General features: G+C 38.9%; 2 protein-coding genes across 5 annotated transcripts in view; one reads left to right on the forward strand and one right to left on the reverse strand.

The window, feature by feature from the left end:
- Positions 1-24,578: 24,578 nt before the first annotated feature.
- On the reverse strand, positions 24,579-55,348 carry iqcg (IQ motif containing G). 3 transcript variants are annotated; one of them, XM_067419680.1, is made up of 9 exons: positions 55,158-55,348; positions 42,502-42,653; positions 42,213-42,341; positions 42,042-42,123; positions 40,451-40,612; positions 33,639-33,713; positions 30,904-31,035; positions 30,677-30,778; positions 24,579-24,916 (listed from the first exon to the last, which is right to left on the reverse strand). In XM_067419680.1, exons 1-9 carry the CDS (start codon positions 55,254-55,256, stop codon positions 24,806-24,808), a joined length of 1,044 nt encoding a protein of 347 aa, XP_067275781.1. In that variant the 5' UTR covers positions 55,257-55,348; the 3' UTR covers positions 24,579-24,805. The 3 variants fall into 3 exon arrangements, with proteins under 3 accessions (XP_067275781.1, XP_067275782.1, XP_067275779.1); XM_067419681.1 differs by having other exon boundaries at positions 40,457-40,612; positions 42,502-42,656; XM_067419678.1 differs by having other exon boundaries at positions 42,502-42,656.
- An 11,336-nt stretch (positions 55,349-66,684) lies between these two features.
- Positions 66,685-72,089, forward strand: part of hipk3b (homeodomain interacting protein kinase 3b) — a 90,213-nt gene continuing 84,808 nt past the window's right edge. For both annotated transcript variants that reach the window (XM_067419683.1, XM_067419684.1), the window contains exon 1: positions 66,685-67,025. The gene's annotated coding sequence lies outside the window, so the exon portion shown is untranslated. The remainder of the gene's footprint in view (positions 67,026-72,089) is intronic.

A 72,089-nucleotide genomic window follows, 5' to 3' on the forward strand; every position in this document is an offset into this window, starting at 1 on the left:
TGCATCATTTTTACAAAACAGAAAGTGTTTTTCATTGATTTTCAGTGCCACAGCTTAAAATATATATTTTCGAAAGAATTGAACATTGAAAGTCATATCAACTTCATGAACAGCTTAATATGTCAATGGGCTGTAACCAAAAAAACGTCACAACGTTACGACTGTAACCATGGTTCCCTGAGAAGGGAAGCATGTGTACTATTCCAAACCTGATTGGCACAACATCACCCTGTGATGCGTAATGGCAGATGCTATAAAGGATGCTCGGAACAAAACAGCATCAGCCGAATTAAGCCGCTGACAGGCATGCATAAAGAGGGGCAGGGCAACAAATATTACTGTGTCGACGTCAAATGCAGCATCAATAGTTACAACTGTAACCATGGTTCCCTGACCTCTGATGCTATGGGGAACGAAATACTCATTGCGCCATACTGACAAATACCTGTCCTAGAGTGAAGTCAATAAGAGCACAACTTAGGACAAGAGCATTTCTGAACCTGGCGTGCAAGTCCAGATTCAGATCCTGGCAAGTAGTCCAGAAATTAAAGCTTAGGGAAGAAGAAGGCAGGAACCGGTGAACATTCAAACAAACTTTAATCATAAAAAAGTAAAGCGGCAGCACCTCACAAACGACCATTTATAAACATAAAACACAACATAAATAGTCCAGACCTGGTCCTCTCTCGACCTTCAATTTCGTCACTCCTCCCGGAGCTCCTTCGCAAGAAACACAAGGACGGTGCGGAACATAATAGCCTCTGAGATCCAGGAGGAAATACTTTAGTGCTATAAATGCAGCCATTATCTCCAGGCTGTTTATGTGCCAAGAGAGATGATGCCCTCTCCACAGACCTCGAGTCGAGAGGCCCTTGAGGATCACGCCCCAGCCTGTGAGCGAAACGCCTGTCGTAAGTGTCTTGCGATGACAAGAAGCCCCCAACTCTGGGACAGAAACCAAGGTTTCTTCCACATCATCAAGTAACGAAGGCATCTGCACATTACCTAATAATGCGAAATGGGTTGCTCCTCAGGGAAAACCCCTTCGTCTGGAGCCACTGAAATGGTCTCATGTACAGAAGACCAAAAGGAATCACTTTGTATGCACAATTTCACAGTGACAGCCTGGCCTAGCCTGATTCTGCACACTGCTGAAAGCTCATTAACACTTGTGTCGCCGGCCGCACTCCGTTTTGGCCATGCTCAGCTTGCCACACTGCCATTTAGTACAGTGGGATAGAAAATATGGTTTGTATAGTATAAAAACCATTATAGTACAGTGGGCCCTCACACGTAGAGGCAAAGGCAAATCATGTGCCTCATAAGTTCTGGAGACTGCCTCTGCAATCCATTTACTTATAGTCTGGTTGATAGCTGAGGAACCCCTACCTTGGTGAACCAAAGCAAACCAGCAGCTGTTCAGTCTTATCCCAGTATTATTTGCAGATTGAGTTTCAACACGTAAAGGAGGAGGATGAAAGGCCAGCAAGATAGTACAACGGGCGATATTTGTAGGTACTTTAAGTATGTACCCTGGTCTAGGGTGTAGGATGGTCTTGATCCTATCTGGGGCAAACTCTAGGTAGGAGGAGGCAACAGACAGGGCCTGATCTCCTACCCACTAGAGAGATGTAACTGCCAAGAAAAATTGCATTTTTAGTGTTTAGACACTGAGTGTAGGTGCTCGAAGGATGCCAGGGACAACACTTCCAGCACCACGGCCAAATCTCAGACCAGATATTTCACGTGAACTGCAGCCCACAATCTCAGAGTGCCACAAAGGAAATAAGTTTTTAAATGGTGTATTCCCGGAGACTCATTGCAATGGTGTGTGGAAGGCAGATATGGATGCCACATAGACCTTAAGCAAAAGAAAAACAGTTCTGCCAGAAAGACTCGGGAGAATAAATACTGTGACAATTATCCATTTATTAAAGGGGGGGGGGGGGGATGCTGTTTCATGCATACTGAGCTTTTTACACTGTTAAAGACTTGGATTCCCATCCTAAACATAATCAAAAACTAATGTTGGACGTTTGATGGAGTATTTCTGTGTCAAAAATACTCCTTCCGGTTTCTCACAAGTTTCGGAGAGTTTTTTCCGAGTATGGGAAAAAACTCTCCGAAACTTGTGAGAAACCGGAAGGACTATTTTGCTTCAGCTGCTTCGGCTTGACGTCGATAGAGCGGAAGGTCCTTGTATGGGCCGTATGGGCTCTTCTCCCGGTAGGGTGCGCGCGCGCGTGACTAGAGCGAGAGAGGAAATGCACGCCCATAAACACTGCAGATCCACTTGTCCGTGAACACTTATGACGTTATAGTCCGCGCTGCGCTCCACTTTATTCCTATGCGTGACATCAAGCGACTTCAACGCTTCAGCACAGCATTCGGCAGCGCTGCATTTGAACCGATTTGAACCCAGAAATGATGGGAAGCTCCAAAACGCTTCAGTCGGGTCGCAAAGTGGATTTCCACAGTCACTGCTGTCACAGGACTTCCGACTTCACAGGACACCAAATCATACTGTCTATGTTGCTGGCTATCGTCGCTAGAGTAAACATCAGTAAACGATACGATCGTGTATAGTTAAATTATCAATGGAGCATGCGATCTATGGTGTGCGTCTAAATACATTTGTTTAGCTGACCACTATAGGTGTCAGTAAAACCACCCAAACATAAACCTTCTTCAATCAAATGCGCTAACGGTTACTCCATTGTTGTTCTATGTATAACGTTACACTAGTCTGACGTGCAAAACCATTTTCCTTGCTACTGCTAAGGTTTAGTCTCATACAATAGTCCATAAACCGAATCATGTCCTCATAAACTGCGAGTAAAGACACACAAATGTTGACAGGCCACTAAATACAGTACATACCACAGAGACGGACATCCTGATGTTGTTGCTTCTCCCGTTCAATTTATTTCAGCCTCCGGATCTGATTCTGGATCATATATGTATTCGTTGAATCTGGCTAGTGTTTTCTTATCCACGCTTGAGGACGTCACTGCTTTGTGCGCGATCATCATTCTTTAGCTCCGCCCACACGATACGCCTCCAGGCGCTCGTTTTTTTCCGGAAAGACTCGGTACAGCCTATATTTATTTTATAAATATAATAAAACTAAAGACTTTCCGGAGATATGAAGGGTGCAATACTACTCTATAGGTCCTCAAGATTGACATGAGAGTGTTTCACCCCCCTTTAACAACCCAGCAAGCAATAAAGTCCTTTGGCATAGGCCCCGTCCGTAGCTCGCAATCAGAGGGTACGGACTCTGCACATCCTGCCTGAAGACGAAGCCGAATTAATAGTATTATTAATACTAATATACTACAACTACTATTACTTAGCCTGACAAGCCAGACCCACATCAAGATGTTTGGTCTGGAAACTCACCATTGACAGGGCTCAATCCGAGGGGCGGGATAAACGGATGTCTTTCAAACTCCCTCTGCATGCAATAGGATAGCGCTACCACCAACCAGAGCAACAAAGGTAAAACAGAGCTTGTTCATAGATTACATTCGCCGTATCCGGTAAGCAAAACTCCAAACACACATCTTCCCTTTTTAAGAATGACTTCAGTGCAGTTCTTTGTTCTTTTCTCAGAGAAAAGCTTAACTCCAAGTCTTCCAGAGTCACGGTCAAAGCTGATTCGAAAGACCGCCGTTCGCCAGTTTCTGTGTTTACTAGAAGCACGCAAACGCAACTCGGCCGTTGTCATTATGGCCCCGCCCACCGACTCTATACACAATGTGATTGGTCCGGCAAGAGTTAGGGGAATACAGCTCAGAAGCGTATTGAGAGTTGCTAGACGACACTTGCGGGGAGATTAAATTTGCTGCCGCTAGGGTGCGTCTAGATTTCTAGGCTAACTATTACTACTAATAATAATACAGACATTTCCAGATATCAAATATGCCTTGTTAGTCCTCCATGAAAGTGATTGTCTGAATCTGAATGCGAGATTTGCTCGCCTTAGAAAAGGAACAAGCGACTTTGCCGCGAAAGCCCGATGAACAAAATGATAGGCTGACATGGACTTAAAAGCCACTGTATTGTACTTTGTTACTTAATAGTGGGGCCGTCGATCGTCCACTACGAGACAATAGGATCGTCAACTAACTGTTGCGTTAGAGTCTGCAATGTGAATTGGGGCATCAGCATGCGTTGAATTGGGGCGTCAGCATCTGCGAACTCAAACATGAGTAAGTACCGATCTTTTATACCCAAGTATTAGAATGTGATTGGATAGATAGAAGTTGAAGTGACGTAACAATTATGATCAATTATGATCATCATCATCATCATCATCATCAAGTCTTCCTGGCAGAACTTATGCTAAAGCTTTCATTAAAGCAATCCCGTCTTAAAGGTCTTCAAGGAACTCCAGCACTGAAGCCTGGGTCCTCTGCACTATAAAGTGAAGACTCTCCACTTTAGGGTGTAAAGTTTCCCTTTTTGGAGGGAGTAAAGAGTGAATAATGTTCCTCTTGAAGGTAAAACAACTTTGGTTGAGAGACCATAGCTCAGGAGTTGACTCCCCTCAGGGGCCAAACCCAAAGTTTACACAACTTCAGCCAAGGGTGGTAGATTTTGCTCACGGCTTATGACAAAAGGTTCCTCCTGACAGGAACTTCCCAAAGAGAGAATCCAGGAGGGAGGGGCTGAGACCTGGGAAGGTGAAGGGAGGAATCTCAGTTGAGCAAAAGTCTGCACTGATTTTCCCTGATCTCTCTGTTCCAGGAAGTTCTACAGAGGATTTGCCCGGACAGGGTCAGTCTACTCCTAGTAGCCCCGTTCTGGCCGGCCCTAGTATGGTTTTTGTACCTAATGTCCCTTGACAGGATGTCTGCACCCTGATTCAGATTCCCAGAGATGTATTCTGCTCTCAAGGAGTCTATGTTGTCTGTCTGTACAATAACATAATAGCCTCTTAGATCTGGGAGGAAGTACTTTAGTGCTAGAAATACAGCAATCATCTCCAGGCAGTTTATGTGCCATGAGAGATGATGTCCTCTCCCCAGAACTCGAGTCAAGCGGCCCTTGAGGATCGCACCCCAGCCCCCAATCCTGGGACAGAAACCATGGTTCATTCCACATCATCAAGGAATGAAGGGTCTCTGCACACTTCTGAGAGAATCAACTCGATATAAGCAGGAGAGAGACATACCTGCATGGTAACCGAGTCCCAAACTATTTCTAGAAATGTTGTCCTCTGAACTGGAGAAAGCTCACTCTTCTTGGAGTTAATTCTTAAGCTAATGATACACAGAGCAACTTTTTGAGCAATGTTGCCAGACAATGTTGCTGAAAGATGTTGCTTGGTCACTTTCCCATTGAGAATTGGCAACACATTTGAGTTTGACTGAGTGAGTATTTTTTTATGCAATTGAGTACATGGACTTCTTTTAAGGATGTGCATTTGCAAGATCATCACAGAGTCATCAAATGCCCCAAGTCAATATAGATTATGTAATACATATGTACTCTGATGCTGATTAGATATGTTGATGATTACACTATAGTAAAGATAAAGTTAAATCACTGTTAAACTGCCTCCTTGTCATCATTACCTTTAACTTATACAGTGCATCCAGAAAGTATGCACAGCGCTTGCCTTTTTCTAATTTTTATGTTGCAGCCTTATTCCAAAATTGATTAAATTCTTTCTTTTTTCCCCTCAATTAAAAAAAATACCCCATAATTAGCCTAGAATTCTAGACACATCCTGTCTAGAATCAGCAGCAGCAGATCAAATTTTCTTCAAGTGTCATCTAGCAACGTCTCCATAGAATTGTGAGCTGGAAAAAAAACAAACTCTGGTCAGGCCAGTCACATCATGTACAGAGTGTATAGAGTTGTGGAGGTTCCATGTACTTCTTATAAACAAAGAAACCTTGGGGGCTTTTCTTTGAGAAAAGAACAAACAACGGCATTGAAATCATTCAATGAATGTTTACAATAGTCTATGAGAGGGAAGATGTGTTCAGAGTATTGCAGACCGGATATGGCGAAAGTTTAATTATCAACTAGCTCACGTTGCTCTGGTTGGTTGTAGCACTATCCAATTGTGTGCAAAGGGATTTTGAAAGACAACTGTTTATCCCGCCCCTCGGATTGAGCCCTGTCAATGGTAAATTCCCAGACCCAACATCTTGATGTAGGTCTGGCTTGTCAGGCTACCCCATAATAACTATGTGAAAGAAGTTTGTATGAAATTCTTGCAAATGTATTAAAAATAAAAAGCAAAACAAATTACACATACATAAGTATTTACAGCATTTGCCATGACACTCAAAATTGAGCTGAAGTGCATCCTGTTTCCACTGATCATCCTTGAGATGTGTCTACAACTTGATTGGATTCCACCTGTGGTAAATTCAGTTGATTGGACATGATTTGGAAAGGAACAGACCTGTCTATACAAGGCCCCACAGTTAACGGTGCATGTCGGAGCACAAACCAAGCCATATAGTCCAAGGAATTGTCTGTAGATCTCTGAGACAGGATTGTATCGAGGCACAGATCTGAGGAAAGGTACTGAGACATTTATGCAGTATTGAAGGTCCCAATGAGCACAGGAGCTTCATCTTGATCTAGGTCGGGCTTGTCAGGCTACCCCATAGTATTGGCATCATCTGTAAATGGAAGAAGTATATAACCACCAGGACACTTCCTAGACCTGGCCGCCCCACAAAACTAAACGATCAGGGGACAAGGTCCTTAGTCAGGGAGGTCACCAAGAATGGTAAATGGACTGCATAGCGCTTTCAACAGACCTATGGCCATCCAAAGTGCTGTACATATTGCCTCACATTCACCCATTCATACACTGACAGTGATGTCAGCCATGTAAGGCACCCATTCATACACTGACAGTGATGTCAGCCATGTAAGGTACCCTCCAGCTTGTCAGGAGCAGCTGGGGTTAGGAGTTTTGCTCATGGACTCCTCGACATTTGGTCAGGTGGAAACTGGGATTGAACCACCAACCTTCCAGTTTGTAGACAACCTACATTAACCACTGAGCCACGGCCTCCCCTAAGAAACCGGTGGTCACTCTGAAAGAGTTCCAGCGTTTCTCTGTGCAGAAAGCAGAACCTTCCGGAAGAAAAACAACCATCTCTGCAGCACTTCACCAACCAGGCCTGTATGGTAGAGTGGCCCGACGGAAGCCGTTCCTCAGTAAAAGGGCGTCTGGAGTTATCTAAAAAGAAACTGAACGACTCTCAGACCATGAGAAATAAAATTCTCTGGTCTGTTGAAAGTCTATGGCAATGGAAAGCATAATGTCTGGATAATACCAGGCACTGCTCATATGACCTTGCCAATATCATCCCTACAGTAAGGCATGGTGGTGAAAGCATCATGCAGTGGGGATGTTTTTCAGCGGCAGGAGCTTGAAGACTAGTCAGGATAGAGGGAAAGATGAATGCAGCAATGTACAGAGACATCTTTGATGAAAATCTGCTCCAGAGCGCTCTGGACCTCAGACTGGGGCAAAGGTTCCTCTTCCAACAGGACAATGACGCTATACACAAAGCCAAGATAACAAAGGAGTGTCTACAGGACAACTCTGTGAATGTCCTTGAGCGGCCCAGCCAGAGCCCAGACTTGACCCCAACTGAACATCTCTGGAGATATCTGAAAATGGATGTGCACCAACGCTCCCCATCCAACTTGAAAGAGCTTGATAAGTCCTGCAAAAAAGAATGACAGAAACTGCCCAAAAATAGTAGTGTCAAGCTTATAGCATTATTACTCAAAAAGACTTAAGGCTGCAATTGGTGCCAAAGGTGCTACAGCAAAATATTGAGCAAAGGCTGTCAATACTTATGTACATGTGAATTCTTTCATTTTTACTTTTTAATAAATTTGCAAAGATATCAAACAAACTTGCAGATATAAATTAACTGTTAGCTAACTCTGGTGCATTTACTATTAATTGTGCATTGGCCCTGCAAAAATAAACAATAAAATAAATAAATAAACTTCTTTCACATTGTCATTATGGGGCATATATATAGTATTGAGGGGAAACCTTTATCCATTTTGGAATAAGTCTATAACAAAATGTGGAAAATGTGAAGCACTGTGAATGCTTTCGGATACACTGTAATGTTACAGAATTGATTAATTGAAGTCATTATAGACTAAAAACCTTAATGTCAAACCCTATGTCTTTGTTCCTTTTTTTGTGTCCCCAGCATTGTCAAAATCAAAATTTAGCCAATGCCATTGGCTAAAATATACAAATGTTAAAATGGAATTAGAGGTTTACATGTTTGTTAGTGGCATTCTTTGATTTAAGGCACAGACATAGCGTGCTGAATTTGTGAGTGTTTACTCTCCTCATGGCCGTGATGCAGTAGTGTACATCAGTAAATCATCCTTGTGTATTGATCAGTCTTAGCTGCTTTATGGCCTGATGTTGTAAATGTCATGTTTTAACTGTGTGTGTTTGATATCAATCTGATTAAAGCAGTTACTTCCATAAAGAAACTGTACAGAGCAAATATTCTAAATCTGTCATCAGTGATTACCCAGTGATTAATAAGCATGTAGATTACTATATGACCATCAATTTGTCAAAGCAAATATTTCTCTGCCTTTTCTGTTTGTACTGTTTCAGTATCAAGAAAAGGAAAGAATCAATTCAGAACAACATGCTTCTGTGCGCATGGTTTCTTTGCCTTAAAACTTGATGAGCAGAGACATTTCAAAAACGTAAAAACAATTCTGATGATAAAGAAAAACTTTTGGTCAAACAAACACTATGTTTAAACTATATATATGTATATTTATATATATATATATATATATATATATATATATATATATATATATATAGAGAGAGAGAGAGAGAGAGAGAGAGAGAGAGAGAGAGAGAGAGAGAGAGAGAGAGAGAGAGAGAGCGAGAGAGAGAGAGAGAGAGAGAGAGAAATTACTATAAATATATATATATATATATATATATATATATATAGTAATTTCTACTGCAATGAAGTTAATGGAGAGAAAATAAAAAAACGTTATACCCTGTGTCTCAGATTTGTTGTCTCTTTTTCTGTTTGTTTCTGCCTGTTGGTTGGATTAAACTACTTTCTTTGCCGTACCAAATGACTACACAAAAGTTTTTTTAAATCTTGATAAGCTGTACAGCAGCTTTGTGTGTATTGTATTCCTAAGAAATAATAATAACATAAAACATTATGCCAAACTACTACAATTAATACTAAATAATTTTATATTTATTTTTTTGTTTTTATACAGTGCCTTGTGAAAATATTCGGCCCCCTTAAACTTTGCGACCTTTTGCCACATTTCAGGCTTCAAACATAAAGATATATAACTGTAATTTTTGTGAAGAATCAACAACAAGTGGGACACAATCATGGAGTGGAATGAAATTTATTGGATATTTCAAACTTTTTTTAACAAATCAAAAACTGAAAAATTGGGCGTGCTAAATTATTCGGCCCCTTTACTTTCAGTGCAGCAAACTCTCTCCAGAAGTTCAGTGAGTATCTCTGAATGATCCAATGTTGACCTACATGACTAATGATGATACATAGAATCCACCTGTGTGCAATCAAGTCTCCGTATAAATGCACCTGCACTGTGATAGTCTCAGAGGTCAGTTTAAAGCGCAGAGAGCATCATGAAGAACAAGGAACACATCAGGCAGGTCCGAGATACTGTTGTGGAGAAGTTTAAAGTCGGATTTGGATACAAAAAGATTTCCCAAGCTTTAAACATCCCAAGGAGCACTGTGCAAGCGATAATATTGAAATGGAAGGAGTATCAGACCACTGCAAATCTACCAAGACCTGGCTGTCCCTCTAAACTTTTAGCTCATACAAGGAGAAGACTGATCAGAGATCCAGCCAAGAGGCCCATGATCACTCTGGATGAACTGCAGAGATCTACAGCTGAGGTGGGAGACTCTGTCCACAGGACAACAATCAGTCGTATACTGCACAAATCTGGCCTTTATGGAAGAGTGGCAAGAAGAAAGCCATTTCTTAAAGATATCCATAAAAAGTGTTGTTTAAAGTTTGCCACAAGCCACCTGGGAGACACACCAAACATGTGGAAGAAGGTGCTCTGGTCAGATGAAACCAAAATTGAACTTTTTGGCAACAATGCAAAACGTTATGTTTGGCATAAAAGGAGCACAGCTCATCACCCTGAACACACCATCTCCACTGTCAAACATGGTGGTGGCAGCATCATGGTTTGGGTCTGCTTTTCTTCAGCAGGGACAGGGAAGATGGTTAAAATTGATGGGAAGATGGATGGAGCCAAATACAGGACCATTCTGAAAGAAAACCTGATGGAGTCTGCAAAAGACCTGAGACTGGGACGAAGATTTGTCTTCCAACAAGACAATGATCCAAAACATAAAGCAAAATCTACAATGGAATGGTTAAAAAATAAACATATCCAGGTGTTAGAATGGCCAAAGTCAAAGTCTAGATCTGAATCCAATCGAGAATCTGAGGAAAAAACGGAAAACTGATGTTCACAAACACTCTCCATCCAACCTCACTGAGCTCGAGCTGTTCTGCAAGGAGGAATGGGCAAAAATGTCAGGCTCTTGATGTGCAAAACTGATAGAGACATACCCCAAGCGACTTACAGCTGTAATCGCAGCAAAAGGTGCTACTACAAAGTATTAAATTAAGGGGGCTGAATAATTTTGCACGCCCAATTATTCAGTTTTTGATTTGTTAAAAAAGTTTGAAATATCTAATACATTTCGTTCCACTTCATGATTGTGTCCCACTTCTTGTTGATTCTTCACCAAAAAATACAGTTTTATATCTTTATGTTTGAAGCCTGACATGTGGCAAAAGGTCGCAAAGTTCAAAGGGGGCCGAATACTTTCGCAAGGCACTGTATGTCTCAAACTTTAATACTCAGGTTTAGGGATTTGTTCAAATTACAAACCCCGAATGTGAGCAAAAGTAACAGTTATGCTTACCTTAACAAGAACCAGTGGCGTGCGGTCCAAGCTGAATGCTCTGCATACCCATGGGTTTCCATGGCCAAGCAGCTGCATCCAAACCTTACATCACCAAGTGCAATGCAAAGCACCGGATGCAGCTACTTGGCCATGGAAACCCATTCTATTAAGCTCTCTATGCACTGTTCTTGAGCTAAACTCACCGAAGTTTAGAGGTCTGTAGCTATTGACTCTGAAGAAAGTTGGCGACTTCTGTGCACTGTGCGCCTCAGCATGCGCTAACCCCACTCCTTTACTTGGCCTATCACTTCGTAGCTGAGTTGCTGTTGTTCCCACTTTGTTATGATACCACTAACAGTTGACCATTGAATATTTTGTCGTGAAGAAAAACAAATGGATTTATTGCACAGGTGGCAACCTATCGCAGTACCATGCTTGTATTCACTGAGCTCCTGAGAGCAACCCATTCTTTCACAAATGTGTGTAGAAGCAGTCTGCATGCCTAGGTACTTGATTTTATACACGTGGCCATGAGAATTCAATGATTTGGGGGGAGAGGGGTCCCAAAACTTTTGGCAATATAGTTTATGACTGGGCATAGTAAACATATAAATTGATAGTAGATCCTTTTTTTATCAATTACATGATTTAGAATTTATACAACTCAGCAAAAAAATAAAAATAAAAATAGAAGTCCCCTTATACTTATACTTAAGTTATACTGTATTTATTGTACAAAGATAAATATAATGATGTAATATTCAAATAATATTTACATCTTTATTGAAAAGGTGTTGAACAATGTTTTTCATGCTTGTTCAATGAAACAAAAACATTTATTGCACATGCACCTGCAGAAAAGTCCTTAAGACACTTATAATTTATAGCCAGTAGACAATTAAAGTCACAGCTCCACTAACTTATGTCTACTGACTCTGAAAAACACCAGGAGAAAGATGCCCAAGGTCCATGCTCTCCTGCGTGATCATGCCATTGTCCTGCTGCAAGGAGGCATGAAGACTGCAGATGTGGTCAGAGTAATAAACTGCAATCTCCGACAATGCAAGACACCTAAAACAGTGCTAAAGGGAGACAGGAAGGACAGCTGATAGTCCTTGTAGCTCCTAACCATGTGTAACCATATTGTGGCAAGCAGCGAGTCGAGGGACCGTGAGAGCAGGCTGGTGGCGAGTGATAATGAGTGCCAGCTGTGCGACACACCAGTCTCGTCTCACCATGGTGGAGTGACGGGAGTATAAAAGGAGGAGCAAAGACAGTGGAAGACGAGAGAGGACCAGACCTGGACTTTACGTTGAGTTTTGTTTGTGTTTTGTTATGCGTGTGCGGACAGTCTTCCGTGTGGGGCTGCCCGCAGTTTACTTTCGTTTTGTTTATTTAATAAAAGTTGTTGAATGTTCGCCGGTTCCTGCCTCCTTCCTTCCCATTTCTACAAACATTATTACACATATGTGCCCCCCCCCCCCCCCCCCATGGGGATAAAAGACAACATTTCCAAGAATGCTTCGCTGCCCTACGAGGCCACTCCCAAAGCCATTCATTTTCATAAAATCAGTTCAGTTAGAGAACAGACACTGCAATTAAAAACTGAACGTGTCTGTTCAATATAATGCGATTTAGCCGCTGAGGGAGTGTCACAGCACAAACGCAGCAGCACATTCATCGGTAACGTGATGAGAGCTGTGGTAAACGCATCCGCGCTCGCGGCAGTCGTTCACAGCGCGTGTTCAGTCTGCCACGTTTTCATTTTATGCCTTTGGAAGCTTTACCTTCATAGGAATTAATTTAAGAAGTTGAAACATTCACTTTGCTCCATCGGCCGCTCTATTTACATGAATGCCCGCAGCTGTGAGCTGAGCTGTGAGTGCGATCCCATCCCCCATGTGCAGGTTGAAAACATGTGGAAATAGCTCCCTCTGCTGGCTGTAGTCTTTAGCCTCTGGCCAAAGATTCCACCGATGACGCAAATTGACAAAATTTGTGTCATCGGAGGAATTTTTCCAGAAATAAAATGCATAAATCTCTTGTCTCAGGGGGATATGTGGGGGGGGGGGGGGGGGGGGGGACACACGATCATTCGAATATACTCCAGGGTTTCTACTGATACAAAGCTACATGCTAATCGCTGAAGTAACCCTTTAACCAGTTAACCCGCACCCATCCGTGGGGGGGGTTTCCTCAAATTTGAATCAAAACATGATCAGACATTCAGCTTTATATTCCGCTTTATAGGTTCTTTTCATGGCCTCAACATTTAAATCGCATAAAAAAAAATTCCTAAGAAAAAAAAAAAAGCGAGTCACTTACATGCATATGTCCCCTTGTTTTACTCTGTTCCTATACTATATTTGAGTTATTATGACCCTTGGGTAACAATATTTCAATTGTCTAGTGTAAAATAAAACCAGATTTATGAATATAGACTAGGGTTTGGCCACACCAGAAACTGAATGTTACTTACTGACTGTTACTTTTGATACTGACCTTTGCTACATTCAGGGACACAATTATTTTTCTGTTTTTTAAATGTCTGTGAAAGTTCTTCAGTTTATGTCTCAGCTGTTGAATCATTTTATGTTCATACAAATATTTACACATTACGAAATTTGCTGTGTGTGTGTGTGTGTGTGGGGGGGTAAATATTAAGCATTCTCTGAAGAATCCCTAAAACATTCAAGTTACTATAGTGAGAAACCCACCTTAAGGCACGCCACTTTAGGTATAGAGCTAAACACACATGCACACACACACAAGCACACACACACATTTTGTCCCCATAACATAAGGTGTACCAGGACCACACACACTTTACAACAGCTGGTGTGCTCAGTATGGGACTGATATGAAATCTCTGCAAACAAGTGACCGGACTGTTATTTAGCAAATGATCCTTAAACAATACAAACACATGTATTAACCATTAGGGGCTATCGGGGGCTCATTCACGCTTAATAGGCTCGCTTCATTTAGTGCTTATCATATTAACATTTCCAGGTTATGCTCACCAAGCCTTGAGATAACAGGCATGAACCATGAGCACTATGTCAACACGTTCATAGTGGCCTTATCATTACAGCTTAGTGGCACCTTAATAGGGACAGTAAATGATCAGCAGTACTTCACTGCAGGACAATGAAGAGGCTTTTCCAATAGTGGTGCGAATGGAGCTACTGGGCTGTTAGATTCCAGTTCATGTCATTCTTCTCCACCTCATTTTCTTTCCATTGTCTACTGTCAATAAAAAGGCCAAAAATAAAATAAATATAATTTTCAGTTTGACTCATTTTTTATTGTATTACCATTTGCTCTTCATTTACCTGATGGATTAAGCACAATCATTTCACTGCCAACATCTAGTTTAATCCATGTTCTTTACATTTTAAAAGTGCGCTGGATGAGTAAAGATCACATGCACATTTTCAACGTCTGGGGTCAGTTTCATCAAAAATAAATGAATGGAACAGCGAGAAGGAGACCTGGTGACAGCGGCTCGTAAATTAGGAGTCCAGACCAGGACAGCGTGACCTGAGAATCTGTCACCAAGAGGGACGGATGGCAAGAGGTGCAGATATATTCTGCTGAAGGCCTTGTTTAGGTTCTCACTGACCTTGTGTTTGCGTTTGGGTCTGACACTTTTATTGATTAGTGCATGGCACCGAGGTTCTGCTCAAAAGACCCTTACGAACACTTCATGGAATAAGTGGTGTTATGTGGATCCTTTTCACAGACTCTGAAGGAACATTTTCACAGTAAATCTAGCAAAGTGTTTTATATTTCTGCTTTTTTTGTATTAATATGCATTTACAACTCTGTACTTTGTGCTATACCTTGGAAATTTCAGGAAAAAATTTAACACCGCTTTGTGGGTGTTTCTAACACAACATGAACAATTTGGCATATTTCTCTCTTCTGACCATTGCAATCAATCTCTCAATTTTTTTTTTTTTTTTTAGAAAGTTATGGAAACACAATCATGGATTTTTCTTTTTCTTTAGCTACTGGACCAAATGGGAATGCAAAACCCCCCCAAAAAACACTATATTGACAAAAGTATTGTGGCACTGACCATTGCATCAATAGGGACTGCAAGGACGTTGCATTCTAAATGCCTAGACATAAATCTGGGCTTGGTCCACCCTTTGTAGCTATACTAGCTTCCATTTTTCTGGGAAGGCTTTCTGCCAGATTTTGGAGTGTTTCTGTGGGAATGTTTGCCCATTGCAGAGGTGCAAATTTCAGTTCCTGGAGGGCTACAGTCCTGCAGAGTTTAGCTCCAACACACATCCTTAAAGTTGAAGCGAAACTCAGGGCTGTGACCCTCCAGGAACTGAGTTTTGCACCCCTGCAGTAGAGCATTTGCGAAGTCAAGCACTGATGTTGAATGAAAATGCCTTGCCCGCAATCTCTGTTGCAGTCCAAAGGTGTTCGATAGGGTTGAGGTTAGGGCTCTATGTGGGCCAGTCAAGTTCCTCCACACCAAACTCATCCAAACAAGTGTTTGACCAAGACTGTATCTCAATACTAGTTTTAATTTTAGTAATACTTAGTGCTGTGTTCGAGACTATTGATTATAAAATACTCTTAGATCGACTGGGACAGGCATCAAGGTGGCTTACATGACTATCATACTGTTACCATTTTGTCTATTTAAATGGGGGAAAAAATCAAAGGAAATGTCACTGAATTATGGAGTGCCGCAAGGATCTGTGTTAGACCCTCTGCTATTTTCAATGTATATGCTGCCACTTGGTAATATTATATGAAATTACATTACTAGCTCATTACTAGCTGTCCTGCATTCTCTATAGAATAGCTACAATTAGTCCAAAATGCAGCTACTAGAGTTCTTACTAGGTCAAGAAAATGTACTATTATTGTGAGCTCATCTAAAGTAGGACTATTTATGCCTCGTAAAACTTTTACAAAGGAGATTATTTTTTGTTCATTTTGATGCTTGTTCAGTTTCTTTTTCATTTTATATGATATTGCAGAGGTTTATCGTTTATGTTATATCAAGAGTAGAGTTGTACAATTAAATTTTTTGCATCTTGAAATAAATATTTCTTTGTTCCGAATCATTCTGTGTTGTGTATGTTTCCTTTTTTCTGTTTAGAAGATAACGGAACCTTTAAATCTCCTTTGTAAAAGCTTTACGAGGCATACCTAGTCTTTATTTTAGATGAACAAAAATAGTTCACTGACAACTACTAAATGTTATATAGCTACCTGAATTGTATTGTAATCAGAGGTAGGCAAGTGCAGTCCTAGAGAGCAGAGTTTAGCTCCAAACCTACTAAGCCACCATAGTATAAAACTCATGGCTCCCAGCATGCATTGCACCATAAAGTATGTCACCATTGGTAAGATTCATTTGCTGATTCTTGATATCTGTGCATCTAAACTTTTTCCCCCCTAGAATGTATTTAAAAATTAGAATTCAGAATGTCTAATCTGTTGCAAGAAAGTATTGTTGGTGAAAATTATTTATTAACATTGTTAACACATTAACATGATTTTTGTTTATGGCTTATTTTGATTTAAACAGATTATGTGTTTTGGTAACTGTAACAAAAACCACAAACTCACATAAAAAGTTGTTATAAAAAGCCAAGAGTCACACTGCCCAACTAAAGGTAACACTAATCACCATAATGGTGACCCAATGTTTTCAATAAAACATCAACATCCAAATCTCTCTAAATTCTCAATAAGAGCTTCTATACATACCTTTCAGGGTTTGAGCCAAACTCTGCAGGACAGCGATCCCTAGACCCCTAGGAAGTTCTAGGACCGACCGAACTTACCCCACACCATTATCAGCAAACTTTACAGTTGGCACAATGCAGTCAGACAGGTAACGGCTTGACATTGTACTTGGTATGTGAGGCTTTCATGCATTTGCTTGGCCATGAAAAGCTATTCAATGAAGTTCCTGCCACACAGCTTTTGTGTTGATATTAAAGGTTTAGTTCCATGCGTTTGTGTGAGAAACATATCCATATTTAGAACAGTATTAAGTAAAATACTTCTGGCAGACAGCAAAAGAAGAACAACTGAACTGACACATGCGCAAAACCTCTGCACATGCACATTCTTTCACTATCTGTTTGAAACTACAAACCTGATTTCAAAAAAGTTGGGACACTGTACAAATTGTGAATAAAAACAGAATGCAGTGATGTGGAAGTTTCACATTTCAATATTTTATTCAGAATACAACATAGATGACAAACTGAGAAAATGTATAATTTTAAGGGAAAAATAAGTTGATTTTAAATTTCATGGTATCAACACATCTCACAAAAATTGGGACATGGCCATGTTTACCACTGTGTGGCATCCCCTCTTCTTTTTATAACAGTCTGCAAACGTCTGGGGACTAAGGAGACAAGTTGCTCAAGTTTAGGAACAGGAATGTTGTCCCATTCTTGTCTAATACAGGTTTCCAGTCTTAGGTCTTCTTTGTCGCATCTTACTCTTTATGATGCGCAAAATGTTTTTTTGCCATTTCCATACCCAGATCCTTTCTTCTACGCAGCCATGATGTTGTAATTAATGCAGTATGTGGTCTGGCATTGTAATGTTGGAAAATGCAAGGTCTTTCCTGAAAGAGACGACGCCTGGATGGGAACATATGATGTTCTAAAACTTGGATATACCTTTCAGCATTGATGGTGTCTTTCCAGATGTGTAAGCTGCCCATGCCACACGCACTAATGCAACCCCATACCATCAGAGAAGCAGGCTTCTGAACTGAGCGCTGATAACAACTTTGGTTGTCCTTGACCTCTTTAGTCCAGATGACATGGCGTCCCAGTTTTCCAAAAATAACCACATTTCTGGAAATATTCCTGAGCCCATGTTGTGATTTCTATTACAGTAGCATTTCTGTATGTGATGCAGTGCCGTCTAAGGGCCCGAAGATCACAGGCATCCAGTCTGGTTTTCCAGCCTTGACCCTTACGCACAGAGATTGTTCCAGATTCTCTGAATCGTTGGATGATATTTTGCACTGTAGATAATGATAACTTCAAACTCTTAGCAATTTTTCTCTGAGAAACGTTCTGATATTGCTGCACTAATTTTATCTGCAGCATTGGGGGAACTGCTGATCCTCTGCCCATCTTGACTTCTAAAGCCCCTTTCACACTGCACGTCGGACCCGCAATATTCCCGGAACATTGCCGGGTCGCCTTTTGTGTGAAAGCAACCACGTCCCGGAATTGATTACCGAATTGAACCCGGGTCGGGGACCTAGTAACATTGTGGTATTCGACCCGGGACGAGCGCTGTGTGAACAAAAGCCAAAACTAATGCCGCAACGTGTACGTAGTTATCGTGCAACTCCTAGAGCTTGTTTTTTCAATAATACAACCCTGCAGTGCCAGAAGAGCTAGTCGGTGTTTTAAACGCAGAGAGTGTTCGTATACAAAAGAAACTAAAATTAAACAAGCAGAAATGTGCGCAAACTGGATACAAGTCGAGACCACGGAGCTCCTTACTATCCGCGCTGAAGCGGAGATCGCTCGCCATTATACGTCACATCAGGATGTCACGTGTCACCTCGATCCGGGACCGTTACGGTTTGTTTGTGAAAGCGCACATATTACGGTATTTCGCTGGCAGTGAGAATGGGTCAAATCTAGCGGCCCGGGAACAAATGCCAGGTCGCATTATCCATGTATTTGCCGGAAATGCAGTGTGAAAGGGGCTTAAGAGACACTGCCACTCTGAGAGGGTCTTTTTATATCCAATCATGTTGCCAATTGACCTAATAAGTTGCAAATTGATCCTTCAGCTGTTCCTTATATGTACATTTAACTCTTCCGGCCTCTTATTTCTACCTGTCCCAACTTTTTTGTAATGTGTAGCTCTCATGAAATCCAAAATGAGCCTCACTTTCAACATTTGATCTAAAATCTATTGTGAATAAAAGTTTATGAGACTTGTAAATTATTGCATTACTTTTTTATTCACAATTTGGACAGTGTCACAACTTTTTTTGGATTTATATACTGTAACTCTGATTTGTTCGCCTGAAAGAAGCATAGCATATACACCTAGGATGGCTTGAGGGTGAGTTCATTTATGGGCTAATTTTCATTTTTGGGAACTAATGAGCTGGAACTTTTGGGATCTGAAATCTTCAGCAATTGGAATCAGCAGAGCATTGGTGACTTTTACCATGCAATCAGTGACTCAAATGATTGTTCAAGGGTTTCCAGAACATACATAAATGGATGCTCATTGTGTTGCTACAGAATAATCAGCTGAAAACATGCCATGTCTGAGTAGCAGTGTCATTATTTTGATTTGCAAAATATGACCAGTTTTTGCCTAGACTATTAGCCCCATTGCATAAAGTAGTATTTAAACAACTTTATTAAAACAATATATATTTTTTCTGATTAATTCAAGTACTAACAAAAAAAATTAATTCCCTGAGGAAAAAAAACAAATGGATACATTATGTTCTCTAAATCAACAATGTGCCAATTAGCTCAGAAAATTCCTTTAAATAAGAAAGCTAACACCGTGTCACATTTATTCAGAGATATGTGTGCTCAATTGCATTTAGGGTGGTGGTGGGAGTGTTGAGAAATAGACAGATGGTTTTGCTTCCTGTGGTCAGGGAACACAGGATCACTGAACAGAACACAGGTCACATGTTCCCATTACAGCACTCTGGCACATGCCTGACATAAAGGAACTAATTAACAGTTTGGCTTCGGTGAAGAAGACTAAATGGCAACAACAGTCTGAGTGATAGTAATGCAGTTGTTAAACAGATATATATATACATTATTTTCCCCCCTCACGTGAAGCAGATCGCTTTTGAACAGTAATCATCACAAAGCGTCAGCTGTCCAGACCTGTATCTGATACAGGCCAAATATAAAGGGGGGGTGAAATGCTGTTTCATGCATACTGAGCTTTTTACACGGTTAAAGAATTGGATTCCCATTCTAAACATAGACAAAGTTTCAAAAACTAATGTTGGACGTTTGATGGAGTATTTCTGTGTCAAAAATACTGACAAAACTAACTGGGCAGTGGATCTGTAGTTCCCAGCATGCTTTACAAGGCACTGCGTTTAGGGATTAAAGTGTTATTTTATGTGTTTTTCAGTAAAGGGAAATATGTTGTTAGTGTATATCCGTGTTTAATGTTCAGTTATGTTGGACATTGAGGAGTTTCTGTAAGTTTGTGGTCACCATTATGCAGAAGAATGCCTGTGTTCAGGCTGTGGGCACTTGTACACAAATTTATTGGACGGAATTACTGCTCTCAATTAAATTTGGGTTGTCCAATTAGCTATGTTTGCATTTTATTTCTAAAAATATGCTTTTGGTTATTTAAATGTTTTAAAGGTAAATTAAATTGATAAATTGATGTGTTTATTGCCCCTTTACGTAATCATTTTTAAGTAAACTGCACATATACATATTATTTAACAGTGTCTAATTCAAATGGTTTGTATTTACTCAAAGAAATGTTGTCAGCTTTACTTGAATTTATTTTGTTCATATAACTAAATTGTTATTTGTAAACAGTGCTCAATATAGTTTTGTGCAACCACTTGACACATCTTTTTAAAGTAAATTCACAAGTAATTCAACAATTTCAGTGTAGCTTGAATTGTTTCAGGCTGAATAAAAAGTCTCAAAAGATCCTGTCTCACTCCCTCTTCCATTATTAGTAATATAATATTTATTGTATATAATAATATTGCACTTTTTTTGAATGTCTGAGAAAAAAAGTCAGGGGTTTTCAAAGTCAAAGACAGTGGGCCTCCCTTCTAACACAAAACACACAATGGTGCCACACACGTTTGTAAACCCCGGCTCTACACCTTGCTCTTGAGTCTTTTGTATTTTACAACAGCGATTTTTCAAGTCCTATATCAAGGTATTTGAAATCGGTGATGTAGGATGGTGTTTGTGTGCCACCTAGTGTCACAAGTGCAAACCTAGCATTAGGTATTACGGTTGTATTATATATTTATATTAATGAGGTATTTGTGGACACATTACTGATTTTAGATTTGTGAAGAAAAGTTATGGTTTTTATTTTGAAGCAAAAAGTTAAAAATTAGACCCTTGGGGTAAGGTGACCACACAGAATTGACACAGAAGACATGTTGTTACTAGTGTAACACTTATTTTAAGTTTCATAATTATTGTGATTAATGGTATTATTCAGTATTTCAATAAATTAGATGTACATTTCAGACATCTTTGCCTTGGTTAAAACCTAAGTGTAATCATTAAATTTGCATTCATAGTGTTGCTATTATGACATTTCTTCAATTAAAATATGGGCAGTTAAATACAAAATATGTGTAGCAACTAATAATGTAGAAACTGCACATAATTTAATAAGTATTACATTATTATTGTAATAATTATGTATATAATGTAATAATTTTCTCAAAACTTAAAAAATCTTGAGCTCATAATATAATAACAAATTACATTATGAGAAATCTATTATATATCATAAACTTACCAAAAATATTGTCATATTGTCATAATTGCAAGAGGCTGTATTGTATAACATAAAAAACATTGGTTTTTCTTTACAGTATATTTGTAAAATTTAAGGCTTATACCTACGAAATACACCAGCAAATTCAACAACAAACAATACTGTTAAATAGTGTTTATTAAAAGTGTGAAACATACATGTCCATAAACACAAATCTTAATAATTGATGAAATTAGGTTCAGAGGAAAATGGGCTAAAGGGCAGAGAGTCAAGACTAAGATTAACATTAACACAGAGATAACTGTTAGTGTCATTGCTATGATTATGACCAGGGTCCATATCCTAATCAGGAATAAAGCCAGGATGAAAGCGATGGTCCATGTTTGAGTCATGAATAGGGCCACAGTCAGTGTTTGAGACAAGCCTAGGACCAGGGTGAGCATGAGGGTTTGAATCAAGGAAAGCCTCAGGATCAGTGTTAAATAGAGGGTCAGGATCAGGTTGAGTCCATGTTTGAGTCAGGAATAGGGCCACTGTCAGTGTTGGAGACAAGACTAGGTTTGGGATGAGAGCCACGGCTAGTCTGTGGGTCCAGACTAAAGCCAGGGCCAGTGTGTTCAGTCAGAAGAGGCAATATTATGCACAGAATGGGGACTGATGTCAGAGCCAGAGGAGAACTGAAGTTGCAACTCTGCCTCCTTAAAGGGGGGGGTGAAACACTCAGTTTTAGTCAATCTCATGTCAATCTTGAGTACCTATAGAGTAGTATTGCATCCTTCATATCTCCAAAAAGTCTTTAGTTTTATTATATTTATAAAAGAAATATGGGCTGTACCAAGTCTTTCCGGAAAAAAAACGAGCCCCTGGAGGCGTATCGAGTGGGCGGAGCTAAAGAATGAAGAGCGCGCAAAGCGGTGACGTCCTCAAGCGTGGAGAAACCCATGGGTATCTCAGCTAATAGATATTTGATCCAGAATCAAATCTGAGGCTGAAATAAATTGAACAGGAGAAACAGCAACAGCAGGACGTCCGTCTCTGTGGTATGTTCTGTATTTAGTGGCCTGTCAACATTTGCGCTTGTTTACTCGCAGTTTATGAGGACATGATTCGGTTTATGGGCTATTGTATGCGACTAAACATTAGCAGAGCAAGCAAAATGGTTTTGCACGTCAGACTAGTGTAACATTATACATAGAACAGCAATGGAGTAACGTTAGCACATTTGAATGACGAAGCACGCGATCGTGTCGTTTACTGATGTTTACTCACGCGACGATAGCCAACAGCAGAGACATTTGAAGCAGTTTTACTCACCGGCTGCTTCCAAAGCAGGACCGAACCTTTATCGCTGGGACTGCTCCGTCAAAAACACACTTCTTTGGTATGATTTGGTGAAGTCCTGACACCAGTGGCGTGGAAATCCACTTTGAGACGCGACTGAAGCGATGTTGTGAAGCTTCCCGTCATTTCTGTGTTCAAATCGGTTCAAATGCAGCGCTGCCTTCCCGGAATGCTGTGCTGAAGCGTTGAAGTCGCTTGATGTCACCCATAGGAATAAAGTGGAGCGCGGCGCGCGACATTAGTGTTCACGGACGACTGGATCTGCACCTGAGAGAGTTTTTATGGCCGTGCATTTCCTCTCTCGCTCTAGTCACGCGTGTGCGCACCCTACCGGGAGAAGAGCCCGTACGGCCCATACAAGGACCTTCCGCTCTTATTAACGTCGAGCCATACTTGAAAAAAACTCTCCGAAACTTGTGAGAAACCGGAAGAAGTATTTTTGACACAGAAATACTCTTATCAAACGTCCAACATTAGTTTTTGAAACTTTGTCTATGTTTCGGATGGGAATCCAAGTCTTTAACAGTGTAAAAAGCTCAGCATGCATAAAACAGCATTTCACCCCCCCTTTAATAGATTGAATGAATGGAGATACTGGCCCGTTCTCCATGACCTTCCACAATGTGGCCCAGAATTAGCAATGGCACACCTTGACTTGAGTGACCAGATGGGGATATTACAACCTGGTCTCACTCCCAATTCGTCACATATTGACACTTGGTCAGGCACTTTTCAACGCACAGGGTGCTCCATTGATTTATTTAGCTATTTATGCTATACCAAACCCCATCCCTAAACCTACCCATTTGTGTATTATATTATATAAAACACAGGATATAACAGGCAGATTCTACTGCAGGCACAAATTATTCAAAAAGTACAAATATTCCAAGTGCTCCGAGACGAAACTATTGATTTGTGTGAAGTAAATCCCCAAAAGCGATCAGCGTCTCCATTGGCCAAAAATGATGCAAAATTGCTGCCCGAAGAAACATTACATCAGCTTTGATAGTGAAATTGCATTGGCTCTTGTATGTCTTGTGACCAGTTGTGTCAACTGAAATCAATGGACTTCCCTGCACGTCAGAAAATGTTCTTAAAGATGTGCGTTAAAAAGTGATGCCGAGGGGTCCTGACCAAGCGTCAATATGTGTCGAGAACGTGTAGGATATTAAAGTAGTTGCTTCTACAGCTTTCCTGTAGTTCAACCAGTAGAGTGTGGCGCTAGCAACGCCAAAGTCATGGGTTCGATTCCCAGGGAAAGTAAGAACTAACAAAAACCTTCAAATGCAATGTAAGTCGCTTTGGATAAACGCGTCTGCCAAATCCGTAAATGTACACCAAGTGTTGATACAACATGACACTGTACATTGAATTTTATGGATGCTCTTTAAAGTGTTAAATGGTCACCATACGTATAAATGTTCTGCATGATTTGAATGTAGTCACTCCATGATTCATCCTCAAAAATAAAAAAGGTGTTTTCCATCTAATGCATATAGGTACTGAATAAAGTGAGACACAATTTCTTGCCTTAAAGATACTGCAGATCAGAAAATTCCAAGAGTAGCAAGTTGGTCAACTCTCTGAATTAGATAATTTTCAGCAATGTGTATATATATATATATATATATATATATATATATATATATATATATATATATATATATATATATATATATATATATATATATATATAAATGAATGTCTTATACATTTGACTGTGTTAAACATGGTGTCACATGGATGGGAATATGCATGGAAAATTGGAAATGATATGCAGATGAGATTTTGTCCCCACCTACACTTTTAGGATTACATCTGCGGAAAGCTTTATAAATGAGGCCCCTGGTTTCTCAGTATGTAAAAATCTTAAAGTTACATTTCTGATCATCAAATTGTCACTTTGGTAATGACTTGCTTCCCTTTTATTATGTTATACATTTTTGCAGCCTCTATAAATGTCTTTTGTGACAGTTATCATTTCTTCTTAGTTTTGCCTTTTTTGCCACCTTTAGCCTTGGATTTGGCTGCTTTCTTAGGAGAACCCAGTCCTTTGCGTACGAGAGTACCCCGCCACCAGGCCTGGATCTGAAAAGAGATACATGAAACAAAAGAGAATTAAGTATAGTAGTAATTAGACATACCTACGGGATTTAATTTTCTTTCCCATATTGCAAATGTTCGGACGATTCTTTTAAGGGGCAAAGCAACAAAAGTGTATAGGAAACTATTGTAGCTTTTTTCGTCTTCATTATTATTATTCAGGGATTAAACTGGAATTCTCAATTAAATTCTGACCAATACTGATTCAAGCTGCACAAACTCAATTCTCTTGAAAGGGATAGTTCACCCAAAAATGAAAATTTTGTCATCTCTCTCAAGTTATTCGAAACCTGTACGAACATAAAGAATGTCTGTAACCAAATAGTTGATGGACCCCATTGACTTACATTGTAGGGGGGAAAAATACTATGGAAATCACAATGTATGATTTTTAAACTATTTATTTGTATGATACAGCTGCAAATAAGTATTTGAACACCTGAGAAAATCAATGTCAATATTTGGTACAGTAGCCTTTGTTTGCAATTACAGAGGTCAAACGTTTCCTGTAGTTTTTCACCAGGTTTGAACACACTGCAGGAGGGATTTTGGCCCACTCCTCCAAACAGATCTTCTCTAGATCACTGGTTTCTGGCCTGTCGCTGAAAAACACAGAGTTTGAGCTCCCTCCAAAGATACTCTATTGGGTATAGGTCTGGTGTGTTATCCTGGCTGTGTGCTTTGGGTCATTGTCATGGTGGAAGACCCAGCCTCGACCTATCTTCAACCTCCTTCAAAGGAAGGAGGTTGTTCCCAAAATTCTCGCAATACATGGCCCATCCTCTCCTTAATACAGTGCAGTCGCCCTGTCCCATGTGGAGAAAAACACCCCCAAATCATGATGCTACCACTCCCATGCTTCACAGTAGAGATGGTGTTCTTGGGATGGTACTCATCATTCTTCTTACTCCAAACACATTTAGTGGAATTATGGCCAAAAAGTTATTTTTTGGTCTCATCTGACCACATGGCTTTCTCCCATGACTTCTCTGGATCATCCACATGGTAATTGGCAAACTTAAGATGGGCCTGGACATGTGCTAGTTTAAGCAGGGTAACCTTCCGTGCCATGCATGATTTCAAAACATGACGACTTAGTGAATTACCAACAGTAACCTTGGAAAGGTTGGTCCCAGCTCTTTTCAGATCATTGACCAGCTCCTCCCGTGTAGTTCTGGGCTGATTTCTCACCTTTCTTAGGATCACTAAGTCCCCACAAGGTGAGATCTTGCATGGAGCCCCAGTCTGAGAGAGATTGACAGTCATGTTTAGCTTCTTTCATTTTCTCCCCGTAGCCCTTTCCAGCCTTGTGGAGGTGTACAATTTTGTCTCTTTGGTCTTGGCCATGTTAGTAGATTCTTACTGATTGTATGGGGTGGACAGGTGTCTTTATGCAGCTAACGACCTCAAACAGGTATATCTAATTTAGGATAATAAATGGAGTGGAGGTGGACATTTTAAAGGCAGACTAACAGGTCTTTGAGGGTCAGAATTCTATCTGATAGACAGATGGTCAAATACTTATTTGCAGCTGTATCATACAAATAAATAGTTAAAAAAATCATATGTTGTGATTTCTGGATTTTTATTTTGTTTTTTAGATTATGTCTCTGTGATGGCCGAACCCGCGGCCACACATTAATAAGGGTAATTTGCACGCATTCCTTCATCCACTCACAGCGCATGCATTCTTCTCTAATACATTCCACTACATATTCATTCATATTGACAGTTATTTTCCTTTTATGGATTTACCTTTTAAGTTAATAGTATAGTATTGAGTTTAAGTTACCGTGAGGTGGGTTGGAGTTGAGTGTAATGGCGCTTGTTGCGGTGTGTGCGTCCATCCATTGCCGTGGTCTCGACGGGCAAAAGGGGTGACGATCATGCAGCAGTGGAGATTTATGGCCGGAGAGTTCCGCTAGTCGATACCAAGTGGAAGTGACGTCATGGAGGGGGTGTAGGAAATTGAATTTTATTTGTGGAGGTTTACTAGTTGTTATTATTAACATTTATTGGTTTGCATTATTATTATTATTTTGAGTTGTTTGTTATAATATTTATTTTAAATTAGGTACATTGCAAATAACTTGTTGCTTTATAAAATGTTGATTGTATGTTTTCCCCTTGTCTTGTTTAAGTGAGTTCACCGTTTGCCTAATATACCTGTCGTTTGTTTCAGTTAGGAGGTCAGTCTGTTCTGTTAGGTTCACCTGAGTATCTCTTCATATTGAGTAAAGTTTGTTTGCTGACCTCAGTTTATTTAAAGGTAGGGTAGGACGGACTGATCTAAAACACTTTTGTCCAAATTTGTTTAAACTTTCTTTATATGTCAATACATCATTAAAATGTAAGTTCTCTGAAAAGGAGAGTATAAAAACCGAGTGACTCTAGACTTTTTAATCTGCAATAAATACCGCTCATTATTTTCGTTCGGGTCGAAACAAATGATTGGCTTGGGCTACTGTCACTCTCTCTCGCTACCATGGCGACCACCGCTTTCGCTACAGGATCTGCCCACATGTGCGCGCTCGTTTGATTTACGCAGTTCAAAAGGTAAGAATCCTAGGCAAAATAATTGCAGAGAAAGAGCATTCAAAATAGAGCCCTGCACGGGCCTCAAATCTAGGCCCTAGCCCGGCCCTGGCCCGAGACGCTGAGGCCCTAGCCCGGCCCGTGTCCGACAGCTTATCAAAATTCTCGGCCCGAGTCCGACTGGAGCCCGTGTTTTTTATTTATTTATTTATTTGTTTATTTATTTTTACATTGTAGCAGTCATTAAAATAGTTCTGTTTTGTTTTTAATGTCAACGTAGTTATATTTTGTTTCGTTTCTTTATTAAGTTAATTTAGAAAAATGTTTAGAGCATTTATTTGTTTGTTAAATTAAAGTTTTATTTTTTTTAAGTGACGACCAAGCGGCCAGCGGCCGACAGTGAGCTAACCGCATATTTAATCAATTTAGTCTCTCAAATCAACTCTTGATTTGTCTTGCCTAAAATCCATAGATATAAAACACTTCAAGCATCACAATGTTAGTTAATTTCGCCTACTATTACCACCACAGTAAAAGGCATTTTTGACGAGCTGAGGCAGGCTGATTCTGCTCGCGGCTCTCGCAAACGGAGCTAAACAAATAAAAATAAAAAAAGAACATGCAGGTTGTCTTATAGCCTACCTTACACCTACGCAAAATGAATGTAAATCCGATCTTCAATTCCCGTGGTATGTGCTCATTTAACGGAGTTTACAGCAACGAAAGCATAAGATATATTTTATTCAGCAGCTCATTTCAAATTCAAAGACCACATAAGAGAGAGAGAGCGACCTAAGCGCACTGGTAAGATCATGTAGTCTCATTCATTTTTATTGAAGATGAGTGTTGCAGCACCATCATATCTATCTGACTACAACATATAGCCCATAACACGCTCGCACGTTTATTTTTTAACCGTTTGCCAGGAGTAAAATTTATACATGTGGTTTAAACAACTAGATACTGCCTGCGTCGGTCGGAGCCGTGTGGAAAACGCGTGCATGCTTTAAATAGAAGATACGCCTATTTTCACGCGACACGCAAGCGTGTTGGAAGTGTTTCCAGGCGAAATATAATAGTAAAAGATTTTTATATGCCATTTTGACACGAATACATATTAATAAAAATGACATTTTCATGTTTGAAAGTCTGTAGGTTAACATAAATGCAGATATAGGCCTAATTGTAATAATAAAAAAACAACATAGGCTAATTATCGATTTTGAAATATTAAACCTGTCAATACAGAACGAAATATTATGTAGCCTTTTGCCGTCAATACCATGGTATATGGGCCGGCTACTGCCGACGTTGTCATTGCTGTATCAATAGGCAATATATTTATATTTAACATGAAGTATAGGGCTTCCCTGTACTGTACATTAATAGCAGCAGACGCCCCGCGGATGACACGCAACAGAAACGCCACGCTCACAAGAAACGCGCGCTGCTGCTGCTGGCGCGGACTCTGAACCTATGCTCTGAACACTGTGCGAGCCATCTTGACAGTCGCGTTATTATGGTCTCGTGTTGTTTCCACCAGCGCAGAACATCTCATTGTTTTTTTTTATTAATAAAATAAATATAAAACGAAGGATAAGCCAAAAAAGGCCCGAAGCCCGGCCCGCGTTTTAGGTAGGCTATGACGTGAAATGCAGCATAAATGCAGGGCTTTAATTCAAAATTCCCAGTGCAGGGTTTTGCAGTCAGCGAAGGCAAACAATGCAAAAAAGGAAGACAGTACGAGAAAAGGCAATGCACAGAAAGTCTTTGGATAAACAAAGAAATCAAACGCGAGTAAATATCTGCGTGGCTTTTCAACGATGGTGAGAACTGAGGGACCAGAAAAACGCCTCATTGCTGCTGTATTTCTGCTGGACAGGTAATCTTTCATTTTGATTATACATTTTTTGGTTTATGTTTTCATGAAGCATGTATCAAGAGCACATGAAGCTGCCTAATATAGACATAACATTACTTAGCATAAAGTTACAATATTATACACTTAGCCATTAGTAGAGATGATAAATACTCAATATGCTTAGCTCAGGTTGATCGCTGTTGTGTTGAATTTCGCAAAATTAACTTTAGATAACAAAATGCATGTGTAAAAGCTAGTACACCGCATCCAGGAACTTTTTTTTAGAACTAAGTTAGCTTTAGCTACTACTAATCAACAATGCTTTCATCATGGAAACTCTTACATGCAAAACACAATACATGTTATGAATCTTACACGAAATTCATCTTCATTACAGTATAACTGATGTTATTGGAAAAACATGATGCTACCCGTTTACTTTGCCTTACAAATATAACTAGCTCGTTACCAAATCAAACAAAATATATTTTAAACTTTACCATTCTAGCTTGATAGTGAGTACTAAAAGACATCTTATTTGTTTATATTCATACTGATAAAGATCTTTTTTTTTATTACATGTGATTCTGACATGTTGTCACTACATGCACACTGCTCGTCTGAGGTAAATAATGCGTTTTCCAGCAGAGCGGTCGGTGTAGCGCGTTCATGTATTTTGAGGGCGTGGCTTTGGAAAGAGCCCAGAAGGGAGAAGGTGGAGTGAATGGAAATAATGAGCTGTCTTTAAAACAGTCGTGAGAGGTCTACATACACTCAATTTTTATACTTTCTTTTTCAGAGTACTTACATTTTAATTATGTATTGATATATAAAGTTTAAATAAGCTTGGAAAAAAACGTTTTTTAACCAATTCCTACCTTTCCTACCTTTAAGTCTAGCTAGATTATTTGTTAGATTTAATTGATTTAATTTGTATTCTTTATTTGTGTATTTTTGGGGGTAAAATAAAACCCATTATTTTGTTGGAAAGCTAGTGTCCTCATGCCTTACTCTTTGGCCTTGTCACACTCTCACAGTGAACATGCACCTACGATGACAATTTCAGACCCCTCCATGATTTCCACGTGGGAGAACTTGCAAAATAGCAGGGTGTTCAAATATATATACTTGTTTTCAGCAGAAGAAAGAAACTGGAACAACATAAGGGTAAGTAAATTATGACAGGTTTTTAAATTTTGGGCGAACTATCCCTTTAAACAATATAATGAAGTTGCTGGTAATTGGTAACATAAGCATCTACTAAGAAAGTTATGAAGTAATACAATGATATATCTTCTCATAGCCAATATACTTTTACCTATTTTCCTCAAATGAAGCTTTATTTTTACCTTAGTTGCTGAATCTTTTTCCTTCTGCTCTTTCTCTAGCTGTGCACGCAAATGTTCCTTCTCCGTCCTGTCCTCAATGATAACCTTTTGCATGTCTCTGCACTGAGGTATAGAAAGGTATTTTACAATTTGCTGCTTATTAATACTGACTCTCTCAAAGGGATTTTAAAAGGAGTGAAAACCAGGTGAGAGTAAAAACATAACGCAGATGCATTTCATATAAAAACCTTTTTGGACAGCTCTTGAATTCGTGCCTGGCTGTTGTTTCTTTTATTCTTTAGAGCAGAGATCTCTTGTTCCTTCTCCTCCATGTCTTTCTCATACCGCTGGATCCAAAACTGGAACTTTTCCTGTGAGCTCTTTTAGGCACAAACAGTTCAGTGGCAGCAATTAATCATGATGTGTTTGCACCAGAATATGCTTATTTAAAGGGATTACAAACATAACTCCCAGCATAATCAACAAGACACTTCAGTCATTCAGATTCATTACCAAAAGTTTACGTGGTGAGCAGCACGGCAATTCTTGTGATGAGACGGGAACATTCTGGGGTGCGTTTCCCAAATTATCGTTAGCTAACAATAGGTCACAAGTTCCATCGTTAGCAACATTCACTATATTGCCAAAAGTATTGGAACACCCCTCCAAATAAGAATTCTGGTGTTCTAATCCCTTCCATGGCCACAGATGTATAGAATCGGTCACTCTCAGGAGCTCATGAATTCAAGCGTGGTACCGTAATAAGTTGCCACCTGTGCAATAAGTCATTTGTGAAAAACTGTTAATGGTATTATAACAAAATGGAATCAATTGCACAAAAAAAGCAACTCAGCCACAAAACGGTACAAAAAGTTACACAAAAAGTGGTAGGCCACGTAAAATTACAGAGTGGGGTCAGCCAACTTTCTGCAAAGTCAATAGCTACAGAACTTCAAACTTCATGTGGGTTTCAGATTAGCTCAAGAACAGTGTGTAGAGAGCGTCATGGAATTGGTTTCCATAGTTGAGCAGCTGCATCCAAGCCTTACATCATCAAGTGCAATGCAAAGTGTCAGATGCAGTGGTGTTAAACACGCCATCACTGGATTCTATAGCAGTGGAGAGATGTGTTCTCTGGAGTGAGGAATCGCGCTTCTCTATCTGGCAATCCGATGGACGAGTCTAGGTTTGGCGGTTGCCAGGAGAACGCCTGACTGCATTATGGTGAGTGTAAAGTTTGGTGGAGGGGGGATTATGGCGTGTGTGTTTTTGTGTTTTTTTTTATGGGTTGGGCTTTGTCCCTTAGTTCCAGTGAAATAAATTATAATGCTTCAGCATACCATGACATTTTGGACAATTCCATGCTTTCATGCAATATTGTGGGAAGAATTTGTGGATATGACTGCATACCAGTGCACAAAGCAAGGTCCAAACAGACGTGGATAAGCAAGTTTGGTGTGGAGGAACTTGACTGGCCTGCACAGAGTCCTGACTTCAACCCAAATAGAAATAGAACACAAATGCTCTTCTACACTGTAAAATATTATTAAAAAAAAAAAAAAAAGTTACCTGGTTGCCTTATAATTTTGATGTCATTGAAATTAATACAATGTTAATACAATGAAATTTTTTTGAGATTCAACAAACTTTATTAAAAGATTATTCAAAGATTGTGTAAGCATATTGGGTAATTGTGTGTGTTTTATTTCTGATGACGCAGTGAAACATGCCAAATAGTGCTATTTTCATGATTTATCCATTTTTTTATGTGGTTCAGATACAATAATATTATGAGTTTCTATTTATTAAACAAATTTCCTTCATTGTATTAACTCAAAGTTTTATTTTCAATAAACTCAAAATTAAGGCAACCAGGTTACTTACTTTTTTTAGTTAAACCAACAAAAACCAAAAAAAAATTTTTTTTATTTTTTTATCGCACCGCAGAATGCCTATTCTTAACATGTAAATCACTCGCGCGAATCGCGTCATTCGCGTGCGGTGTGAACGCAGCATTACGCCCCGATCACACAGAACGCGTTTTTGCAGCGAGAGGCGACTTTTTTGAATGGATTTCGGTTGGCAGAGAGCGTTATGTGCGCTGCTTATGCGCCCTGGGCGCCTCGCATTTTAACCGCCTGCTGCGCCTCGCGTTTTTGAAGGAGCGCTCCGAGCGCATGAAGTTGAAAAAAAGTCAACTCTGAGCGGAAGAGCGTCCAATGTCATCGCGTTTATTTTCTGTTGTCCAATCGAATGAATGAAGAGGCGGGCCTTCCGTTGTGTTGACCGTTACGTTGATTTGACTGACAGTACAGGTGATTCGGGGGTTGCCTAGAAACATTAAAGCGTACTGAAAACCTGAAAAATGCGTTCGGTGTGATCTGGGCGTAAACCTTGTGGAAAGTCTTCTCAGAAGAGTTGAAGCTGTTATAGCTACAAAGGGTGGGCCAACTCCATATTAAGCCTAACGGATTAATAGTATGTCATTAAAATTTGTGTGCAAGTAAAGGCAGGTGTCCCAAAACTTTTGGCAATATAGCTGCATCCAAAATCGCACACCGTCTAGAAGGTAGATTTGTTTTAAAACTTATTTTATGACATTCATAAAAGTACATTCTATGCAGTGTTGGAATGTAACAAAGTACAAAAACGTAATTACTTTACTTAAGTAAATTGTTCACGTATCTGTACTTTAAGTAGAATCAAAAGTGCATACTTTTGACTTTTACTTTGTTACATTTTGCAGTAATTGAAAAGCACTTAGTAATCCTGAAGACCTTGATTTTTTTTTTGTTTTGTTTTTTTGTTTAGGGTTGGAGCTAAACTCTGCAGGAAAGGGGCCCTCCAGGAGCAGGACTGGACACTGAACACCCCTACTCTATACCAATTTGGGTACAATGTTCTGCACATCCCTACCAGCACAAATCTAGTTTATTTAACAAAGCTGTATGAATTACGCTGCATAAAGTTGTGCTCCACTCACTGCATGTTGTCTTTTTAGGAAGATCTCCATCTCCATGTGAACATTATTTTCCTCTTCAGTTCTCTCTTGCAGCATCTGAGAATGCAACCAAAAAGTGGAAGTTATGATTGTATGTTGGTTTTACAGTATGTGTTGGGTATCAGAATTATTGGAATTACTAACTATAAACTTAATTAGAAACACTGAATCTATAAAAGTCCTGACTTCTGTCACTTGACCGTATTGATGTTAAAACGACAGTTAATGTAGAGTAACTGTAAAATTGGCTGTTAATGTAGTTAGGTAGCGACATCCACCAAATATGCCATTGTTCCTTAATGGACTGTATTTGTTCTTCAATATTTAGCAAGAGCATAAAGAGGTGTAGCTCAAATGCACTACTAATTAAGCTACATCAACCTCATGTACCATTCTACACAAAACCCAGCATGAAAATTTAAATGTTGGCTTGGCTGAAAGTTTAACAAGTTAAATTGTACAGGGAGTGCAGAATTATTAGGCAAGTTGTATTTTTGAGGATTCATTTTATTATTGAACAACAACCATGTTCTCAATGAACACAAACTCATTAATATCAAAGCTGAATATTTTCGGAAGTTTTATTTTTAGCTATTTTAGGGGGGTATCTGTGTGTGCAGGTGACTATTACTGTGCATAACTATTAGGCAACTTAACAAAAAACAAATTTATACCCATTTCAATTATTTATTTTTACCAGTGAAACCAATATAACATCTCAACATTCACAAATATACATTTCTGACATTAAAAAACCAAACAAAAACAAATCAGTGACCAATATAGCCACCTTTCTTTGCAAGGACACTCAAAAGCCTGCCAAACATGGATTCTGTCAGTGTTTTGATCTGTTCACCATCAACATTGCGTGCAGCAGCAACCACAGCCTCCCAGACACTGTTCAGAGAGGTGTACTGTTTTCCCTCCTTGTAAATCGCACATTTGATGATGGACCACAGGTTCTCAATGGGGTTCAGATCAGGTGAACAAGGAGGCCATATCATTAGATTTTCTTCTTTTATACCCTTTCTTGCCAGCCACGCTGTGTCCTGCATGAAAATCATGTTTTTCTTGAAGGATGCAGACTTCTTCCTGTACCACTGCTTGAAGAAGGTGTCTTCCAGAAACTGGCAGTAGGACTGGGAGTTGAGCTTGACTCCATCCTCAACCCGAAAAGGCCCCACAAGCTCATCTTTGATGATACCAGCCCAAACCAGTACTCCACCTCCACCTTGCTGGCGTCTGAGTCGGACTGGAGCTCTCTGCCCTTTACCAATCCAGCCACGGGCCCATCAAGACTCACTCATTTCATCAGTCCATAAAACCTTAGAAAAATCAGTCTTGAGATATTTCTTGGCCCAGTCTTGACGTTTCAGCTTGTGTCTTGTTCAGTGGTGGTCGACTTTCTGCCTTTCTTACCTTGGCCATGTCTCTGAGTATTGCACACCTTGTGCTTTTGGGCACTCCAGTGATGTTGCAGCTCTGAAATATGGCCAAGCTGGTGGCAAGAGGCATCTTGGCAGGTGCACGCTTGACTTTTCTAAGTTCACGGGCAGTTATTTTGCGCCTTGGTTTTTCCACACGCTTCTTGCGACCCTGTTGACTATTTTGAATGAAACGCTTGATTGTTCGATGATCACGCTTCAGAAGCTTGGCTATTTTAAGACTGTTGCATCCCTCTGCAATATATCTCACTATTTTTGACTTTTCTGAGCCTGCCTTCTTTTGACCCATTTTGCCAAAGGAAAGGAAGTTGCCTAATAATTATGCACACCTGATATAGGGTGTTGATGTCATTAGACCACACCCCTTCTCATTACAGAGATGCACATCACCTAATATGCTTAATTGGTAGTAGGCTTTCCAGCCTATACAGCTTGGAGTAAGACAACAAGCAAAAGATGTTCTGATAAATGCCTTTTTGTCCATAAAATAAAAGCCTGGACATCAACATTCATATTTTTTGCTACAACTTTAAATGTTGTATAAATATTCTGGGTGGTCACTAGGACTTTAAAAATAAGGTGCCTGCTATAGTGTTCTAGGTGGTTTCTAGGACACAAAAGGATGCAGCTACATGAATGAATGAATGAATGAATGAATGAATGAATGAATGAATGAATGAATGAGGCATTTATATTGTGCTTTCATATACTACTGTACACCCAAAACGCTTTACACTCATGTCAGGAGTCTCTCCTCAACCACCAGTGTGCAGCATCCACTTGGATGATGCAACGGCAGCCACAGTACAACGGCGCCAGTGCGCTCACCACACACCTGTGATAGGTGGAGAGGAGAGGGTGATACAGCCAATTCAGTGGATGGGGATTATTAGGAGGCCATGATTGGTAAGGGCCAATGTTGGGAATTTGGCCTGTACACCGGGCTTACAAACCTACATGGAGGTGCAAAACAAATTATTTGCAGATGGGCTTACATCTAGCTCCTCCCTGCTGTATGGAGCGAATTTAATTTTGGCTTAATGGGTTGAGCTAGAATATTCAACCACACCCTAACCCTACCCACAACTCAAAAATATGTCAAAATGTCCCTCTCAAATGTCACTCTTAAGCCCCTTTCTAACTGCATGTCGGACCCGCAATATTCCCGGAACATTGCCGGGTCGCCTTCTGTGTGAAAGCAACCACGTCCCGGAATTGATTACCGAATTCGACCCGGGTCGGGGACCTAGTAACATTGCGGGATATGTATCAGAGTCGCCAAGGAAACGGAAAAGAACATTGAGACGGCAACGCAACGGGCAAATCAACGAGACAAAAGTAAATATTGAAGTGGCCTTTCCAAGATGGAAAGAGCTCATGAGGAGCAACGATTTTAAAAAGAACGCCGACGTTTCCTGCTTTCTTCTCGACAGGTAATATTAATTCAGCCTATTCGTGTATATTGGAAGTTTTATTGTTGCTTGGCTAATTATATCATGGTGTGCTTGTGCATAACACTAGAACGACGTCTAGGATAGTTTTCCTCGCGTCAATGATGAAAAAGTATTGTTTACCTTATAACATAAATCCGTGTTCTATGACGGATAACATGAGATTAATATTTTAATTGCATTATAATTTGTTTGCCTTACGCTAGTGATGTCGTACAATAACAATAGCACTGATAAAAGTTACTTTACTAAGATTAGCTTGCATTCGTCTGGGAACCTGATAGCTGATGTTAGCAATGAAATGGTAAAAAAATAACGAAAACGTAAAACTATTATTCATTTTACATAGATTAATTTGATCATAGATCATTTGGCAAATTAAATAAGTGCAAATTATAATAGTTTTCAAAAGTAACCTCATCAATTGAAGCAACACTCACCGAAGAGGTCGAACTGGAAGCCATGACTAAATCGGCCACCGTAGGAGTTGAAACGAAATCGAAATTGAGAGGAACAGAAACTATTATTCACTGGATGGTCATATACCTTTTCACCACTAGATGGGGGAAAATATCACACAGTGTAGCTTTAATAAGAATCAATATCAAGTGTATAGCGTTAGTTCTGGCCGGTCACGTTAGTAAAGCGTGCATCAGCTGATCATGTCTACCTATAGGAATATGATGTTTACCACAGCATGCATATAATACATATATATATATATATATATATATATATATATATATATATATATATATATATATATATATATATATATATATATATATATATATATATATATATACATACATACATACACACAACCCCAAATCAGAAAAAGTTGGGACAGTATGCAAAAAAATAAATAAAAAAATTCTAAATTTCTAAATTTACTTTGACTTGTATTTCTTTGCAGACAATATGAACACAAACTATTTCATGTTTTGTCTGGTCAGCTTCATGTCATTTATAAATATGCATCCTTTCCTGTCATTCAGACCTGCAACCCATTTCAAAAAAAGTTGGGACAGTAAAGAATTTACCACTTTGTAATGTTGCCATTCCTTTTCACAACACTTAAAAGATGTTTAGGGACTGAAGACACCAAGTGATGAAGTGTTTCAGGTGTAATTTTGTCCCATTCTTCCTGCAAACAAGTCTTAAGGTGGGCAACAGTACGGGGTCTTCAATGTCGCATTTTGCGCTTCAAAATGTGCCACACATTCTCTATTGGAGACAGGTCGAGACTGCAGGCAGGCCAGTCAAGTACCCGTACCTTCTTCCTCCACAGCCAGGACTTTGTAATGTGTGCAAAATGTGGTTTTGCATTGTCTTGTTGAAATATGCAACGCATATCCCTGGAAAAGATATCTTCTTGAAGGCAGCATATTATGCTCCAAAATCTCGATGTACTATTTACAGTGCCACCTGACAGATCGGAGATCACATCCTAAACGCACTGAAATTCCTCCAGATTCCTTAAATCTTGTAATTATGTTATGCACTCTTGAATGTGAAATATCCAAATCTCTTCCTATCTTTCTTTGAGGAACATTGTTTTTAAACATTTGAATGATTTTCTCACATATTTGTTGGCGATCCCCGGCCCATCTTTGCTCCTAAAGGATTAGACAATTATTGGATGCTGCTTTTGTACCAAATCATAATTTCAATTACCTGTTGACATCACCTGTTTCAAATCACATCATTATTTAACCCTTTTACCTCATTACTAGCCCTAAATTGCTCCTGTCCCAACTTTTTTTGAAATGTGTTGCAGGTCTGAATGACAGGAAAGGATGCATATTTACAAATGACATGAAGTTGACCAGACAAAACATGAAATATTTTGTGTTCATATTGTCTGCAATGAAATACAAGTCAAAGTAAATTAAGAAATCACTACTTTCTTTTTTTATTTGTGTTTTCCAAACTGTCCCAACTTTTTCTGATTTGGGGTTGTATATGAAGTTCCTTCAGTATTATGGAATACTTCAGTACTTCAGTATTCCTTCAGTATTGTGGTTCCTTCAGTTGCTATCACATTTCTCCGGAGTTAATTACCCTTCTCCATCCTCAGCTCCTCCTCTCGTCAGTCAAGATTTGACATTCTGATTCCCCCTGAATCAGACTTAATTCCCAAATTAGGTTGTACCTTTTAATATTGACATTAATGCTATCTGCAATACATTGTTGCTTTAGTTCTATTTACCCTAGGGGGGTTATCACTGCTCTCCCTACTCGTATCCATGCTAGGGTTTAAGTCTAGCTCCACCTTTTACTACACGACTACTGTGCAAAGTAACCCATTGGAAGGGTGCCAAAAAAGAAACATGGTACGGTTCGGAATTACAGTACCATTCTCAACTTAGGCCAATGAAAACGGCAATATCTGCATACCGTACTGAACTGTACTGGGGCCTCATTTATAAAACTATCCGTAGATTTCATCTGAAAAGTGTATGTATGCACAAAAGCTAGATTTTGCGTACGCACAAAAGTTTTCAATTTATAAAACCATGATTACGGCAGAACCTGCGCAAAAATCCTTTTAGAAATCCCAGTCAGCAGAGGATTGTGCAAATGTGCATCTCCATACTGAGTCCTCCCTGAAATCACCATAAATGGAGCTACCAATACCTAGTTTTGCATAACCTTATCTGCATATCATTTCCATGGATATTCCCATCCACGTTACACCATGTTTAACACTGTCAAAGGTACAAGATATTCAAACATTTTAGCTACGGACTATAAATGCCATTTGTGGCTTACACAGTACATTGCTGAAAATATTTTTATGTTTTAGATTAGATATATACAAAATATCCATGAAAACAAATTTGTATAAAATACTTCTCAGATTTAGAATAGAGTTTATTCTTTCATCTCCACGGGCCAAGTACTGTAGATCACAACTTATGCATACACCTCTTTCAAGGCCTGTTTTGTGCGTACGCAAAGGTTATAAATGAGGCCCCTGAACCGGACCGCTTGGTGGAAACAAGCCATAATTGAGGTTGGAGCTAAACTCTGCAGGACAGCAGCCCTCCAGGACCAAGTTTGGGGACCCCTGGATTAAGGGGTTTGGGGTCATTTTGAGGTTTTTATCAATGCGCTGACAGTGGCCCCCTGACCAAGTTTTTCTTAGGGCCCCCAGAAGTATAGGATTGGCACTGGTCTATCCCAACCACATTGGCAGGCCCACACGGAATCTGGGCACAAAGATTTCTGCAGAAAACTCTGCAGATTGTCGTGTCCGTCATTTGAGAAGCATACACAATCGCGTGCCTGATTGTGAGGGGTAGTAGGCTGCGCTTATTGATGTGAATATTTTTTTAGTGAGAGAGTAATATTTTAAAAATGTCTCAAATAAAATTGACCACAGAGGAGTTAAAGAAATGTCACATGTCTACAAAATGTACTTATTTATAGCTATTAAAATAGTTAATTTATTTACTTCAGTAGGTTTTTATTTATTTTGCTTTATTGCTTTATTGTTGAATGATATGAAATTGTTTATTTAATGAATTGTCTACAATACAATTGATAAATTAATATTTTCTCCATTTTTAGTGGATGTAACGTGCAATAAGAGAGCTCAAGCTTTGTTTAGATTAAAAAAAAATCTATTTGTACTGTAAACCTTAAATAAAAGTTAAGAAGTAAATATTTTATATTTTATTAGTAATGTTTTCAGTTCCAATATTTGTAGATCTTTTTAACACATTTAAAACTATTCCACATAATTCCGTAGATTTTTCAAAAAATTCCGCGCAGAAATCACCAAAAAATTCCACAGATTCCGCGTGGCCCTGGCCATTGGATATCCAGAGAGGTGGAGCTGGACATCATGTGACTGCAGTAAGTACTACTTGGAACAAGTTGTCAAACACACCCTAACTTCATCTTCTAGTTCATTCTCCTTGTGACTGTTGAGTTTCAATCCCTGGAAGACTAGCTGTTCGGCGCAGCTCTTTACAAATTTCTCTTGTCGGTTTGTCTTCACCCTCATGTGCTGTACCTGCTCCCTCAGGTAATCCTCCAACCCATGAAGCCTCTGCGAAGAAAAGAGTACAAGCTACGGTTGTCCAAAACTTTACACCAAATTTCAAAAGTAAAGATGATGCAGTACTTTTGTGTCTTTTGTTAATGATTAAAATTCTTTGCATTGAAAAATTGTTGTCATGGCAGTTAGGCCGTTTGTCCACCAAAGTTTCCAAAAAGCACTGCGCTGCACAGCATCTGGCATTTACAACAGACGCTGTGTAGCGCAGCATTTTTTCCATTGAGACTCGTTGCTTGTTATTATACGGAATAGCCAAGGAAGTTTTACTATATTTTATTTACTATATTTTTTTACTACATTTTATAATTTGATTCTATATAAAAATGCAGATACAATGTAAAGTATTTGCTCTGGCTCTTGTTTTAAATCATTTTGTTACGTTTTTATTGCTTGTTGTCATCTGTGGACGTTTAACAAGCAGAATGTGGTAGTTGGTCGGTGTTGTATTTGTCCCGCCCCTCCTCCACTGTGATTGGATGGCTGGGTGAAAAATGACAGTGATGCGCTTTTTTTGTTTTACTCAAAGTTGAACATTCTTCAACTCTCGGCAACCAGTAAAAAACGCAGAGTGCTCAGTTTTTGAGCCTTGTTACGCGCATGACGTTCTAAAAACGCGGTGCTCCAATTGAAAACAACTGAATATGCCAGCCAGTCGTGTGAAAAAAACTCTTTGGTGGGCACACAGCTTTAAAAAGTTAGTTCACTCAAAAATTAAAATTCAAAAATTAATTACTTACCCTAATGTCGTTCGACACCCCTAAGACCGTTCATCTTCGGAACACGAAGATATTTTTGTTAAAATCCGATGGCTCAGAAAGGCCTTCATTGACACCAATGTAATTTCTTCTCTCAAGACCCATAAAAGGCACTAAAGACGTCGTTACAAAGCCCATCTCACTACAGTGATCTACAATAATTTTATGAAGCCATGAGAATAGTTTTTGTGCGCATAAAAACGAAATAACGACTTATGATGGGCCGATTTCAAAACAAAGTTTCGAACCGTTATGAATCAGTGTATCGATTCATGATTCAAATCTGAATCATGAAACGATACACTTTTGTACAATTATTGTAGAGCCAATGTAGTGAGATAGACTTTGTAACGACGTCTTTAATGCCTTGTATGGGTCTTGAGAGAGGAAATTGCATCGGTGTCAATGACACCATGACTTCATTTGTGTTCAGAAGATAAATGGAGATCTTACAGGTGTCGAACGACATTAGGGTAAGTTATTATTGACAAAATTTTCATTTTTTTGGTATACTAACCCTTTAAGCTCACTTCATGCTTTCCAAACACCAGTGAATTATGCACAGTGAAATCTGGAGCATCATGGTATGTATTCAAGTAAGTGTTCAAATAAAATTACATATTATTAAATGAAAAAGCTTTCTTTGTAAAATGACTGATGATTACCTCACACTCCTCTGTTTTTTGCTTGTGAATGTCAAGTAACTGTTTTTGCAGTGCTTTAATCCTGAGACGACCCTCTTCCTCCCTAAAGTTCATGAACAATGTGGTGTATGTTTACTGATTGTATAGTACATGATATTTTGGGGTAAATCATTTGTCAGTTCATGTTAAGACCTGTTTATTATGTCCAGAAGTTGGACCTTCTTCTTCCGCTCCTCTCCTACTGCTGAAAGGAGACTTTGAAAAGTGTTTTTGTTCTGCAGCTCGACTATTAACCCATCTATCACGTCTGACACAAACTGCCTATGGGAGCATGGGAGCATTGAAATGGTTTATGAAATATTATGAAATGTTCAAATCAATAAATAAAAATACAATGAAATGATTTTCAATTTGAAATTAAAAACAATAGCTAAAACTGATAATTATAATGTAGACCTAATAGAGAAATGTGCACTCATACCTGTCTCTCTGCACTTTGGCCAAGTTATCAGGTGTAAGTAGACTCTCCTGAATACTTATTTGCTTTTGGGATTTGCATAAGTCTCCTGTGAAATCAGGCAAACTGCTCCCAGCCATCAGTAGAGCTGTTTTCAGATGCAGTTCGGTCCTTTGCTGCTAATACAGAATGTGGTACAGAGAAAAACGTGATTGGAAGATAAAACACAGCAATGCTGGCATGTAAACAATGTTGTGTTATTACTATTGTGTGGTGAGCTGGCAATAAAACCATACTAGGAACTCCACATTTTGTCCTTAATCTGACCTTAAAGGGTGGGGTCTAATGCTATTGCATGCATTCTGACTTATTTACACTGTAAAAGAGTTGGATTCTCATGCTAAACATGGCCAAATTTGTAAAAATATTATTTTTTTGAGCATGATCTTATATGACTAGGGTTCTATCTTATAGGCTAGGGTTCCTTGTATGTGCACTTCTAGATATCAAATGTCTGTGTTTTGTTGACGCTTGCTGGTCGGCCCGAGAGCGAGATGCATTCTGGGATACTGGTCTGTCTGAAGTCTACACACGTCACCTCTTGATGCATCCTCGATAAAAGGAGAGGATCAAGGGCACATGCAGGGATTTTAACTGTAGGCCTACTTGGCTAGATATGAACTTTGAATTGGAACAGTACTTGACCAACGACTAATGACGAGTCACAATTGAGTTTGATGATGATTCCTCCCATCCTCTGGAGTTAGTTCTCCCAAGTCGAACTTAGCAAGTTTGAACTACCAAGGACGCAAGTCACAAGTTCGCACACTTGGTATTGAGAAAACGGCCCATGGCCTTTAAAGTGTGCACCATTCACTTTGGGACACAGCTTACACGTTTGCACAGCTTTACCCTACTCTTTTTATTTTGTCATTGCTCTCAATCATACTAGAGCTCCCTCTTGTGGTACACTATATAACACCACAAAAGGATGATCTTTTATAGTATTATTAATCCCTTTATAATCACTAAAAAGCTGTCTCATCTTAGTTCAGCAATAACGTGATCTAACCATGTTCCGTTATAATCAATGAAGCTGTCTACATGGCACGATTAATCCTGTTTACACAATATTCATGATTTGTTTTGTTATAAGGATTTGCGAGCATGCATTGAACAAAATGCACTGAACCAAAACTTCAAAATTGTAATAGATCAATCATTTTCATGACAATTTAACACATTTTACCACCAATACTTGCTGCTTGAAGCTAATTGTGATATATTTAAAAATATATATTTTATTTATGGGGTAAAACGTGACATGGACATATTTTTGTCAAATTTATCCAGTCACTTTAGTTATACAAACTATTATAAAAGGTCTAACCATGAAAAAATAGATCCAATTATTAACAGACAAGTAAAACAAAACTTTGGAATTGTAAAAAAAAAAAAAAGTTTGAATTATCTAAATCAAAGATATCTAACAATTCTGTTTCAACTTTTAACTATGTTTAAACATTTTAACCATATGACTAAAATTTTAAACAATTTTGATCCTGGTTTATATTTACATTTAAAATATGTAATTTAATCCAATGCATCAAATTACAGGATTTTAAAATACATGGGATAAAAATCTTTTGACAATTAAGATTAATTTAAATGTGGTTTCATGAAAAAAGCACATTTAAACAGCAAAGCAGAACAAAGTGCTGAACAGAGTAAGGAAAAGAAAAACAGAATGCATTATAAAAGTGGAAAAAGCTAAATGAAGCTAAATCCAGTGAGCCTTCACCTAAAAAGCAAATCCTTTACACTTCTTTCTCACAAGAAGCAACAATCAGTGGACCAGAAATATGTCTAATTTCAAATAGCAGAATAAGGCTGATCCCCACTCTGCCCTCCGCATGACCAACATGTGCTGTGCACTCTTGTAATCTAAATATCCTCACCCGCACTTTTGCCGTTTGCCTTTGCAAGAGGATTACATCTACCTGCTTCATAACTTGACGAACAGAATTCGTAATTGGTGTTCAATTAGGTTGTGTAGCCTATTGAGACAGTTATTAAAGCCCTTATGTTACGGTGCTCAACTAGGTCGTATAGCCCGTTTGACAGTCTGTTACAGGCGCTGAAACTGCTGCCACTCTGCAAAAATGCTCCCCCTTTTCACCCTTGCTGAGCCTAGTCAGTACCTGGATGGGAGACCAACTGGGAAAACTAGGTTGCTGCTGGTAGAGGTGTTAGTGAGGCCAGCAGGGGTGCTCACCCTGTGTGAGTCCTAACACCCCAATACAGTGATGGGGACACTGTACTGTAACAAGCACCGTCCTTCCTTCGGATGAGGTGTTAAGCCGAGGTCCTGACTCTTTGTGGTCATTAAAAATCCCATAAAAAATGTGCCCATTGGTCCCTGTCCATCATGGCCTCCTAATCATCCCCCTCTCCTGATTGGCTTCTTGACTCTGTCTCCTCTCCACCAATCAGCTGGTGTGTGGTGAGCGCAATATGCCTGCCGTCGCATCATCAAGGTGGATGCTACACATTGGTGGTGGTTGAGGAAATTCCCCCCTTCTATATGTAAAGCGCTTTGAGTGCCTAGAAAGGGGACGTGGACTTTTTATTTAAAATATTAAACTTTTAAAGTTTAATTTGTACATATTTCTAAATTCAAAAACTTACATGTAAAACATTCATACAACATTATTTACCCATGAGCTGCATTAAACACTATGTAAATGTGTCTAAATGCCACTTCAGATAGAGCTTATGTGCCACACTTCTGCAGTGCAAAGATGTATCTTTTAATGCATATCTCATTTGATTGAAAAAAATTGTGATTTGATTGTTTTTGATAGGAAACAATCTGATTGTGTCTAATTGTTCTCACTGAATTTATTGTTTAAATCAGCATTTTAAAAACAACTTTTCTATTTTAATTTAAAAAATTAACAGATGATGCATACATTTAATAAGATTAGAAAACATTGCTCTTATAATAGTAAAAAGCCCCTGGATATTAATTTAAAGGGACAAATATGGTCCTGTAATAGGAAACTTATAATTGAAATGTGTTTGATGGATTAGAAAGTGCTCCTTTTTCCAAAATTTTTGACTGTGCTCCTACATTTTTATTATTAGGAGCGCAAGTGCTCCTCAAGAAAAAAGTTAACATAGAGCCCTGTAAATCCTTGCTAGTCACAGCAGATGGGACTTCTGCCCGTAGTGGTAAGGGGTGTGACGTTTCCGGACAAATTGTGCTTAGCACTTCAGCCAATAAAGATACATCAAATTACATTTGGCCATCTAACCAATGTAAGACCAATTCATTTTTCGGAGGGATGGGCTTCATAGAAGCAGGAAGCAAACGAGCCGTTCATAGGACAGTGGAGACAGCGGTGTGGAATAAAGGTAAAATATAAGAAAAATATGGCGTTTAAAACAAAAAAAGAAGTATTAAGACATGTTATACTGTGTCCGATAAGCACAACCAAGCCTAGGAAAAAAACAAGGTTAAAATAGAGAATTTCAATAAAAAGAGGCAAATTAGAGTCATTTTGTGGCCGGAAAAATAATACTTTTCATTGATGCCATTACCCACGAAGTGCCTGAACGGCTCTAATAGTCAAGTTGTTTTTATATAATCAATCAATGACGTGTCCGGTGAGCTGCAGTGGAGGCAAGCGAGTGTGGTTAAATCCAGGACGCCACTGGGTCCACCGTCTTATTACTCTGCAATGTATTTGCAGCAGTCTAACTTGCTCTTTTGGCCTCTATGTCACAGAGCTTATAAAGTCTTACGTTGCATGCAGCTCTTTTTAGCAAAGGCTCGGCTTGCAGATGAGTTTTTTAAGATCCCCATAGCGTCAGCAACTGACACAATGTTGAGTGACCCAAACTCAAAAGGGAACGTCTCTGGTTACCTGTTCCCTGAGAGGAAAGAGAAAAAGACATTGCGTAAACTGCTGGGTTACATAGCTCAGAGTCTTTGCCAGCTACGCTCTGCTTCAGTTCAAAGATTTGAAGCTAATGACATTCTTATAGAGGGTCCCGTCTCTATTTTGCATGCTTGAACGCCGTTGGCAGACGAAGCCGTGCTTGCGAGATTTCATAGGGCTTTAGTGTCCTCTTAAAAAAGGTGATCCCCATTGTGTCAACTACTGACACAATGTCTCATTCCCTCCTCTCAAGGAAACAAGGTTACGTTAGGTAACCAGAGACGTTTTCTACGCTGAGTCATCTTCTTTGTGTGTGTTGGCTAGCAACCACACCACCTAACGTGTGGGGCAGGTGGAAAATAAGTGCAATCTGCTGTGACTTCACAATTGTGTTGCATTGTGGGAGCTGCCTTAGACAAGTCGAAAAAAAGAGTGGTAGAGGGTCTGTCCATATAAAGTTCCATAGCTCACATAAACTTCCCTATTTCACTTCAGAATGGTGGCAGAGATTCTCCGCACTCCGAGGGGAAGTGCTTAAGAAGCTTTGCAGGCGTGTGTCAAAAAGTCAAGTGGAGCACACCCCAATACTTTGATTCATTCAGAAAAGAAACAGGTTGCTCAGAAATGGTTCTGATGTGTGTTTTATATACATGTGACCAACTGGGCGGCAACGTCATCAGAACTTAAAGAATTATGGGTATGTTTGGCCAGTTTACATGGCCTGGCATAGCAGGCTAGTGTTCTGGCATGAAAATAATTAAAAATCAGAGAGAAAAACTGAATATGGATCCATGAATATGGATGTGTGTTCAGCGACTCATACAAAATGCAGCTACTAATACAAACAAAACATCTCTGGTTAACTAGAAGAGCATCATTTCATTCGTGTGTTAAAGAGAGATCTGAGAGATGTAAAAGAGGTGATCTGGCCCTCGTTGCCGCTGTTATCAGTGGCGCGGATTTCTTGTGCATACTGTGCAGTCTTCACACAGATGAGCGCTTTAATCTATCACTTAATACCGTTGCAGAGATTTACTAATATTTCTGGTGAAATCAGGAAACAAAATATACAAAAACTCTCCCTGCTCGATGTACAACGTGATGATATTCGGTTTTGATGAAGCAACAAAAATACGAGGGCAGATTAGAAAAGAGAACTTCTGACAAGTTTAACAAAGGACCGGTAGGGATTATAAGCAAAGTTTGCGAATCTATGCCTTTATTCACATGAAAAATCTGGGTACTAACGCTATATTGTGTTTAGATGCACAGATTATGAGATCTATATCGATAAAATTTATACAACCCCATTTAATATACAATTAACTGTCAGTGCCATCTTTTGAACATTCATCATATTCAGCATTGGTTTTATTTTCTTGTCCTCAAACACTCTAATCAGTTTATTTTTAAGTTACACTTAAAAAGAAAATCAATTGTTTTATTGTTTTATTACTTTACTACAAAGGTAATCTTGGGGCTCCTTACCTTTGGAGCGATGCGCTGAGCGAGTTTTTCACAAAGCAAGTATTTCACTCAAGTGCCCACAGCAAGGAGTTATCTAATCCATCAAACATCCTCCCTCCCTCACATCTCCCCCTCCTCCCTATTGACAGAAATGAGAGTGAATGGGAGACTTGAGGGAGGATGTTTCAGCCAGGACTTTTTACTGCGCCGAGTCGAAGTACTCTCAGAAGTGCTATTCCGCCATACATTATAGTCCTCCTTTTTAATCCGCTTAGAAAAGCGCCACGTTTTATTTGTGTCACCATACTTGATCGTTAAACTATTCGTGTAACTGTGTTTAAATAGGGAAAAGGTGGAGGTGTTTGTTCGCTTGTAACTTGATCTCTGTTTGGTACCATAGTGAATGAACTGGGCTTAGTGGGCTAAGCTAAATCTCAGATTGTCACCGCAAATCAGAGAGATTAAGCGCACACACTGAGACGAGAGAGGTATCAGGGTATATACAGCAATCCTTAAGTTAAATGTACTACTTTTTAATACCTTTTTTACTACCTTCAGAATATTTTTTAAAACCATCACGACACTGAATTGCAAGTGTTAATCAGCGACCTTTCTATTATTTACACAGATTTTGACACATATAACATACAAAAAAGAATAGATTTAGAATCGACACCAGGAGGAAATCTGTAATAAGTTATCATTCAGACACAGTAAAATAGATCTCAACATTCACAAAGGTTGGTTAAGGAGAAGCATTACTGCATACACATTTGATTTCAATTAATAATTGGTAATTCAGCAATTAAATTATTTAGTGTTTTTTTTCCAACAACAAAACCTGAGCCAAATATTACATTTCTATAACTGTGATAAGTTGTTGAATTTAACAAAATACTAAAAACTAGTGCTGTCAATCGATTAAAAACTTTAACTATAGATTAATCACACATTTTTTCTGTGACTAATCGCAATTAATCGCAATAAAAAAGAAATGTTTTTTTATGATTTTAATATATTTTTTTATTTAATAATTTTACTGTTAATCAAATTAATGTAGAAACAACATAAAGACAGTATATTTTAAATAGTTGTTTAAATGGCATCTTTTTGTGAATGAAGGCCAGTAGCCTATTACTGATATTAATACAGCTACTGATTTTACATTTATTATTAGGCTTCAAAAACATAACAGTTTTTAATTTAAATCAACTTAAAACAATCTTAACATAAACCGATAATAAATGTCATGTTTACTCCTGCCCTTCCTGTCTGAACAGTTAGGAAATATACAGAAATGTAATAAAGTTATCAAAGTTATATGCAGTCTGCACTGCATAAACTATAAAGTAAATAGTTAATCCTTATTAAAGCTACAAAAGTTATTTAGTCAAGAGCAGCGAGTCATTTTCTCTGTTCCCTTTGTTCTTTAACTTTACTGGCAGGAAGCTTTATTGGCTGCTGTCCCTTTAAGAGCAGACAGACATGCGGATCTCACTGTTAAATACTGTCTATGGATCGCCCCTCATTCTCTCACAACTCTTTTTCTTCATTTTAGACTTTATATTAATCATTTAAGATTGCTCTTATGAGGACAGTCGTTGAAGATATGCCTTGAAGCAAGTCTAAAATAAAACGTAAGCCAGCCACTTCTGTTGAGAGCGCAGTGTTCTGAGATGATGCCGAACAACCACTGAATATGACGTCAGCATCAAACATACGTTGAGACGGAGACGAAAGATCTTTGATTATGTGCCCAGATATGCTAAAGCCCATATTTAAACGAACTAACGCAAACGCAGATAGAATTTCAATCAGAATAGGACACCTAATAGTCTGAAAAAATATAGGGATGCACCGATCATGATTTTACATGGCCGATTCCGATACCGATTTCTTTCAAGCAAAGTGGCCGATTCCGATACCCAGGGCCGGCTCTAGCTCTTTGGTTGCCCTAGGCGAGATAAGTTTTGCGCCCCCCACCCCTCCCCACTCACTTTTATCGTCTCTAATTCAGCACATGTCTGTTTTCCTAGGCCAACCCCTAACCGAGAAGCACTTATTATTAAACATGTTCGAAGCTTTATTTCCACTTTTCAAACATTTTATCACTTTTTATTGAAAATAAATGCCTTTCCGATCTGATATGTGACGGGAAAAGGGAATAGAGCGAGTGTGGCAAAAGGCGGAATTGAACCTCTGATCGACCTGCATCTAATCTTGATGCCATGCGTCTTACCACTACACTACAGCCCCCGTTCAGAATTTGGTGAACACAGCATATTTGTGTTTAATGTAAATAATATGGCATCTTTCGTTAGGCTGCTCCAGTAAAAAAAAAAAAAAAAAAAAAACGAGAGGCCGATACGGAAACGAGAGGCCGATAAATACGAGAGTATTTATTTCCTTCTGACGCCCACGTAGAGAGCGTTTTCATAAATAACATGCATACGTTATCCATATTTATAACGAACTGGACTTTTGATATTTAAATGACATCCATGTAGGTTATTGTAGATTATTGTCAGTGAAGTTATGTTTGCAATACGTATAGTAATTATGTAGAAAACTAGCAAGTGATAGCTTAGTGACAATATTAATAATATTTATAAAATAATATTTACTACATATTAGTTGATAAGATTGATACTAAGTAATTTTATTTTGTTCGACAACTTGGCTGAGATAAGAAGACTAAACTCTATGGGCTTTCTTTCGATTTTCTTTCTTTCTTTCTTTCTTTCTCTTTGTCCGTCCCTGTACATATGCGGGTTTAGACGCCTCATTTTTGATGAACGCGCAAGATGAGCACTTGCCTGACCTAAAGCCTGAACTAATAATTAATAATCACCATCAATTCAATCTAATAATCAGGTTGATAAGTAATTAAAGGTGTGGCTGAGGGGGCGCCCCATGATGATCATGTTTAATGAACATTATGTTGTATTTCGCTTGTTCCGATTCAAAGCTTAATGGGAAGTAATGGGCGACATTAGAGCGGGCTCGCGCCCCTAACACAATTGTCGCCCTAGGCAACCGCCTAGCTCGCCTATAGCAAACGCCGGCCCTGCCGATACCGATTTCTTTCAAGCAAAGTGGCCGATTCCGATACCGATTTCCGATTTTATTTCATTTTAAGCAACAAACAATAAAGAAAGAAAGTATACATGAACAAGATGTTTATTTGTTATTTAATAGGCCAATTTGGCTTTTGGCCAATGAAAATGCAGTGTGCAATCTGAAATTAATAGGAAATTTAATTAGGTTGAACCTATTTTAAAAATTAACATTACCTATTAACTTTAACATATGCACATTCTGCAATCCAAACAACACAATCAACACACATTGAACAATCCAAACAAAGAATTAACTTAAATCAGCATTTGTTTTTAAATTCAGTTTAAAGGGGGAAAAAAGTCTTTACCAGTTAAATTAAAATAAATAATTAAATTAAATAATTTTAAAAAGTTTATAATTGTTCCAAAAATGTTAAATCAAATAATGTTTAGTGCAACGAAAAAAACAAGGAAAACAAAGATGCTACAGCAAATTAATTCGATGTAATTAAGGTAAGGTAAAATAAAAAATAAAATAAAAATGATCATCCTTAACTGATAGTATTTCAATTCAAAAGTGCATGGATGTTCTTTTTTTACAAACAGAAGCATTTCGGCTCTCACAAGTTAGTCTGTTTCGTTTCTCTTCCAACACGTGAGAAGCTGAGCTGAACAAGTGCTCACTATCTACGCTTGTGCACGGCGCAGAGAGGAGCAACTTCAGCGAGTGCAGGAAAGCGGCTCTTACCGTATTTGTGTGCCAGTAAACCAACGGCTGTTTGCTTCTTGGTATCTGTGCTTCAGACAGGTAGCTCTGCATTTCCAGTCTTGATCGCATATTGCAAAATACTTCCACACAAGTGACGTTCGCGAATGATTGTATTTGTAATATAAGCGTATGTGGATTGCGCAAGCGGGCGCACTTCCGGAAAAATCGGCGGAAAGAAAAAAAAAAGCCGCCGGTTGCCGGTCGCGCGCTAGAAGCAAAAACCGTCCGGTTCCGATTTTGGGCCGGTCAACCGGTGCATCCCTAAAAAAATAATACCCAATTTGGAGAAAAAAAATACCTCTGAGGCGACATTTAACACTTTTAATGGCCTTAAATTTGACAATTTGGATTTATCACTTTTTAATACTTTTTAAAACCCCGCGGACACCCTGGGTATGTATCAACTCGTTTTAGTTAAGGGAATAACATAGTTTAATATGAAAAAGCGGTGAAGTATCCCTTTAAGACAAGTCATTTCACTCTGCGGCCATCTTTGAAATGCCTCCCGTGCATGCAAGTGCAGCTTCTTTGAACAGAGAAACATCAAATTCTTCAAAACTCTTCACCAAGCTTACAATAAAAAATAAAAAAAATGTTTTTATTTGAAAACAAACCGCTGATGAAATCTGACTACAACTATTTTTTTTGTAAACGCTCAAAATAAAAAATAATTTCAACCAGGACAAAGCTAATATGCTAAAATATCTAGCTTCCGGTGGACCACCCTCCATATTCAACCCTGCGATGAATAGGGGTGACCCCAAATAGTTTAAGATTCGATTTTATTTATTTATCAAAATGTTCTTTTATATTCATGTGATCTTCTGTATTTCAATCTTGGCCTTAACATTGCGGCAAGCAGCGAGCGAGGGGCCGCGAGAGCGGGCCGGTGACGAGTGCTAATGAGTGCCAGCTGCGCGCCACACCAGTCTCGTCGCCCGGCCGAGTGACGGGAGCATAAAAAGAAGAGTGAGGCAGTGGAAGACGAGAGTGGACCAGGCCTGGATTTTATGTTATGTTTTTTTTACGTTTTGTTGTGTGTGTGCGGGCAGTCGTCCGTGAGGGGCTGCCCGCGGTTTATTATGCGTGTGTGGGCAGTCGTCCATGAGGGGCTGCCAGCGGTTTACTTTCGTTTTGTTAATTTATTTTGAAATTACAGTTTGTTGAATGTTCGCCGGTTCCTGCCTCCTTCCTTCCATGAACCCGTTACACACATGTTATGAGAAATCGGTTTACAAATGTTTATCCACCACATTACCTTTTATTTAAACCTAAGTTTAAAACCTTATTTATAAGAAAGACTTTGTTAATTTGTCTGTCAGTTGGCAGGCAGTTTTGGTCGCTTTATTAAAGGGGTACTTCAGCGCTGGGAAGATGAATCTGTATTTAAACTGGGTCATCAATGTTGTAGAAATGTGAAATTATTTTTGAATTTGGTGCTTTCTAGACTGAGAAAAGACAGAAAATGTATTTTTGTCTCATGGGGTGATTTTTCCATAAAAGGTCATTGTAGTCATTTGAAAGACTACAATTCCCAGAATGCTTCGCTGCCCTGTGAGGCCATTCCCAAAGCCAACAACTTGATTACTGTGACTGAGTTGGAGAAGACACTACAATTAAAAACTGAACGTGTCTGTTTAATATAATGAGTGAGTCACCGCGCGAGTATCAGAGCACTGAGCACTAACTGCAGGAATGAGATAAATGAGCTGAGCTCTCGTGATGAGAGCTGAGGTAATCGTGACTACACTCGCGGCATACATTCACAACGTGTGTTCAGTCTGGCGCGTTTCAGTTCATGCCTTTGCAAGCTTAACTTTCATTGAAATTAATTTGAGACGTTAAAAGACTTACATTGCTCACCATAGCTCAGTTTAAATGAGTGCTTGTAGCAGCCAGCTGAGCTGTGAGTGTGATCTCCCATCCCTCATGTGCGGGTTCAAAACATGCAGAAATGGCTCCCTCTACTGGCTGTAGACTTTAGCCGTTGCCCAAACATTCCTCCTATGATGCAAATATCGTCAATTTGCGTCATAGGAGGCATTTTTCCAAAAATAAAATGCATAAATCTCTTGTCTCGGGGGGATATGCGGGGGGAAAGCACAATCATTTGAATATACTCCAGGGAATCTACTGATACATTTACATTTATGCATTTGGCAGACGCTTTTATCCAAAGCGACTTACATTGCACTCAAGGTACACATTTTACATTTTTGTCAATTCTTGCTTTCCCTGGGAATCGAACCCATGACCTTGGGGTTGCTAGCGCCATGCTCTTCTCATTGAGCTACAGCAAATGCGACAAAGCATATGCATATGATATGCTTATGATACATAGCATATGCTTTGTATCATAAGCATATGCATATGATACAAAGCATATGCTAATCGCTGAAGTAACCCTTTAAAAGTTGTTGCTATTTGAAGTGTGTAAAGGGAAAAAAAATTGTTTTACCCTCCTGCTGACTAGTGTCGTGCCCCTCCCAACCCATTCACACACACATAGATTTGACTTAGCCTAGAAATCTAGACGCACCCTAGCGGCAGCAAATCTAATCTGCCGCGAGAGTCGTCTAGCAACTCTAAATACAGTTCTGAGCTGTAAACGCCAAACTCTGGTCGGGCCAATCACATCGTGCATATAGTCGGTGGGCGGGGCTTAACATAATGACGGCTGAGTTGCGCTTGTCTGCTTCACAGAAACTAGCGAACGGTGGTCTTTCGAATCAGCTCACGACTCTGGAAGACTTGGAGTTAAGCTTTTCTCTGAGAAAAGAACAAATAACGGCACTGAAGTCATTCTTAAAAAGGGAGATTTATTTCCTTTATCTGCAAGAGCTACTTAATATCAGAGAAATCATTTCTGGTATTCAGTCAAAAAGGAAATGGAGTAACGTACTGACAGGTTAGAATTTTAGTCCCATTATTATTATTATTATTATTATTATTATTATTATTATTATTATTTTAATAATGTGTGTTTTAACATAACTCCAATTAAAATAAAACCTTGGTCAACAAATCCTTGATTAGCTCTACAAACTGCTTAATTTAACCCTTATTGGTGCAGTCCACCAAAATAGGTTAACAACAATAGAAACAAAAAACACTGAACATAATACTGCAAGATAATAATGTCAAACATATAACATAAAATAAGCAAAAATAGTACCTGTAGTGGTACAACAGCTTAATCTGGGGCAGTAACGTTACTCTTCAAAGGACAGCTTGGTTATAAACCCCTAAAAGGTGCATTATAGTAGGCTACCTAGTAGGTTATGTACGTACTTTAAAGTTACTACTATTACTTTTTAGGAGAAAATAAGACACAAATATGCCCTGTTAATGGTATTACTCCAGCGCCAAGCTGTTGTATTCCTACAGGATATAAACAGAAAACAATTCTGAGATTAAAGTAGTGGTGTTAACGTTACTCACAGTCTCCGCTCCCGGGCGTATAATGTTTCCTAACACTGACAGCTGATCAGCGTGGTCCTGCAGCACAGTACACGCTATGAGCACATCCACAGGCATCATGCTTATTCTGACTAAACGTATGGAAAAATAAAGAAAATAGCAATTAACTTTATACGCAACGGGTTCCTTTCTATCACCCTAAACAAACAGGCAATGAGGAGGTGCTTCCGCAAACGGCGTCCGTTGTCATGACAGCACGTCTTGTACACAGATCCGCTCCATTTGTTGGGTATTTTTCCACACCAGATTTAATATTTTTTAGCGTTAATGCACAGAATATTTGTACTATGTAGTTACCTATTTTTGTCTGTTCGCAGCGTGTAAACTAAACTCACATAAGCATATTTCTCTCACATGTGACGTCATAACGTCACGCCATAACCAAGCAAGTCTGTTTATTAATAAAAATGTGCATTATGTAATTTTGTATTATTATTATTATTTATTTTTTATTTAATTATATGTCATTTGTTAAGTGTATGTAGCTATTAACATACAAATGTATTATATTATGCTATTTCTTCGTGTTTTTAATGTAGGCTTATTATTGTTTTTGTTTTCCATTTTTTTCTGTACTCTTCATATTGCATGTTTTATGTAAAGAACGATTTAAACGTTTAAAATGTTTAGAATGCCTATTTATGAAAATTTTCATTTATTACATTTCCTCATTCTCATTTCCATCATGTCTGCGTTTACCAGTGTTGTTTAAACATTCAATATTAAGATCTTCTATTATCTACCTTTAAAACTAATGTACAACTCAAACCAATTGCAAATAGCGTTGACGTTTTAGAACAGTGGTTTTCATGACTGTTGCTTTTTCGAACAGCAGAGGGCAGCAGATCGCGCAATAAAGGGCCACCCAGGTCAGGCTGTACTAAAAGAACCCAGAGCTCCTCAGAAGATAAGCACGTGTGGCTGGGTTGGATTCAATGCACACCAATACAATATACTGTAAATCAAGTTGAGCTCTCTAAAATTTTTTGAATGAATTACTTTCTTCCAGTTATTTAAAATGTCCTCGAAATTGATTGGACTTGTTTACTCATAATGTTTTCTATGTCCATGTTCCTGACAGTCTTAGACCTGCAATCCGCAGGCCACAGTCGAATCACAGCTGTGCTGATATTGAACAGCAGTCTTGCTCATGTGTTATTGTGCCTCTTCAATTGCAAATGCCTCTAACAAATGTCTTTACCATTTGCAAAGCTGTCAGAACGACTAGCAAACCAGCAGGATATTTATATGGTGAAGGTTTACAGCCACACCTGTCAAAAGCAGATAGCGGTAGATGCATTTCCTCTCCACATTCAGGACAAGCATTTGCTCGTTATTAACTAGGAAAGCAGGTTAACAGCATACGGCTAAATTATGAACCACGAGGATCCTGTGACTATTAGTTTTGTTCACTGCAGAATTCCAAGAGTTAGGGGTTTAGAATAAGCAATAAAGAGACTATGGGAAGAGCAATACAGTGCTGCCTTGCAAGCACTGTGATATAATTTGAAAAATGTTAGTGTGTTAAAGTTGTTAAATAATGAACAATAAAAAACAAATAAACAATACATGTTTAATGCAAAACAATCTAAAATCTAAGTTTACCCCTGTGAAAAAGAATTGTGCTGAACTGAAGCTATAAAAATGTGTCCTTGTAGTGTAGCCTACTTCCATATTAAAAAAATATGTTAAACAATATGCTATCACCAGACCAAGCTCAATTTCAAATTGAACATTGGTCTGGGGAGTCTGCTCTGTATTTTCTACTGCACAAGAGCATAAACGAGCATTATTCAAATGACTCTGTATGCAAATGGATAGTCCTTAACCAATCAGACCACAAGAGGAGATCAACAGGCAACGACCCATCGGCATTGTGTTAAACCCACCAATAGCATGCCGGGTGGATAAGCCAGTCTGTGATTGGTTCCCGCTAAAGTGTATCAGAAGAAGTAGAATTTAATGTACAGGGCCCGTATTCATAAATAATCTTAATACAAAGAGTAGCTCCTAGTGACAAAATTCTTAGAAAATTTCTTAGAAATGTGGGCGTTTACTCTTAAAATTAACTAACAAATCCTAGTAAAGAAAAAAGTAATTCAGAAAGCACCTTAACCCTTAAAAGAGGTCTTAAGGTCAAATTTGTTAGGAGCACGGACGTGGACTTTTTAGAGGCTTAAGAGTTTCTTTAGCAGCGGAGAAAATGGCAGAAAGACAAAGAGGGAGAAGAAATATTTTGCAGACAATGGATGACAGTGAGTTAATAAGACGCTATAGATTAGATCGTGCAGGGATCATGTTTGTGACGGATCTTATTAGAGACACGCTAACATCTCCGACACAGCGCAGGAATACCATAGCGTCAGAAATGAAAGTAATCGCTACATCACGATATTTGGCAACTGGGAAAATGCAACAATGCAGCAGTGATGATTTAGGTCTGTCACAACCTTCTGTAAGCAGAGTGATCACACAAACAATTACAGCACTTTCAGAACCTCATATTGTGTCACAGTTCATTTCATTTCCACTGGACATTCCCACCTTGCAGGCTCAAAAAACTGCATTTATCAATATAGCAGTCTTCACTGGTGCGCACAAGCAGGGGGAATGATATAATGCTATAAGCTCCCACGGCTGCCTCTTGCCCCCTGCTGTGAAACCCGGCCCGAATTTACCTTTAAGGATGTCCTTGTGTTCATCCACTAACTGTGCCAACAGTAAACACTGTTCCACTGTCCAGTTGGGCTTTCTCGCCCTTCTTGTTTTGGATTCCATGTTTGCTGCATTAAACCCAACTTTCAAGCCACCAATTACATAGACATGCCAGCAATCAGTGCAATTGGAAAGAGTGGAACAATGTTTATAATTCTAAGCCAATCAAATACCTTATATTAAATTAACAGCATGGTAAATAATAAAATGATACATATATATAATGTGTGTGTGTATGAGTGAGAGAGAAAGGTAAAATAGAACAATTTGCTCTTGTAATTTCAAAGTAAAAGCTTAGAATAGACCCTATACTTAAAAGGACAACCAACCAGTCTTCAAAAGACTGTCATACATAGCAACGGGGTCAGCCCCGCCTCTTCACTAAGATCAAAGTTTTTTTATTTTCCTTGCTCAGAGTTGCTCTCAAATCGGTCCCGAATAGCTCTTAAGCTAAGACTCCCACGTAAAAGTTTTTAAGCTAAGTTAGGAGTTTTTTGAGAGGACTCTTAGAATCTTTATGAATACGGGCCCAGGTTTCTAGTTGTCGGGTGAAATCAAATCACTGGCAGTTCAGGCTGGGTTTACCCATGCAGTCTAAAAAAAAGCTAGCTTGACGTGGTCATACTCAATTCTAGTCAGAATATGAGTCTCAAACTGCTCCGTTGGGCTGTGATTATGGGGTGTGTTTCAAGGCAACGTGGGGGAGAGGACGCTGGCGTCGTCTGTTCGCCGCTTCTCCACCCACAAATGATCATGTTAATGTACTATTAGATTTAGATTTTATTTTATTTCCTTATGTTTGTGACTAGTCTAACAGTCAGAGCTACAATTGGGCCTGTTGCTGTTTGCTGGCAGCCACTGAGAGGACGTTGTTCCTCGTTTCGCCGTTTTCCACCGCTTCTAATGTTTACGTTTGAATTGCTGCGGTTGGTTGGTTCTGGTTTGGAGGACATTTGATGTTTCTCGCCGCGACTGCTCACTGGTGGTCTCCCTTGGGCTTAAGCTGCATGGTGGCTGAAGTTTGCACCGGGCTAGCGTCATCTGGGCCATCGTAATCGGCGTCCGGCATGATGTTGGGATGTTCCGCTTCTCGGCTGCGCCGCTGTTCCGTTCTGCATTGCGGCCGTGGAGCGGCTTGGACTTCTGCGCCGACCCCGGTGTGTCCACAGAAGTGCCCGAAAAAATGTTCTGCCTCCTGCATGGTGCTGCGGCGATCCCCATCGTTTGAATCGTCATGAAGACCCATCATCTGGTCTTCAGCTGTCCTGCCTCGGCGATGTCATCGGTACACTGCCGCTGGGGGAAATCTGAAACATGGAGTGGACCACAGTGTGCTGCGGAGCTAACAGAGACTTCCACCATCAGCTGTTTTTTGTTCACCATCAGCTCTGTTTCTGTTCACCATCAGCTCTGTTTTCTGTTCTGATTTCTGTGTTGGTTGATTGTTTGTAGTATTCTATATTTTTACTTGTTATTCATTTTTTGTTGTTATCCCCCCCCCCCCTTGTTGCACTTTGAGATTCTTCGGAATGAAAAGTGCATTATAAATAAAATCTATTATTATTATTATTATTATTATTAACCGAACCAGGAAAGACATCAATTGGATAGACCTACAACCAATCAGAGCATTGTCAAATGTCAACATAATTCAACTGCACTGTGTTGCCAAGTCTGCGCTTTTTCCCCGCGGGTTGTTTTCTATGTTCGCGGGTTGAAGCAACTATTATGTGATATATAGACCCATGAGTGCGAATTTTAGCAGGCAACCTTGCCAAAATAACACACATTTTACCCCCCAAACGCCATTTTCCCCCCGGAGAACCCCCCAAGAAGCTATTGTTTAGGGCTAGTAGTTAGCGGTTTTTGTTGTAAAAACTTGGCAACCCTGTCTGCACACGCGCTGGAATACACGATCTTTGCCGGTGTTGTAAAAAATAAAATAATTTAATGATACACAGAGTACTTACCCAACATGATCATCATTTCTGAGGGTAAATGCATATACAAACAAGCTCTCCGTTCGAACAAACATAATCCAATCCCCTTTGATGCCGTGCATGATTAGGTTACTGTTTATAATCTGTCCGTCATCGTCTAATGCCTGCCCTGATGATTTCATTGGTCCGAACAGTTTCTGTTCGGAGATAATTACTCCTCTATGGATTGAGGCCAGACCGAACTGCCCGACTTAAAAATGTTGTGGGCGGGGCTAAATTCGGCTGGCATCCAGAAAAAAAAAGCTGTATTTGATGGTAATATAATATGAATGAAATAAATACCACTTAAGTGTACTATCATGACTTTCTTTATACAAATAAGTTCACTTAAAACAGCACTTTGTAATAATGTCAAGAATGTAAAAAAAGTACATTTTTGATGTGTTGGCTAACACAATAATGCATATAAAAGTACTTGATTATAATTGCAACTACAGTGTGTTATTGACATAATCCATATTTAAAGTTAATATATTTTAGATATAGGCAACTTTATAATTACAAACATATAATTACAAATATTTAATACATGACATTCTTTCACAAATGGCTCTGACATGGTTGATGATCCATATGCAGGTTTATTAGGGCAATCTAGAATCATAATCCATTAAACAGGCAATAGTTCAAAACACAGGACAGATAAAACAAAAAAGACATCAAGGCAGAAAAACAGAGAAATCTGGGGAACCAGGCAGAAATTCAAAACCAAAACCAAAACCAAGATATGAAGCAGTCAGAAATGCAGTGTGATACTTACAATACTTTGCAAAGAATGAGTGAAAACACATGGCTTACAAAGGCAGGCATCAACAAGATAATGAGACACAGGTGAAAGCAATAAAACATAATAAGTCCAGACAATGGGTTATGGTTAATGCAGTTCATAAAAGCAAAGGAGATGTGAGGAGTGCCATCTGACCTTAGACTGGGTAAACCCACCCTGATCTGCAGGCGATTTGATTTCGCCCTGCAGCTCAGGCTGGGAACCTGTACAATAATTAATCCTGGTTCTGTCATACTTTTGTGGGAACCAGTCACAGACTTTAAAACAATGACAGATAGAGAAGCAATGGGTCGTTGCTCGTTGATCACTCCTCTTGTGGTCTGATTGGTTGAAGGAATATCTAATTGCATACAGAGTCATTTGAATTATGCTCATTGATCGCACCTCTTGTGTTCTGATTGGTTGAAGGACTATCCAATTGTATACAGAGTCATTTGAATTATGCCCGTTGATCACACTTCTGGTGCAGTAGAAAATATCTTAATGTTCAATTTTAGAAGATTGAAATATCTGTCATTAATTAATGGTGTGCCAAACCCGTAAGACCTTCATTTATCGTCTAAACATGAACTTAGATATTTTTGATGAAATCTAAGAGTGTCAGGATAATAGGCTGGATTCAGATGCGGGTGCAAACAGACGGTTTATTGAACAGAAAACAACTGAGGAATCAGAGAAAACAGTTCGTGGGTCAGAAAAAGCTGTGACCGCGGCAATCGGCACCACTAGGAAAGGCTGCTCTCCAATCCAGACCACCGCCACCAAACGTGAAGAATGTACGAGTCCACAAAGAGCACCGTAGAATGGCGAGGGAACTTTCAGCCAAGAGCACTGGAGCCTGAATGACAGGGGAAGAGACGGGACAAGACAGGTGTACAGATACGGACATTGGCAGTCAAGAAAAGCGGTATAAACCATAACAGTCTGATAAAGGACAGAGACACACGCTGGGCTGCTGACAGAAATTTATCGTGGTGCCCCCCTCAGCACTTGGTGCCCTGGTGGGAGCGGCGGCACTGCACATACATGTGATGCTGAAGCAGGAGCTGGCCAATAATTTGGCTGCATTCTGTTGTAGAGTGCTGCACTTTGTGTTTACTACATCAACAGCATAAGTGTCTGAAACAGGCAAGAATAAATTGTTGAATAAAGTCATTATTTAAAAAGTATTCTAGTCGATTCCTAACATTAAGGTTGAACCACTGTAGTTACATGGACTATTTTAACCATGTATTTACAACCTGTCTGGGCCTTGGAAGTTGCAATGACATTGCTGCCTATGGATGGTTTAAAAAACCTCTCGAATTTCATCATAAATATCTTACTTTGTGTTCTGAAGATGAATGAAGGTCTTACAGGTTTGGAACGACATTAATGACATAATTTTCATTTTTGGGTGAATTAACCCTTTCCCAGACTAAAATGCATGCTTGAGCTGCCTTAAATGAAAGCAACTTGCACTGACATATCTTAAAAAATATCATTGTTTTGTCTAAAGATGCACACAAGTATTGTTGATGTTGTTGTTTTTGTTTTTTCTAAGGCATGTTTATGAAAATGAGAAATGTATTTCAATTAATCATAAAATGGTCCTGAAATGTCACTAGAGATTAAGAAATCATGTTAATTTCAAATACTTATATCACTGACTACAGCAGGGCCGGCTCTAGGTCTTTGGTTGCCCTAGGCGAGATGGAGTTTTGCGCCCCCCACCCCTCCCCACTCACTTTTATCGTCTCTATTCTAATTCAGCACATGTCTTTTTTCCTAGGCCTAACCGAGAAGCACTTATTATTAAACACGTTCGACGCTTTATTTCCACTTTTCAAACATTTTCTCACTTTTTATTGAAAATAAATGCCTTTCCGATCTGATATGTGATGGGAAAAGGGAATAGAGCGAGTGTGGTAAAAGGCAGGATCGAACCTCTGATCCAGACGCATCAAATCTTGATGCCATGCGACTTACCACTACACTACAGCCACTGTAAAGAATTTAATGAACACAGCATATTTGTGTTTAATGTAAATAATATGGCGTCTATCGTTAGGCTGCTCCAGTAAAAAAAAAAAAAAAAAAAAAAACGAGAGGCCGTATTTATTTCCTTCCGACGCCCACGTAGAGAGCGTTTGTACTTTTTATAAATAAAATGCATACGTTACATTCATAACCAACTGGACTTTTTATATTTAAATGACATCCATGTAGGTTATTGTAGATTATTGTCAGTGAAGTTATGTTTGCAATACGTATAGTAATTATGTAGAAAACTAGCAAGTGATAGCTTAGTGACAATATTAATAATATTTATAAAATAAATATTAGTTGATAAGATTGATACTAAGTAATTTTATTTAGTTTGACAACTTATTGGCTGAGATAAGAAGACTAACCTCTATACTGGGCTTTCTATTTTCTTCCTTTCTTTTTTCTCTTTTTCCATCCCTGTGCGTGGTTTAGGCGCCTCATTTTTGATGAACGCGCAAGATGAGCACTGGCCTGACCTAACGCCTGAACTGATAATCAATAATCACCATCAATTCAATCTAATAATCAGGTTGATAAGTAATTAAACGTGTGGCTGAGGGGGCACTCTATGACGATCATGTTTAATGAACATTATGTTGTATTTCGCTTGTTCCGATTCTATGCTTAATGGGAAGTAATGGGCGGCACTAGAGTGCGCTCGCGCCCCTAACACAATTGTCGCCCTAGGCGACCGCCTAGCTCGCCTATAGCAAACGCCGGCCCTGGACTACAGTAGTCCGGCCAGGATATTGTCCTATAAAAGTTGTTGTTGCAGCCCTCAACTGATGTTGATGTTGACATGTTGTGTTTTGGCCTGAAGCTCCACCCTCTACCTATCGACCAATCACAAAGTCAGTAGTGTTTGGGCATCCGGGTTGCCAGCTCTGCTCTAGTTACCACAGCTGCAGCTACAAACGTTCCTGCTGGATCCTGCTGCCTATCTGGCAACCTCGAGTCAGGGGGAGAGAGGATACACCGCTCTACAACCATTTGAAAGTGACTGCAGTACCAATTTTGGCCACAATCTTACATACACTTCCTTTAAAAATTCTAATGTAATTATAAGGCCTAAATCTATCCTGTCTGTAAAACCTGGCCTATGACTGTTAATTATAATGATATAAACATTTAATTCAATGGATATGACTGTATTGCAGAATTTCCGCTATGTGAATCAGAGATCACTTCCATCCCCCAGTTACATCCTGTTACCAGAAACAAGACCCCGTAGCCAGCTAAACAAATATGAATGACCAAATGGCTTGAGATGTGTTGTTACACACACACACACACACACACACACACACACACACACACACACAGGGACTCTCCATAGGCATAATGGTCTTTATACCGCACAAAACGTATTAACTATCCCCTTATGCAGCCCCTTCTCCTAAACCTATAGGAAACATTCTGCACTTTTACTTTCTCAAAAAACATTATTAGTATGTTTTTAAATCTATTTGGAATATGAGGACAATTGAAATGTCCTCATAAACCACATTTATGGTGTAATACCAGTGTAATACCTATGTACTTATACAAATTTGTGTCCTCATAAACCACACACACACACACACACACACACACACACACACACACACACACACACACACACACACACACACACACACACACACACACACACACACACACACACACACACACACACACACACACAAGAAGCTTCTTATGTCATCTCACTGATTCTAAAAGCAAATTGTAGTACCTTACTGAAACGGCTTCAAGAGTTGTGGCTGTTCTGTTTCTTTTTAGCTGATGCCTTAAACGTACAAATGCTGTGTCAGCAACAGGTTTAAACCAATTAGTGTCTTTAGTGAAAGCATTAAAACAATATCCAGTGTAATCCAGTTTAGTTCATAGTTTTAGGTCATTAACAATCATACAAACAGCTTCTCTGCAGTGGGAGGCTGACATGCATTCAGGCAGACAGCTGGAAGGCATGAGGTTAATTCGCATGAACCACTTGGTTACTGGGGGTGGGGGGTTGTTTTTTAGTTTTTTTTTAAATTATTATTTTATAATCTCCCATAGACTGCAGAATTCAACATGAATTGCTGCTTATTTATGTCACAGCTCAGAATAGTATAATTTAAAGTATTCATTATTCAACATGCTTCAAAAAGGCATTTTATTTAATGTGAACTTAACACAAGTCATATTTTACTACGAAAAAATAAATAATTTAATTAATACATTTTTTTAAATAATTAAAGTCTGTAATTTAATTATGGTTACTTCTGATGTATTTAAACTAAATATTGTGTATAGACTGTAGAACAATATATAATAGCGGAATTAACATAAAATGTACAGTCTAACTTTAAATGTTTTTACATATCCATCTCACATTAATATTTTAGTCATTTAAAGCTACACTATGTAACTTTTCCAGAGGGCGCCTATTCAAAACAAAGGCATAGTTTGATGATGCCAAGTTTGAGCTCAGAATCTTGGACATGTGGTCTTCACAAGGGGGTAATCTAGCACTCGGAAAGCGTTCCAGGGGCGGCCATTGCTAAGCAAGCCATCACCTCCTGTTAGCATCCCATTGACTCCCATTCATTTTTGCATCACTTTGACAGTGAATAACTTTACATCTGAGGCGTTTAAAGACTCCATTTGTCCATTGTTTATTTATAAAGAAACACAACAATGTATAAAAGGCTCTATTACCTTGTATCTTACACTTTCGCCCCGTAGAAGCTGTTTTTGTGAAAATAGGCTAATGATTGCGTCATAACCAACGCGACTCTGTCGCACAGTAGAGAAATTTCCGTATAGACAGGAGGGCGCTCGCAGGCAATCTTTTACTGTCTATGAGACAGTCGGGGGGACGTGGAGACATAAAGTCCGATAAGTCAAGGGAGAAGAATGGGGAGAAGCCGATAGGGAGCCAAAAGCAACGGGACAAAACATTTAAACAACGTGATTCAGAATTCACTTTCCACAACTACTAGAAGACTTACAACTAAGACAGGTTGCACACGTCACATCTACCTTGTCAAACTCAGTCTAATGGCTGCTCAGCCATCAGGAAGTGAGTGCTTCTAATTGACTTCACTTTTCGCTGTTGAAGCCTATGGGGTCGCTGTGTCCATTTCTTTTACTGTCTATGGGTCTTCACCTCACATCCGGTGGAAAAGAATCGGGATAGGACTCAGGCAGAAATCATGTTCATGAATGTGATTATTAACATAACTGTAGTATGAAGCAGAGCAGGACCGAATGTTGAGGAGCTGAGCAAGGCTGCTGGAGCGATTGTTACGCAAACACACGGCTCATGAGCTGCGGGACTTTTATTATGCTGGGACACAGTCGCCGGAGCCATTTCTGTCAGGAGTATGAGGTAACGCAGCTCTGTTTATCATATTAGATACATTTAATTGTGTTTAAAATTATGTTGTTACTCTACACAGATAATTGACAGGCAACTCCCTCAGACATGGCCTTGGTTAAAATAGCAATTTTCTCACAATTTACAAATAGTTGGAAACATTTGGATATTGTAAGAACTCAACTGAACAATACTGGCCTGATTGGTTTCGGATATTTTACTGCAAAAATACTAGGCCTACACAGTGCACCTTTAATAAGAAATGCCATTTTATATGCCATTTTAAACGCTGCTTTAAAGATTTGAAGTAGGCCTACCACTACAATCTAATATAAACATCCAATTTAATTAAGCACACTTCTTTTGCAGAATAAAATATGACCCTATATAGATAAAAAGAATGACCCTAAAAGCATAATAATGATTTTATATTAAGGAGATTTCGTGTATTATGTTTTTACATGACCAACAATAACCTGTTAAATCTGTATTGTGAATCGTAACTAAGGTTACAGTGACATTTTTTTTAAAGAGGGTTGGCGTCATGTTTACATCGAGCGTTTTGTTTCTTTCCTCACTCGATTAGTTGGGCCTGACGCAGTGTCATAAGCAGCAAACATTCCTCACGCAGCTGAGAGTGAGTGTGGAGGGACATGATATCGACTGTCAGTGCTGCTCTTCACCGCACACAACATGGGCTCCACCGCCCATACCACCGACACCAGGGCTCGAGCATCACTGCAATACCACGGACTCGGTTCTGTGTCGTGGATCGCGTGCATTGTTGAGATTTTTGAGGTGTAAAATGTGGGTGATGGTGCTGTGGACAAGATGGCAGCAGTATGAGACACACACATCTACATGCTGTGAGTTCAGTTGAAGTGTGTAAAATGAGCGGAGAAGACCTGGATTATATCTACTGTTACTTCGTGTGAAAGGTGGGCCTTTTTAACCCGAGTGTTTTTCTTTATTTCTGTTGATCGTCAACTAACTGGGGTTGTTAATGGCACAGTCAAACAACAACGGATGATCTCATCATTGCGTGTCAAATCCTAACGAGTTGTCTATATAAACAGCATTTTGGACATTAGGCGCGTTGCCAATTCTAGGTTATAATGGCACATTGCCTGTGATTTATTACTAACGCGTTTTAATTCGATTTGAATTATGGGTTTAGTGTGTCTAGGTAGACAGCTTAGTAACGTTATGATTTGACACAGTCAAATTAAGTTAATTCGCTCTAACTCTTGTGTGTAACCAGTAACGTAAAATAGGAAGTTAGTCGAAATTCATTTTTATTTTTATTTAATTATTTTTGGTAACTATAATTTGGTCCTCTACGTCGCCGAGTAAGTAAAACCAAGGAAGTTAGTTAGTTGGATAAACTTTAAAGAAGAGCAAAGGATTTGTGTACATTTGAGGGAGAGATTTGCATTTGAATTGTGCAGCATAAATGCTGCACAATATAAATGCAAATCTAACAGAATCATCTTTAACGTTCAGTAAACATTGCTATGTATGCAATGAAGTCTTTAACACGTTGTTGTTGACCAAATCGACACGTTATTCCGAAAACAAGTTATACCGAGTTTAGAGGAAGTCAAATAGTCAGTGTTGACGCAACGCGATTTACTTAAGATATAAATTGTTCATAAGATGGAAATAAATAAAGCCACCAACAACAGCAGGCATTGGGACACTTTTTAAAAGTGCTAATTGAGGTTGTTTTGAGGCAGCATGCATCTGCAGTGGAATAGGTCAAGTGTTAAATAAAAATAGACTCATTTACAATGCATGAGAGAAACTCATGTGGGGTGTTAAAATTACCCATAGTGCTTTGCCAGATACTTTTTAAGATCTAATTAAAGTGATGGCTGTTTGCCTGGTCAAAATAAAATGAAACCGTATGACGATGATTATTTAGACAGTAGAAATTAAAGCGATTGTTCACCGATAGTCTTATGTAATTTGTCATACCATAACCAAATGACACTCATTAAATGAACATTCCACTTTTTTGGAAAATAGTCTCATTTTCTAGTGGAGTTAAACAGTTGAGTTAGTTTTCAATTCATTTTCAAATTCATTCAGCCGATCTCCGGGTCTGGCGGTAGCTCTTTTAGCATAGCTTTGCATAGATCATAGAATCCGATTAGACTGTTAGCATCTCGCTCAACAGTGACCAAAGAGCTTTGATATTTTTCCTATTTAAAACTCTTCTGTAGCTACATTGTGTACTAAGAGTGATGGAAAATTAAAAGTTGCGATTTTTCTAGACCAATATGGCTAGGAACTATACTCTCATTCCTGCGTAATAATCAAGGAACTTTGCTGCCGTACCATGGGTGCAGCGGCGCAATTATATTACGCAGCACCTTAAAATAGTTCCTATTTTAGCAGGTTGTGACGTTGGTTATGTTGACGGAAGTAGCCTATTTTCAGGTGCTGCGTAATATCATCATTGCGACTTGCAACTTTTAGTTTTCAGTCTTTCTTAGTTTCAAATATTGAAACTCTTTGGTCGATTTTGAGCAAGATGCTAACGGTCTAATCAGATTCAATGATCTATGCTAAAAGTGCTACTGCCAGTCCCAGAGATCGGCTGAATGGATTCGAAAACGGTAAAACTCAACTGTTTAACTCTAGGGGAGTTGGAAAATTAGCCTATTTTAAAAAAAGTGTAGTGTTCCTTAAACACAAACATTGAATATTAGAGGAATATCCTGGCTATTTGTAATGTAATCAAGAAGAACTGGGGACAGCAAAAGGGATGTCATTTACCCGCCCTAAAGTTATTCTAAACCTGTATACATTTCTTTCTTCTGCTAAATGCAAAATAAGATGTTTTGAAGAATGTCAACCAAACAGTTGATGGTCCTTATTGAAGTCTATATGGAAGTCAATGGGGTCCATCCGAATAGTATTGACATCAGAATAAGATCTTTTCAACCTTTCGATCCACGACTACACTGTGTGATTCAATTGGTTTACGTATCAAAATATTCACAAGTTTAACATACCGACTCTGCAAATCTGATCCGAGTACAAAAGTTAAAGGCATAGTCCACCCCAAAAAAAACATAAAAGCTGTCATTGTTATAAGACTTTTGTATGTGTAACACAAAAGGAGATATTCTAAAGAATACTAGAAACCAAAAGATTCTTAATATCTTTTGTGTCCCGAAAAAAAAGAAAAAAAGAAAGTCTTACAGGTTTGGAACAGCCCAATCATCAGTGAATAATAACTTAATACATCAGTGCTTGTGATCTTGACCAGGATAATCTTCACAAACTCGCTTTACGTGTTCCACAGAAGATTGAAAGCAATATCCGTTTGAAACGACATGACCATGAATAAATCATGACATTTTAGGGGTGAGCTATGACTGTGTGTTTTTGTATTCAGCTAGTTTTTGTTTTAAGGCAACCCCAGAGGAAAGACAGAGGGTTGTATGTTCCTTGTTGTGTGGTGGGTAAGGCTGTTTTCATCAGCAGGGCTTTGCTTTTTCTGAAGAATGAGCTCATTTAGTGGCGGGGGAAGTTCAATAGAGGAGTCACACGATAGCCTGGCTGCCATTTGAGTTCTGCTGAGTGCAGAGACATGTCCACACCAACGGCCCACTCCGGCCTGTGTTACTGTGGTGAGGCTTGCGACCAAAATAGACCTGACTACAGTACGTGCTATGAATCCATGGAATTTACATTTTAAGGGATGGCTCAGAAATGACCTTCTTTGTTGTTTGTCTCTAGCCCCATCTGCACTATATTGCTTTTAATTTCAAGTATGGGAAAATATGCAAATTTAAACTTCTTTTTAATATTTCTCTTGCTTTTATAGCCTTGTATTCAGTTCAGATGACCGATTACCTTGCTTTTTGACCCTTGGTATGAGATTCAGCCCCTCCTTCCACTGTAAAGTAACACAAACATGCCGTTAACAGAGTTTCTTAGTCTTGTTAGTTATTAAAGGGATAGTTCACACAATAATTACAATTCTTTCATTATTAACACACCCTCCTGTTGATCCAAACTTTAATTTTTTTTATTTTTTCTGTGAAAAAAAAGGGTATTTTTTGCCCATGTAATGTTTTTAATGGGGTGTAACATTGGACCCCACTTACTTTAATTATATAGAACAAAGCACTAAACATTTTTCATATTTAGATATCTGTATTCCACAGGACTCACTTCAAGTCTAAGTTTATTGAGTTGCTTTATTTTTGGTTTTTGCCAATTACTGTTACAATTGCTTATACTTAGGGTTAAGAATAGGGCTATGCGATATTGAAAAAAAAATGAGAGATGCAATTTTGTTAAAGAATGCGATATTTGATATGCGATACGATATTGCTATTAGTGTATAAAATCTATTTAAATTATATTTATAAATTGATAATGTTACTATTTATGCGTTCCACATTCTTTCTGGGTAAAGAAATCATCGCTACAACTTCTGAAAGTGACCAGCAGTGTTTTAGCAAAAATGTATGTCATATATCTAATCTGACACAATATAATTTTAACATTAGTATAAACAAACAAAAAATGTAATGCCAATATTTAAATGCCAAAGACTCTTTGCTTGACTTGATAATATCGTCTCTCAGCAGCGCGAGACGAACGCTGTGTGAATCGTTCTCGGCTGCATATTTTACTACGTGCAGTTTATATTTTGCAGAATAAGATTTTCTTCATGGGAGCATTTTGTTTGTGTTCAGTCTTTCTAAGTTGTTGTCTTTAAGTTAATATTTCAGTTAAGAGTTTTTTCCTGTTTTCAGTTATTTTTTTCAGGGGTCGGCTACAGGAGCAGGCTACATAGAGCGCCCTCTCGCGGCTATATGTTTATTCTTGTCAGTCAGTATGAATTAAATTTGATATATAAGTCGCACCTGGCTATAAGTCGCAGGACCAGCCAAACTATGAAATAAAGTGTGACTTATAGTCCGGAAAATACGGTAGTTATATCAACGTAAAACACCAAGTACATCCAGATAAACAAAGACTCCTGATCTAGGGGTGGACGATTATTTTTTATTTATCTTTGTTATTAAAAATAAGAACTAAAAACTATAGTCTTCACATAAATTAAATATGCACTTAATAAAGACACAAAGGTTATTCAGCCGAGAGCACAAAGTGATTTTTCTCTTGTCCTTCTGTTGTTTAACAGACAGCAGCAGGTTACTGTATTAGCCGCCTGTCACTTTAAGAGCTAATGCACAGATCCTACTAACACGCATTCGGCCCCTTTCCTCAACTGATATCATTCACTTAAAGCATAACCAACTATGTTTACATGAATACTCATCAAGACAGCTGTTGTGAAATAACTGTGTGTATATTCACAATGTTGAAGTTGCCTATCAAAATCATTGATATTGACGTTGCGATATGCACATTTGCGATATTTCAATGATTTCAGTATATTGCACAGCCCTAGTTAAAAAGAATTTTAAGAAAGCTGACTTTTTAGGACTTTAGCTTATTTAGCGTATCCCCCAGAGTTAGATAAGTCCATACCATCTCATCTCCGTGCATGCCATAACTGTCTGACGTACCCACCACTAGCCTAGCTTAGCACAAAGACTGGAGGTACACGGCTCCTAGCTAAATCCTAGCCATATCGGTCTGGAAAATTGCAACTTTTAATTTTTCGTCAGTCTTAGTAAACATTGGCCCTCATTTATCAAAAGTGCGTACAACAAATTTCCAGCGTACACCCAAAACCACGGTGACTTCGAGATTTATGAATATGGACGTTGCCGTACGGCACGCTCAAATCCTACGCCAGGTCAGGAGGTGGAGTACGCACGTGCAAAAATGCACAGAAAAACAATTCCTAACACCTCAAAACGCACTAACAAAGATATGCTATATTATGACCCACTGTAAAAAACAAAACGGTAATTATAAACTTCAGTGTTTATTTTTGTGCTACATGGACTTCAATGTTTAATTTGTGTGACTATACATATGCATTTGATTTGTAGGCATATGTATTC

The sequence above is a fragment of the Pseudorasbora parva genome, chromosome 16 (genome assembly GCF_024679245.1).
Source record: "Pseudorasbora parva isolate DD20220531a chromosome 16, ASM2467924v1, whole genome shotgun sequence".
In the NCBI taxonomy this organism is placed as follows: Eukaryota; Metazoa; Chordata; class Actinopteri; order Cypriniformes; family Gobionidae; genus Pseudorasbora; species Pseudorasbora parva.

Excerpts from the sequence above, each read along its gene's own strand:
- iqcg (XM_067419678.1), bottom strand. The coding sequence starts at position 55,256 with ATGATGCCTGTGGATGTGCTCATAGCGTGTACTGTGCTGCAGGACCAC. Across the intron at positions 33,714-40,450 it reads AACTAGAAGATGAAGTTAGG|ATGCTGCAAGAGAGAACTGA; the intron begins GTGTGTTTGACA and ends TTGCATTCTCAG. Across the intron at positions 31,036-33,638 it reads TCCTAAAAAGACAACATGCA|AGCTCACAGGAAAAGTTCCA; the intron begins GTGAGTGGAGCA and ends TGTGCCTAAAAG.